Source organism: Pseudonaja textilis, chromosome 3, assembly GCF_049901715.1.
Source record: "Pseudonaja textilis isolate UNSWEBS1 chromosome 3, rPseTex1.2, whole genome shotgun sequence".
NCBI lineage: Eukaryota > Metazoa > Chordata > Lepidosauria > Squamata > Elapidae > Pseudonaja > Pseudonaja textilis.
In genome coordinates this window covers 113,373,315-113,445,403 of record NC_141992.1, presented here as the reverse complement: position 1 = coordinate 113,445,403, position 72,089 = coordinate 113,373,315, and the positions used below count along the sequence as shown (strand labels likewise).

The following is a 72,089-nucleotide window of genomic DNA, read 5'->3' as shown; positions in this document are numbered from 1 at the left end:
CCTGGATTGCCGGCATCAAGAGAATCAGGAACCACAGGTACGGAATCAGGAACCACAGAAATGCCATCCTGCTCCTTTGAAACCTCCTTCACTGGCACCTGCGAAGGCGCTTGCGAATGATCAGGCCGAATACATCGACCAGGAACCCAACGAATTTGACCAAGATGTTCTACTGCTGCATAACCACGTCCCCACGTAATCAGTTCAGCGGGAACCCATGCCGGATCCGGAAGGAATCGCACCAACACTCGAGGCCTCACTGCATCTGTAGAAGGAGAAGAAAATGCCTGCTGGCCGCACTCGCAGGGGGTTACCAGACAAATTTAAAAATTTAAAGTATACAAGGCTAGATTTAATTGATCTTGAATTGCCGGAAGCCCCAGGAGCTTCCCTCCTTTTTTATTTAATTTAGCTAACATGTTCTTGAGCGTGCCATTATAACGCTCCACAATAGCCTGTCCTGTGGAATTGTATGGAATTCCAAATTTATGTTCCACGGACCACTGTTTGCAAAACTGATCAAAGACTGTGCTCCGATAAGCTGCACCATTGTCTGTTTTTAAAGTTTGAGGCGTACCAGCAACTGAAAATGTCTTAATGCAATGATTGATGACATGTTTAACCACTTCACCTCTTTGAGGAGTAGCCATTAGGAATCCTGAATAAGTATCCACAGTCACATGTATATACTTCCAGGTGCAAATGATGGATACTGAGTAACATCCATTTGCCAAATCATTGAAGGTTTCAACCCCTGGGGTTGACTCCCATAGGGAATAGCCGTGCCCTGTTTTGAACAAGTTGGACATTGTTGAATTATGGCAGCAGCTTCTGCAGCAGTAAGCTTGAATTGATGTGCCAACGCTTTAGCATTTTGATGAAAATAACTATGGCTGTCCCATGGCTGGACAGTGAGAACTGAAGTTACAGCACTGTCAGCTTTGGCATTGCCTTGTGATAAAATTCCAGGTAAATTACTATGGCTACGAATATGGGCAACAAAACACACATTCACACGCTGCTCCAAACATCCTTGCAACAACAAAAGCAAACGTAGAATATTAGGTGATATTCCAGGAGACAAATAAGAACCTGCTACAAAGGGTAACAAATTATATACATACAAAGAATCCACTATTAGATTAAAATCCTGATTTTGAAAATTTTGAAAAGCCAAAACTACAGCAGCAAGTTCTGCCTGCTGGGCAGACTTCTGCTCTGATGTCACTTTTGTATGCCAAATTCCAGATTTATCTTTCCAAACACAAGCACCAAAATTTTTTTTCCATCAGTAAAGACTGTAGGAGCATCTGATATACTGATTTAGGTCACACTCTGTCCCATTGATCTCTTTTTTTGCTGACTTTGACCCCCTCCAGGAGCCCAACATTGCGCTTTAAAATGTCCAGGCTTCCCACAATTGAAACAAGTTCCTTTTTTTGCATTTCCTGCCTGCAGAGCCAGAGCTAAAGTCTCCATGTTAAAAGTCTGACTCCCCACCTTTCTACATGCGTTTATCAAATCTGCGATCTCTCGCTCTCCGCTCGCGATAAGCGGATTCAGGATCTTTTTACAATCTGCATTTGCCTGTTCTACCACTATCTTCAAAAGCAATTCATTCCGGGCAAATTGATTGTCAATTTGCCTTTCAATAGCCACTTTCAATCTGCTAATGAAATTTTCATAGGGTTCATTGTTTCCTTGTTTGATGTTAGTAAAGGTCTTCTCACCACCTTCGCCGTCAGGGAGGGCCCCTACGGCTTGTAAAATTAACTGTGGGAGAAGAACGAACCCCTCCTCTGGCATTCCATCTCGCTGTAGTTCCACTGTTGTAAAATTACCAGATCCATAGAGCTGATCTGGAGTAACATTTGCTGTTCCCCTTTGAATTGCCAGCTGTCTCCATTTCTGATCTAACACCAAATATTGAGCTGGGGTTAGAATCATTTTTAACAGAGCTTTCCAGTCAGCTGGAATCATTTTATTTCCATAACCAACTGCTTCTAACAATGCCTGAGTATATGGCGATCTAACACCATATTCTTTTGCTGCTTGCTTAATTTCTTTTAAAATCCTGAGAGCTAGAGGCTTCCATACTCTCTGTGGATTTAAAGCAGCATCCACACCAATTTCTACTGGATTAAGTTGAATCTCCACTCCAAATTCTACCAAATCATCTCCTGATAATTCCCCTCTATCTGTTGCTTCTTGAATAGCTGCAGTAACTGCATCTACTTGAACTCTTAAAGGCAAACTCTTCTCTTCTGACAAAGTATTTTCAGTGCCTGACAGTCCTCTGGATTTATCTGGAGGTGCTGTCGGTGGCAATAAACGTACCGCATGGTAAGGCGGCAAACCTTCTTCGGGGGTGCTAGGAGTGGTTGTTCATGAGTAGCTAATGCATCCATAACCACCCTCCAGGTTAACAAAATTGAAGAAGGGGCACGAGGCTCCTCGTGCAAAAATTTCCCTATCTTTTCCAGGACTCTACTTTAATACTACCTCCTCTGGATATGACTGAATATGTTTCCAAACATACTGTAATAAGTCCTCAATTTCTTTCTTTCCTACTGCATGTCCTCTACTATGAACTCCAAACTTAAAACTATTCCCAGTGATTTCTCTCAATTCCCTAATGTGCCCTGTCTGAGCCTTCGAGAAATCTCCTCCCATACTCACGAAAAGAATCTATCTCCGTCCAGCGAAGAAGATGAGGGCCCAGTCGACGTCCGCGACGATGAGTATAGGATGCAGGAAACGTATAGCTTTCAAGCTATCACGCCGAACGTATAGCCTTCCAAACTATCACGTCGGGGTCACCACTTGTGGTGGTCTGACATTTGAAATGAGACGCAGGGAAACGTCTGAGCAAATGCCAGCCCCGAGTAAACCCAGGTACCAGCTTTTATTGAGAACAAAATGCATATACAGAAAATAAGTGACCTCAACAGGATGTTATTTCCACAGGATATATAGGATGAGAATAAACAGGATGAGAATATACATCTGCGGAAATTCCCATGGGAATGGCTCAGCTATGTACTATGACCTTTCACCGATTTATCTGGTCCCCTAAGCTTTGCAGGTCATAACAGGACAAAAACACCCATAGCAGGCGGAAATGCCCCCCACCAGGGGCATTTTTTAGTCCCTAGATCTATGCAAAGCTATACAAGGACCCACAGAATAAAATATATTACCACAGTTACATATTGTAATTATTATCCAGCTCACATTTAATTACTTTGCTTACCAAATACCATTTGCTGAGAATTTTTCTACAGTGTTCCCACAAATCACAATGCTAATAAATCAACTAAAAAAGAAAAGAGAATTACTCTAAAGGGATTTAATACTGACAATCCTATCCTTATTGTAGATTAATCATGGGATTTATTATGTGTATTTATCTGCATCCAAATTTTGTTATAGTACAGAAACCAAGATAATATTTTTTTATTCAGTCAGCATTTTGGATATCCCTTTTGTTTTAAATCAAGGGATATTCAACTTTCCCCGCTTCTGTTAAGGACCATATTCCCATATGAGAGATTGCAGATGTATTGGATTACCCAAATATGAAGGGGATTAGATACATTTTCTTCTCCAACATCCTCTTTCCCTCTCAACATTAGAGGAAACTAGTAAAGACCGTAAAATACTTTTTTAAGAGATCTGAATTGCTTGCAAAAGCAATAAGGCTAAGGACAGCATGAAATTAACTCAAGACCTACATGCTAATAACACGGATGCATATTTTTTACTGGAATATTTATGGTACAGGTAGTCCTCGGCTTACAACTTTTTGTTTAGTGACCAACCATTGTTTAGTGACCAAGTTACAATGGCACTGAAAACAGTGACTTTTGACCAGTTTTCACACAACCATTGTATGTGACCCCATGGTCACATGATCAAAATTTGGATGTTTGGCAACTGGTTCATATTTATGATGATTGCAGTGTCCTGGGATCATGTGATCACTTTTTGCAACCTTCTGACAAGCAAAGTCAATGGGGAACCCAGATTTATTTTACAACAGTGTTACTAACTTAACAATTTCAGTGATTCACTTAACAACTGTGGCAAGAAAGGTCATAAAATGGGGCAAAGCTCACTTAACAACTGTTTTGCTTAGGAATAGAAATTTTGGCTCAATTGTGATTGAAAATGGAGGACTACTTGTAGTAATGGAATGTGTGGACAACATGGGGAAAGAAGGGAAGAGATGCTGCCTAGGAAACATCAGACAAGAGAATTTCTTTTAAAACCCCTCTGCCTTCTAGAAGATGCCTGTGAGTTACTCCATAGTATATCAAGCTAGAACCTATAAGACACAATGTTTCCTTCCTTCAAAAGAAAGATTATAAAGGTCAGTCCTTTAAAAATGGATGAATTTAGTAATTTTTATTGTTTTTTTCCTTTTTTTCCTGTATTTGACTGTCAGCTCTTTTGAACGCCATATAGGTAGAAAGGAAAGATGCAAACTGAAAATCATAATAATTTGTATTTAAAAAAACAACTATGTGCTAAGTGTTTGATGCTGATTTTAGTTTTTGGTAAGAAACGTTCTGTGATAATGTTATACGAACAAGATGGAAAAAATAGAGCTATTTGCTTTTTTTAAGAATTTGACATGTCTGAGTTAAACCATGTGTTCACTTACTTTTTTTCTTCTTCTTCAGAAGGCATCTCAACAAGTTTGAAGAATATCCACATTCCAAGAAGATTCTAATTCCATTTGTGTTCTGAACTCTACACCAAACCCTGTCCTTTGATTCTATATCAAAATCATACAATCGGATAGGAGGAAGGTTGTGGGTTTTTCCCCCCCTAGCTAATACTAAGGAAATTCATTTCAGCGCTACACATGGTATTGAATGATGTGACGATGGTAGTAAAATCCAAAACCAGCAGAAAGGTTTGCTGTTGATTATTAATACAGGTAGTCCTCAATATAGGACCACAATTGAGCCCAAAATTTATGTTGCTAACTGAGAATTTGTTAAATGAGTTTTACTCCATTTTACAACTTTTCTTGCCGCATTGATTAAGTGAGTCACTGCTGTTGTTAAATTGCTAACATGGCTGTAAAGTGAATCTGGTTTCCCCATTGACTTTGCTTGTCAGAAGGTTGCAAAAAGTGATCACATGACCCAGGAATACTGCCATCATCATAAATGAGAGTTAGTAGCCAAGCATCTGAATTTTGATCATGTGTCCATGGAGAAGCTGCAACGGTCCTAAGTGTGAAAAACGCTCATAAACCACTTTTTCCAGTGTCATTGTATCTTTGAATGGTCATTAAGTGAACTCTTGTAATTCAAGGACTACCTGTAGTTTGTTACTGAATTTTGATTAGAAGAGAGTTTCATGTTGTTATAAACATGAATTAGAAAGCCATATCTGATACCAAAACATAGATCTGAAGGTGGAATGTTCATTGGAATAAATATTTATATTAAATCCAGATGAAGTGGGTGGATCCAGGCAGTGATTAATATATCACTAGAGAAGGGGTTATTTCTCCATGCTTTTAAGCAAGTCCTGGTTTGCCCCCTCCTTAAAAAAACATCACTGGATCCCACCTGCCTAGACAATTTTCATTCAGTTTCCAATCTTCCATTCTTAGGGAAGGCCATGGAAATGTGGTGGTCTGGCAGCTGCAGAGGGTCTTGGATGAAATCGGGTGGGATTCTACCAGTTTGCACCTATTTGGTAGAACCGGTTGTTAACATTCTAAGAGAACTGGTTGTTAGAAGAAATTACTGGCCTAATCCTGTAAGGAAGGCAGGAAGGAAACATTCTGGTGTTGCTTACAGAAACTGCCTCTCTGTTAAGCCTTATTCCATTCTTGGTAGGACTAGACATCCTGTCTCAGGAACTTCTCTGGAGTTATTTCTCCCTCCTTTGCTGGTACTTTGCTTGTGTGGAGTGACCATTCAAAGTTACAATGGCACTGAAAAAAGTGACTTATGACCATTTTTCACACTTACGACTGTTGCAGCAACCCCACAGTCATGAGAGGCCAGGCGAGGAGATGCGTGCCTCGATGTGAGTGATATTGAGTTGGCCACATCCATAACCTAAGCCACGCCCACAGAACTGGTTTTAAAAAATTTGAATCCCACTCCTAGATGAAATGTATTATCTAGACCTCTTTCAGTCAGAATTTAGGCCTGGTTATGGGATGGAAATGGCATCGGTTGCACTTGCCGATGATCTCTGGTGAAAGCAAGATGGGAGTAGTGCAACCATCCTCTCAGCAGCTTTTAATACATCGATCATAGTATCCTTTTGAGCTGGCTGTGGGGTATGGGGCTGAGCAGCACAGTTCTGCGCTGGTTCAGCTCCTTTCTCCATGGCAGATCCCAGCTGGTATTGACAGGGAGTGAGAGATCAAGCCTTTGGCCTCTCCTTGGTAGTGTACTGCAGGGCTCGGTACTTTCTCCACTCCTTTTCAACATCTATATGAAACTGTTGGGTGAGACCATCTGTCACCATGGGTTGAGATATATACTGTATGCTGATGACACCCGACTCTATATTTCCACTCTTGGTGACCCAAGTGATGCTGTGGCCACCCTTTTGCAGTGCCTAGAGGCTGTGGGAGCCTGGACACACTTCAACTGAATCCTGGGAAGACCTTTGGATATACTCTAGGACAGGGGTAGGGAAACTTGGCTCTTTTATCACTTATGAACTTCAACTCCCAGAATTCCTGAGTGAACCATAAAAGGTTCCCCATCCCTGGCCTACTGGTTTTTCAGTTGTGGTGGAAATCAATTTTTGACTGGAATGGGACTGTTTAATATACAAATGTAGGACATATTCTTTATGAATATAAAGAATATACTGTACATATAATACATATAAAGAATATGTCCTACATTTGTATATTAAACAGTCCCATTCCAGTCAAAAATTGATTTCCACCACAACTGAAACTCAGGAGGTTACACCACAAAACCTCAGGATTTTACAACATAGCCAATGATCCAGGAGATTCCAGGACAAGACCTAGGATGTTGCAACAAAATAACTCAGAAGGCCATCATTACAACCCAGGAGATTACAGCACAAAACCCAGGATGTCAAAACAATGGTTGGCCTTGGGCAAGTCCCTTTCTCTTAAACTTAGGAAGGAGACAATGGCAAACCACTTCTAAAATCTTGCCAAGAAAATTGCAGGGGGTCATCCAGTCCATTTTAACTCCATCACTAGGAGTTAAAAATGACTCAAAGGTGCATGCAAGCATATGCATGCACACTTACACATAGGCTAGAAACCAGGCTAGAAACCAGTAGATGTGAATAGTACTCCTGTTTTAGGCACAAAAGCAGCTGGGTTACCCTGTGCCAGTCAGTCTATTTCAGCCCTCGGAAGAAGACAATGGCAAATAATTTCCAGCCCACCCTCACCCCCCACCCCAAAAGACCCTTGTCAGGAAAACAGCACTGGCTAGTCAAGGAGTCAAAAACTGATTCAAAGAAACAACTTAGGAAAGTGTCAAACTGTTACTGACTGTCAGTGTATATTTTTTTCCCATAGACACAGTATTTTCTAGATAGATTCCATGTTACTCTATTGCAGTAAAAACATCAACAAGAGTAAAACAAGATTCTTCTGGGAATTTAGAGGCAAATGTTTATTAAGGCATTAGCTTTTATGCAACAGTCTAGCCCTTAAATATTTTTGCCACAATAAATCTGTCAACCTTTTATTTAGGAACTTAGATTTTGCTTCTAAATATTTATTGGATACTATTACATCAATTGTAAGAGGAATTTCTTTCAAAATTTCCCCTAGAGATTATTTAAATCAGAGACCAGAATACAAGTCCATTGAAGCATAGATTCTTTGTTACAGCAATGGAAGCAGCCAGCAAATTCCAAAAGGGACAGAGATTAACTCTCTGTAATTATGCAAATTAGGATTATACCTGTAATCTGTATAGGAGAATAACTTATTTGGTATAGCAGTACGTGGATAATGCTGAGGTAAGGCTAGAGAGGTAATGAGGTTTATTGCAAAATAGTAATGAGGTTTTGTATTGCAAAAACCAATACTGAATTGGACAAAAGTCATATTCTTTGAATAAATGTTACCATTGGCTCTCTAGGTAGTTTCTCTAGGTATTTTATTTTAGTGGTCCAGTGATATTTCTATTCCTGATCAACATACCCATAGCTCCTGTCTTGAAATTCTATTGTGCGGTTTGTGTTTTCCATTTCCTTGCAGATGGTTTCCTATATATATCACTCACATGGAATACCTAAGGGCAGGGCTTCTTAACCAGGGATGCTCGCACCTCCTGGGGGTGCAAGATGATATTTCAGGGGGTGCAAAAACTTGGGTTTAAAAGTTTCAAAATTACAATGTATATGTATAATTATTTATTTTTAAGGGGTGCTCTTGAGGTAATTCCCCGTTAGGAGAATGAGCGCCTACAGGGAGACGTATTTGAGAGAAGTGTTTGAATAATACAAACACAGCACACAGATACACTGTACAGTAAATGTAGGTTTTTACTTCCAGAAAAGTTTAAGCAAAGTTCAAAACAAGCAGTCCAAAGTCATTCACAAGTTAAATCAGTCAGTTTTCAGTCCAGGGATAATCCAATAACAAAGTCCAGTGTCAGAAACAGTTCAGTAACAGATTTACATCAAATCCAGGAATAGCAGTCAATTAGGAGGATGGCAATCCTTCCAACAGAAGGAAAAAGAGAGACTCACTAAGACACACTCTGAGACTAAGACTAAAATAACCCAGGTTTCTGGCTCCATCTTATGGCCGTTTGAGAAACCACCTTCAATTACACATTTATGATTCTTTTAAAAAGACCGTATTAAAATGTCTATCCTGGTTTATATATTTCCAACCCAAATAGCTGTTAGGTGACTTATATTCCTAACAGGTGCAAGAATATATCAGAAGTGTTCTAGGGGGGTATAGAAAAGGTTGGGAACGCCTGCCTAAGAATATACAGAATAATTCAAAGATTATTGCTACAAGCTCCTGCAGAATTATTTTTTCCCCAAGTTAGAAAACAGGAATGTGAGACAGTCCTAGTCCCAAAATGCATTAGAAGTGGTGGTATATTCTTCCTGGAAAAAAAATAATAGTCGTGTTTAGAATCAATGCATTTTGTTCTTGGTTTCAAGTTTTATCTACATAAATCAACAGGTTTTATGAAAGGGAGATACTCTCCCTTGAATTGCCATCATTAAATCCAGAGCTCTGTGATTTTGCAACATCATTATTAAAAAGATACCTCTGACACACTCCTATCAAGACTGACAGGTATTTGAACTGCCCAGATTTGGTGGGGGGGATACTCTTCAATATTGAGTGAAATAGCAGCTCCCCGCTCAAGGTTGGTAGACATTCTGGAGGTCTTCCTGGACTTGTAGCTCCTGCTTGAAGAACAGGTGTCAGCTGTCACTAGGAAGGCCTTTGCAATTCCATGTGGTGTGCCAGTTGTGCCCTTTCTTAGATTGGGGGGGGGGGCATTCAGAAGGAGAATCATACTCTAGTGATTTTGTGACTTGGTTACCACAGTGCTATCTACATGGCACTATCCTTGAAGGCTTCAAGTGATCCAGAATGCAATAATTTGAGCAGCAACGGACATGCCTCAGTATGCCCATGTAAGATCTCTGTTTCACAAGCTGCTTCGGTTGCCAGTTTATTTCAGGGTACAATTTAAGGTGCTGATCATTACATATAAAGCTCTACATGTTATATAGGGCAGAGCTGCTTCAGGGATTGCCTATCTCCCATAACATCTGCTCATCCAATTTGGTTTGATGCACCTTGGGTTCCATCAGTTAAATCAGGACCATCAGGACCATCAGGACTGTCAGGACCCCAAAAGCATGCCTTCTTTGGAAGCGGTGCCTGCCCTCTGGAAAGCAGTTCCTCCTGTGATCCAGATGGGCCCCACTCTGTTGTTTAGAACAGTGGCCCCCAACCTTTTTTGTGCCACGGCCCGGTACCAGCATCACAAAATGATCCGCGGCCCGCTACCGGCATCAGCACGCATGACAAGGCGAGCCGAGCTGAGTGACCGGCCAGCCAGCCGTCCCCCGCTTCTCCCCGCTACCTTCAACTCCTCCTTTGTACCTTTTTTGTGCTTTCTTAATCTCCTCCGCCATTGGGATGGCTCTTCGTTCGAAGCCAACCCCCCTTTCGATGAAACTAAGGCGCGAGGATTCCTTCAGGACCCAAACGCCGCTTTCCAACCGGAAAAGCTCACCCGGAAGCACTTTCTCGTCGAAACAAGATGGTGGCACCCAGCAAACCGGCGGCCTGGTAGAAAATGATCCATGGACCGGTATCAGTCCGGGGCCCGGTGGTTGGGGACCCCTGGTTTAGAAGAGCCATAAAAACCTGGCTCTTCACCCAGGCTTTTTGAGAAAGGAAAGTAAGACAACTTGCTTCTTTCCATCTGGTCTAGTTGTTCTTGCCATCTTTTATTAGTTTTATTGCAATTGCTTGTTTGATTGCTGTGAACATCCAGAGTCATTGGGCATTGGGGGTGGGGAGCATACAATTTTAATAAATCATCCTTTTTTTGTACAGCTGGCTGACAATTTATTTTTCCTGGGAAAGCAGATTTAGGGAGGGGGTTATTAACTTGTCATATCAAACGCTATTTTCTTTTTTCTTAAATAGAAAAGGTGAGACAGAGAGATGAAAACAGAGGGGGTGGGGGGGGTATTTGTAATACATAATACCATGTTCTTATGAAAACCTTTCTGTTTTATTGGCTTGGGACATAGTCCCGAGCTATTAAGGCAGAGGAAGAAGCACATGGATCGCTCTTTTTTGCTACATCTTCAGTAAACATTTTCTTTCTCTAATTAATTCAAAAACTATTCCCAGCTCACCTTCTGACTTGGTTTGTACATTATATTAAGAGATTTCCTGCATGAATAATATATAGCAGCTCTTAAGGCCTTCATTAAACTGGCTTTTCCATTGGCACTTCCTGAAGTAAAAGAAACAGGATTTTCCTAGAAAACCACACATCTATAGCATCAAAGTGTTATGATCCAATCCTTGTTCAAATTAAACAAACACAAACTGTGTAAAAAGCAAAACTTTTTTAATGTGGTGCTGGGAATTCTGCATTCCCAGCCAAGAGTCAGTTAAAGCTAATTGTCCGATATCAAAAGCACGCCAAGGCTGCCAAGAACAGAAGACTAATTACTAATTAAATATCCAATGACAGAAGTTTCAAAAATAAACCAGAGTAACCAGGGCTTCAATGAGAACGCTGAGTCTAAAGAACTTATTTGCTTCCTGCAAAGAACACATCCCCGAGGGCTGGTTTTTATCCCTTATGGGAAGAGCCATCACCTTGCAGCCTTACTCCCAAATTCAGCTGCTCTTTCCTTCAAGCAGCCCTGTGTGCGTGCGCACTGGGCATGGGCTCCCCGGGGTCCTCTTCGTCACTGCTGCCAGACTTCACAAGCTCCAAAGGCAGCACCCCACTCTCTGATAGTCCTGGCCTCATCCTTGCATCACACGCAGGCCCCTTGTTCTTGCTATCAGAGACCTCTGCCGTCTGCACCTGATGTCGGTGAACCACAACACAAAGGCCCAGTAATTTAGAAGGCAGTATCTGGGGTCAGATATAATAAGATCAGGTTTAAAACACACTGTAATTCCTTTCCTTTCTTTCTTCCCTTCCCTTCCCCTCCAATGCTCTCCAAGAAATCTAAATTCTTCTCTCATTAAACATACACACAAACTCACCTTCCTTTCCCTTTCAACCCCTTTCAGAGTTTAGTTGAGCCAAATGTCAAAGACTGCTGTCCATTCTCCCATCAAATTGCTGTACATGTTATCCTCGACTTACAACAGTTCATTTAGTAGACCCTTCAAAGTTACAAAGGCACTGAAAAATGTAACTTATGACCGTTTTTTACACTTAACAACAGTTGCAGCATCTCCATGGTCACATGATCAAAATTCAGACTCTTGGCAACTGCACTCATATTTATGACTGTTGCAATGTCCTGGGGTCACATGATTCCCTTTTGCCTCCTTCCAACAAGCCAAGTCAATGGGGAAGCCAGATTCACTTAACAACCAGGTTACTAACTTATCCACTGCAGCAATTCATTTAACAACTGTGGCAAGAAAAGTCGTAACATGGGGCAAAACTCACTTAACAAATGTCTCAGTTAACAAATGTTGGGCTCAATTGTGGTTGAGGAGTACCTGTAATTATAACAGGATTGCAATTGTAGTAAACTGGGAATTTGGGGGAGGGAAAAACCAGTATTTTGTATTTCCTTTCTGTCGTGTAGCCACATACGCTTTCCTTGTTTTTCAAATCTTCATTTTTCTTTTTTGACAAACAACTAATTGTACAAATATACATTAACCACTTGGCTGGAATAGTAAGCCTGACTTGGGCTGGAGGACAGATGTTTTCATGAACCGATCAGTTTTGGAACAATTAAGGTCTAAGCTTTGCTGGAATCTGCCCAATGATACAGACAAAATAGAGCAAGCCACAGCTTAGGATGTTTATAGTTGTACAGAGTGATCATTCCTAAAGGATGCCCGTTTTATTCTACTTCATCAAGGGCTGGGTAGTGGTTGGACACTTGTGTGTAAGGACTAAGTCACTTTGGTAAAATTTAGCATACTGGCATAAACCAAACCAAAATGTAAGCTAGTTTTCAATGAGCATGGTTAACTCTTTTAACTTTTTATATTTTTGCATTAAAAATTATTTTTTTTAGAGTTAAAATCAAACTGGGAAGCATTTAACAATGCAAAGTTAAAAAAAATGAAATGATCATATTCCAGTCTTTAATGAATAGAAAAAAAATAAAACTAATCCTATTGCGGGACTATTTCTAAAATTTGGAAAATTAAAAACAAATAAGCATCTCATCTACAGACTGAACTGTGAATCCAGTCACAAAGTTACTAATAGCAGTATCTTATCATTTCACAAATTATTTGCAGGTATATAACTTACAAAACATACTAGAATTGACCTTGCTAACTTCAGAAAACTTTTTTTATTCTCTCATTCTCATGTAACTTTAAATCGCATTTAATTTGACATTATGGAAATCTCTTCTAGTATTATTGTCATTGATTTTCCTAAATTGTGAAACAAGACAATTTCTTAAAAATAATTTTACCAGAACTAGAACGTATCCTTTCAAAATTAAGAGTAGCAATAGGCCATGAAGATCTGGATGGAATACACAAGCTCAGATTGAATTTTATCAGGATGGTTTGCCATCCATCGATACAAGGGCAATCTGCTAACATTGGGTCTGAAAGTTTCTCATGATAGGATTATACAGAATTGGTTTGTAACCTAGGATTCTCCTGGACTCTTAGGTCCTGTTTAAACAGCAAGGTAGCCTTACACAGTGTAACTGATGCACCAGTTGTGGCCCTACCTGGGCCAAGTTGTTCCAGTTGCAATAACACATACTTTGATCAACACTTAATCAATTCTGCACTATAAGCTACATGGAGTTGCTATTTCTAAAGTTAAGTGTTGATCAAAGCATCTGTTATTGCAACTAGAAAAACTACAACTGGCACAAAAGGTTTGCTAAACTTCTGATAAGTCACACCCATTTGGTTAAAATAACACCTATTTTAGAATCACTGCATCCATTGCCAGAAGGCTTCTGGACCAAATTCAGAAAAGTAGTTATTACCTTTAAGTCCTTTAGTGGTCATTTGTAACTTCAGGACACATCACCTAATGCCTTACCAAAATTGAATATTCCTATTTAATCTGATCAACAGAGGGCCTGTTGCATGTTTCTCCTCCTTGCAAGATACATGAGGGTTGGGCTTGGCAACAGGTCCTCATTTTATGAATGCTCTCTGCCAAGAGATATAGATGGCCCCTACTCTAGTGGTGTTTTGAAAACAAGCCAAAGTATAATTGTTCCAGTGAGCACTTGGCTCTTGGATTAGATTAACTGAATTGTGCATTTAATGTGTTAAGAGTTTCATTGATGATTTTTTAAAAATTATCTAGACTTGAGTTTTGTAAATATTTTTGTCCCTGGCCATGTTTTACCCTAACCGTAGCCCATTTGGATTGGAACAAGCTATACATATTTTACAAATAAATGAACAAATAAAGATCTCCAAGGTGTCTTCCAGCTTTATTCTGAATGATTGATCTTTGTCTTCTCATCTTTTGTGGGAGATGAATGCTTTATATTCAGCATTAACAGCCTTTATCATGGCATCGCTAACGGGTTAACAGACGGCAAGAAGTTCCTTGCCTAATTCAAACTTTTCTCACCCCCCATCTTGTATTCTGAAAAATCTAACACAAGTGAAGAAAAAAGGACAACCTTGCAGGCAAAACAGGCCATTTCTCGGTCAAATAGCTCTGTGCGATTTAAAGGACCGCGGGAATCGGGCTCCCAGAATCTGTAGCTTTAAGCGACCTAGCCTTCCCCAATTACGGTCTTCCAGATGTATTAGAATCTGGCTAGAAATTTGGGATCTGCTATTTCGACGCATGTAAGGTCGTCAGATTGAAAAAGGAATGCAGTGAGCTGCCTTTTGCTCTTTTTGTGACAGCGTATTGGAACGCCCTGAGCACGTTTGAAAGTTTACCTAACTTTTCACCATCAAAGAAAGAACCGAGTTTGAAAGAACTTGTGACTGCGTTCTTCTCTAATAGTTTCCGATCATTCTGGCAAAAAAAAAACCAAAAAAAAATTCCAGCCGCTTTGACCACCGAACGCTTGAAATGCTGCTTTGCAGACGCTTTCGCCTCCAAAAGGAAGGAATAAAAATCGCACCCTCCGGGTTTCGTTTCCCAGCAATCGGGCGGCCGCTCCCCCCGCACGCCTAGAAGTACTTTTCTCTTTAATCAGGGAGGATTGAAGAGCGCAACCCCCGTGGAAGACTGCCTCTGCGCAGGCGCAGCGTTGATTTTAAGAAGGGGGGCCGTGAGGAGGGGCGCTGCACGGGGTCCTGTTGGTTGGCGTCGCCCGCCTCTTTCTCCAGCCGAAACGCCCCGCCTCGGATGCCGTTGCCGCCCCTCCCCCTCTCCTTCTTCTCCTTCTCCTTCTTCTTCTCCTATCAGGCGCGCGTCTGACGGGCCGTCGGAACCGGCTGCGAGGCAGGGCCGGATGGATGGATCCCCGGGTTGCCTGGATCCAGCCGGAGCAGAAAGGCCCCGCCAATGCGCTCTGGATGCAGATCTGGGAGACCTCGCAGGGCCGGACCGGCGGCGGCTCTTCGACGTCCTCTCCGTCTTCGCCTGCCTTCCCGCCGACGGCCGCCCCCCGTTATTCCTTTTGCCGGTTTAGCCCGGCGGCGGCGGCGGCGGCGGCGGCGCCTCCATCGCCCAACTCCGAGGCCTCCGTTGCTGCTGGCGGACCTCTGTCATCTCCTCAGCTGATCTCCAAGCCGGCTTCCCTGCGCCTTCTCCCTGCCCAGAGCGCGGAAAGACGAGCGCCGCGCCTGCTGCTCCTACAGAAGGCCCCGGCGGCGTCCCTCTCTTCCTCCTCCTCCTCCTCTTCTTCCTCGGCCGAGTCTGGGGCTGACAGCCCCGGTGGTGGTTCTTCCTCGTCGCCGTCCTGCGTCCGGCCCGGACTTGGGGGGCCGCCGCCGGCCTCTGGCAAAATCTTGGCAGGCGTCGCTGAAGCGAATTCAACGAAGCAAGAAGAGCTGGAGGAGGGAGGAGGAGGAGGGCAGGCCCCGCGGGCCTCCGGCGTGGCCGTTACCGCCCCCTCCTCTCCCCATCCCCATTACTACCACCACCACCACCACCACTTCCACCACCACCAGTACCACCCGGGGCGCAGGAAACGAGAGAATAAGGCCAGCACGTATGGGATGAACTATCTGCTCTCGGGTGGCGGCGGTGGCGGCACCGTCCGCAGAGGGACCGGCCCAGCTGGCGAAAGCGGCCCCTGCTCTCCAGCCCAGGCCGGCTGCGCCCTCGCTCTAGGCACGCCTTGGAAAAGTAGGCAGTACAGCTCAGGTATACAAGGGTGAGTATCGCGCACAGTTGTCTCTACGCCGTCGTTAAGCCCATTTCAGTTGCCCTATACCGTGATTTTCCCCATTGAGTCGGATGGGGATCAAGGAAATACGGGGTGGTCTTTTCTTCAGCGAAATCCTAGGCAAGAAGGCTCAGTTTGCATGGGGGTTGTGATGGGAAGAAAGCTAGTTTGTTTTCTCTGCGTTGTTCTATAGATAGGATTTAAACGCTGCTGTTTGTCCTGTGGGGAAATGTTAGTTCTAAATAAGCGTTGGGGAAATACTTTCGGAGAGATCGTTTGAGTAGTTGATGAGCCTGGAAGAAGTTGGCTGGGTCCTCTATACTTCTCAATTCAAGGTTCTGTTCAGAGTGCATATGAAATTTTTATAAGCATACAGGTAGTCTTTGACTTGCAACTGTAATGGAGTCTGCCAGTTGCTGTCATAACTTGTGATGATTGCAATTCAGGGCATCGTGACTGACATTTCTCTCTCTCTTTTTTTTTTTGCCAGCAGTTGTTAAGGGAACCCCCCCTTTTTTTCTACCTTACATTTTGGCCAAAAATTGGATGTGAACTTGGATTTTTGGCAAAAATGTGAATTGTAATTGCATGACACTAAGATGCTGAAAATGCAAACTGTGTGATGAGCACCTGAACTGTGGCCATTGTGACTGTGGGAAAGAGAATGGCCATTGGAACTTTGATCCTAAGCTAAGGACCACCTGTACTTAATACATGTCTAAAATAGTTAATGTTAGTGGTGGCTTTTTAAGTAAAAAATAAATGAGCCGTTATACCTTGCTTTCCCTGAAACGTCAGTAATAATGTTTTATGTGTATTTTAAGTGTAATTCCTGAGACACTTTTTCAATACCTAACTAGCCATATGGGCTTTTGAAAATTCTAATTTGTATTTGAAAGTTTGGTAAGTGTAAAAGAAAATATACAATGCCTTCATAGGAGTGTGATCCAAAGCAAACTTCTATTATACTTGGGTGACATAAAAGTTTTAAGTTATCATGATTGGTCACAATGTCAACTGGATAGTTAGACTAGATTTGATATTTGAGCCCTTCTCAAGAACCTGGGATATGCAGATGTTAACTGTTTGATGATGTAAAAGGTATTATCCAGGATGTACACTATTCCAGATAAGGCTGCCTTTGCAATTGACTGATGGTGTTTTTGTCAATGTCGATCATGTTCAAGTGGAGCTCCAGATGATTTCAGATTGCATCCAAGGACGTCTATTACTATTTTTTAAAAAAAGTTTTTTATTTTAACAACAAAACAACATAGACATACCACATAAAACATAAAAATATCATCCTTCTTCATAAATTTACAAACAGTGCATCGGTTGGTTTACCACTTTTTTTTGTGCATCCATTTCCTAGTCACTAATATATTACATAATAGCTCATATTATCAATCAAGGGCGTCTATTACTATTGCTATTAATAAAAACAAAATATAAACAACATGCAAGGTCTGTAAGTATAACCACAAAAATTCGTATTTATTGGTTATTGAATAAATTCATATGATATTACAACTTGGATTCTGTGTGACATACATCAATTTAAAATGTTTTAATTCAGGAAAGAAAGAAAAATTGAGGCCCAATTAAAATTCCAGCTGTGGGATCTTCTATTACCCTGCTCCCCATATACAGGGAAAACAGGTTTTTAATAGCTTTCCCAAAGCCAACTAGTTTGGGACTAAATATATGCTGGAGGAAGGAGAATGGGTGCTGTACTGAAAAAGGCACATCTCTATGTGCTATCAGGTGCCATTGTTTCAGTGAAGGAACCTGAAGTGAGCTCTTCCTGTGAGAACATGTGGTACAATAGAAGACAATCTGAGAAAGATGGTCCTGCAGGTAACCCTGTCACCCATTATATGGGGCATTATGTGTGATTACTGGTAATTTTCATTGGACTCAAGCTTAGTGGGAGCTAGAGCAGTTCATGAAGTAGTTAAGTGGATGTACTGAAGTGTGTCCATAAGTAACTGTGCTGCTTTTTTGTGGAATAATTATAGCTCCTGGATAATTTACAAAGGTAGCTCCATGTTCAGTGAATTGTACTGTCTAATTTGGCTGCAATAAAGCATGACTGACTATAAACAGAACTTGCCAAATCAGGAATGTACAATTGGTACACAAAACATAAAAGTTGTATGAAAGCCACCTGGGCCACAGCTGTCATCCGCTCAAGCAAGAACTACCGGTATAAATTCAGAAGAGCCCCCAAATTATATGGAGTTTTAAGTGGAAAAGTATAAATCCCCACTTACGATTCCCCAATATGGAAGTATCCCTACTAAAATTAGGGGCTCCAATCACTTGGTCCTTTACTAGGTTTGAGCTGAAGCCTATTCTTCATTCAGTCATCTGTAACATTCAGGCATTGGGCCAAAACCTTGACAAACACTTGGTCAGCTAAGAGCAGGGTTACACAATTGAGTATCAACATAATGATGAAACTGCATTCCCATGCTAATGGATTACTTCCCACATTGGTTTGTGTAAATTTTAAATAAAAATGGGAGAAAATGAAACCATGAGGCACTCATAAACAGGAGACTTGCTTTATGTCTTGACTGTTTTACTCCAATACCAACCTGCTAATGTTTCACAGACTTTTGGCAAGGATGACTGGATTCCCCTTCAACTATGTTGGTTTGATTCTTTTTCATTCTGTATGGGTTTTTTTATCCTCCTTGCCATCTTTTACTTTGTTCCTTGCTGTATTTTTTCTTGGTTTTGATACTTTTTCTTGTGAGCTGTCCAGAGTTGTTGGGAGATGGTAAGCATGCACATTTACTTTAGATCAGCCCTAGAGGAAACGGTACAGTTAGCCTTTAGTTAACAATGATAATTGGAACCAGAAACTCCATTGCTAAGTGATTTGGTTGTAAAGTGCAACATCACATGACTTTTCCACTTATGATAACAGTTCTGGCAGTTGCAATTGTTAGGCACATTCTGCATTATAATTAATGATTTTACAAGTATACATTTGTAACCTCCCAATGGCTTCCCCATTGATATTGCTTGTCAGAAGCTGGCAATGAAAGTCATAGATGGCAGTCATATGACTATGGGACGTTGCGACTATCACAATTGTTAGCCAATTGCCAAGCACCCAAATTGTGGTCATGTGACTGGGGAAGCTGCAATAGCCTCAACTTCAAGAACCAGATACAGGTCTCCTCATTCAGTGCCATCGTAACTTTGAATAATTGTTAATGAACAACTACATATAACATTTGATAACGATACTGAGTTAAATAATATTTTGAACAAATTCATAATAAATTATTTTCTTATCAATTTCAATGTAACGGCATATTCCTCTCTTGAATTAATTTTAATATGCTTAAAACAATTTTCCATGATTTCCAGTCATCCATTTTAACATAATATAGTTCTCTTATTATAAGTAATAAGAATACTACCAGTTCTACTGTCATTATTTGTAAACTCACTTATATTATTTAATTCTGTTTCAAATAATATCCATTCTTTCCCCCAAAAAAAGTTTTGTCACATTCTATACAGACCGAGTCCACCAGACTGAGAATGCTTGTGACTTTTCTACAACAAGCAAGTTTGAAATATAAAATAAGAATGGTGATATTTTCTTATGCTTATCTCTTCCCCTTTTTATTTCAGTTGAACTGAGTGCTCTTTGTTTTACTAGAATCTAGATCTTTGGTGTCTCTTCTACCATATATGTGCAAGGAAGAAAATACTTTTGTAGAAGTTTTTGTGGGCTTCTTGTATTTAATAGTAATAAATATTTTAATTTTTAAGAGAATAATATATTGTAATAAAGCAATAAAATAAACATGCAATAATATTGAAAAACTATATTGAAAAAACAAATAAGCCAGATAACAGACAACAAATATAATAAAATAGTACCTGAGAAAATATTAACCTTAACAAATTGCTCATTTAACTTTCTGGAATTAACTTTCTGTATATTGCTTTTATTATATAGTGTCAGAAATGTTTCTTTGTGTTATTCAGTATTTCTTGACTCTTACGGCATTGTTAGCATAATTGTGCTTGCAATTTTTATAAATAGACCTTTCCTTCTTGGCTTCACTGTAATGATGGGTCACATTAATTTTTAATGGTTAGGTATTATTTGACACTTTCAAAGTTATTTATTTCAAATGAAGGCAAATATACGTGTCCCAAGATAATGTTGCAGGATCCAGTCTGGGTTGGTCATCTGGACCAGAGGTTTAGTCTTCTGAGCATCTAATATAACTAGGATAGGAAAGGAATTCCATAATCAAAGCACCTGTATCAAGAACATCTCTGAAGTTTACGTCTATTTTATATTATTCTCTCTCCTGAAACAGCCAAGAGAACATTAACAATACACAGTAAACAGTGTTCCTTAAAAACAATTGAAGGGTCTTTGGTGTTCTCTGAGCTTGCTTGTTTTCTAGCAGATATTCATTGCCCAAACTAAGTAACATCATCAGTGCTAGTAAGGATTGGGGTTTGCTGTCAGTTTATATTCTAATGTCTTGCCCTGTCAGTATTAAAAACTATTTAATATAAAAAACAAGCAATAAAATGCTCTCATATTAAACAACACTGTAAACTATTCAGAATTCAACAGCCATCTATCAGACCAATTAAAACTAATTCAGGGCTGTAATTAGTTTTGAACCTAAACACTACTTTCCTAAGAATGTTCTGAATATGTACAGCCATTATCCCCTAAAACATCATCTTAAGAAGATAGTAAACCAGTTGCTATGGTAAATAAATATGATGAGTTTAAGTAGTAAAGTTTAAATTAAATATTTGCTTGAGTTGACAACCCTGAAGCCTCAAAAGATGGCCTCAGCGTTCTGTTTTCTATGGGTGCATTACTTGGAACACTGACATAAGTACATGTATGATCCCTTATGTACAAAGTAGGGGTGTCATAACATTTTTGCAAGTATATGTCACTGCATCCATAACAGTAGTAAATAAATGTGTTGGTAACATTCCTCATGCTCATGCAAATTGATGCACTTGAAAATAAATGCACAAAGCAAATTAAAACATTCTTTGATTCCTCTTTGAACATATATCCAAATCTGAATGTGATATCCCAAGTTTATATTTAATTTCCTGAAGTAGCTGTCTCGTATTTTATCTAAGGCCTAGATTCTTATTGATTTCCAATGTAAACCACTGCTGAGTATTAACAGTCATATTTACAAGTAAACTGTATTGTTAGTTTAATATAGTGCTACCTTTCCACACTATATTCTTGGTGTATCATACTGATATATTTAGTTGAAAAAAGTTCAGTAGTGCCTGTAAGATTGTGATAAGATGGGCAGCCAATAAATTTTACAAATAATAAATAAAACTTAATGCCAACTTCTATCAGGCTATTTATTTGCTTATCATAATTTAGCACTGTGTTTATATGCTATTCAGTTTGTATATTTTAGTCTACATTCCAGCCTTTTGGGGGGAGGTTAATATAAAAGTTATAACCATCACACTTTTTTCATAAATGCTTTACTTGATGGATATTACATTTTATCTTATGGCTTTTTATATGCATAAAAACTGGGTATGAGGAATAGGACAGTATTCTGGAAAAAGTTGATTAGAACATTGAGTGGGAATTTTCTTGGTTGCTGAAGATGGACTTTTCAAAATCATTAATCGCCATCTAGCTAGAAAAGTAGAGCTGCTATTTTGCTGTTTCATGGTGGAAGCCTTCTCCCCTCGTGCTTGATGTAGAGATACAGATCTAAGAGAAGCATAATGGTGACAGTACAGGTCCTAGACTTACAACAGTTCATCTAGTGACTCTTCGAAGTTACAATGGCACTGAAAAAAGTGACTTAGGACAGTTTTTCATAAAACTGTTGCAATATTCCTCTGATGATGTGGTCAAAATTCAGACATTTGGCAATTGACTCATATTTATTAAGATTACAGTGACCTTTTGTGACCTTTTGACAAGTAAAGTCAATGGAGAAACCAGATTTACTTAACAGCTGTATTGCTAACTTAATAACTGCAATAATTCATTTAACAATTGTGGCAAGAAAGGTTGTAAAACGGAGCAAAATTCGTTTAACCAACTGTCTTGCTTAGCAGCAGAAAATTTGGACTCAATTTTGGTCATAAGATCTACCTGTATGGTCTTTGGAATTTAGTGGGAATAAGCTTCTTTTGGGTCCTAGCTACTATGCAAGGCTTAAGAGACAAGGAAAGGCCCAAATTAGTTTTTGTATTCAGCATAAAATGCTTAGGGACTAGAAAGGGATATCTTGGTTAGGCGCTAGCTACTTGTGCAAGCTTAAGGTCTATTACTATTTTCCAAGAATGTGAAGTTGCTCTAAGCAATGATGGCAAACTCTTTCTTTTGTTCATAAAGAGCCATCTATTTCCATTTCCAGAAGCTTAGTAAGTCCCATTCATCCTCATCACCTTATTCATAGCGAGATAGGTGAGTGGAGGAAGGTGAAGGTTACAATTTCATGTTCAAATTTCAGCCTTAGAAGCCTGAGAAGTATATAAGATCACTTTATTCCTGAGACGCATTCCTAGGTTCAGGATACAGTTTTTTCCGGCATTCTACATCTCCACATTAGATACTGTTTGACATTATTTGTTCTTGTCCAGTGATATGTAATAAATTATGTACTTAGCTTCAAGCAAGGGCAAAACAATAGCTTGTGTCTCGGAAGGTTCCTAAAGGGCAACAGAGAGTAACGAAGGGGGAGTAAGTAGAATTAGCCTAGATAAAAGTTTCATTAATAGCAAAAACTTCAGATGACTATAGAATGGTCATCTGAAGTTTTAGCATCAAATCCTGAAGGCAGTACTGATTTTCACAATACGTGGTTCTGAAAGAGAAGTGCTTATAGTCCCCAGTAAGTAGAAATTCCACTAGGAATCCTCTTGGAGAAAAAGTGTAGCAATTTCAATTATTATCAGAATCTGAGGCTATGTGTATGTGATCTCCCAGAAGATCTGGTAGAAAGGACATAAATAAATGGACAAGGAAAGTAACACTCGTTAGAAGAGAACACATTGCTTGCATACAAATAGTAGTCATCATCAATGCAAATGAGTGTGAGTTTTGTCTTATGAACAGGAAGCAATATCTACACTCACACAGATGATGTGATTTACTTGTCTAGTTGGGGTAATGAAATTTTTGCAAGCAGATAGCTCAGAGAGCACCAAAGATTCCACAGCCAAATTCAGAACAGATCTCTTTTTGGATGGCCTACCATTAGCATTAGAAGTGATCACCCAATAAACTTATGGCTTAGAAATTGCTTGGTAGAAAACCAATTGAAAGCTAACATAAGGAAGAAGCTACTCAAAGAGGCAGTCACATAGGAAGAAATCTTATCTATAGCTCTGAGGAGGAAAGCAGATAGAAGTCCTGCATCATGTTTTCATATTAAAGATCAAATCTTCTACTTTCTTTGGATAGGAAGCGGACAAGGAAATACATACTTCAGCTTCCAGACTCAGTGAAGCACTATTTGCTAAAAATGGCAAAGACCAAGGAAAATACTCTTCAGGATGATATTATTACTCCTAAGAGATCGCTCAACTGTAGAAATTCTGGTCTACTGTCAGACTAGATGAGTGCTGGTACTCAGGCAGAATATGCAATAGAATTCATACAAATGAATATCATACTTATCAAAGCCAAAGGTGAGTGATCTGAGAAAGATCAGCAGTTAAGAAGTGTGAAAAATAAAATAAAATAAAAGTTTCCAAGAACATCTCATGACAAATTGCATACCTCAGATGTCTTCATTTCCTCCACACACTGCTAAGAACAATAGATATTGGAAAAGCTTATCCTTAACTTATTAAGATTATCTTAGAATAATCTTATTAGGCATTGAAACTTTAGAATTAACATGCTGAAATAAAAAGTGGAAGCCATTCTACTTCCTAGATTAGTACGTTTGTTAGAGGCTTATATAAAGTTCTCAGTCAGAATCTCCTACTAGTGCTTTCATAGGTTTCATACAAGAGCGCTCTGTTTCAGTTCAGACTACAGCTATTTTTCAATTTATGACCACAGTTGAGACCAGAATTTCCATTGCTAAGCAAAGCAGTTAAGTGAGTTACTCCTAATTTTACAGCCTTTTTTGCAATGGTTATTAAACCAATTTATGCAGTTGTTGAGTGAACCATGCGGTCTGGTTTCCATCATTGACTTTTGCTTGTCAGACTTACCCATCTGGGAAGATCTCAAATAACAATTGTGTCACTCAGACATTGCAGCTGTCATAAATATATGCTGGGCTTCAAATAATTAAAACAACCGGTTCGCCTAGTGCAGAACCGAAAATGTGAGCATGCATGCACCTTCTGTGCTTGCACGTGGCTTTAAACCCACAGAGATTTCATATGTACAGCTTGTCGGGCAGCCATGGTGAGTAGAGCAGGTGAGGCGCAGCAATCAGCTGGGCTGCATGGGCAGGGTGAGTGAGCCAGAGTGAGATATATAGGATGGGATAGCACTGGGGCAGGTGGGTGGGCACAGTTGGTGGTTGGCACTACCAGTACGGGCGAACCAGTCTGAACCGGCAACCGCTCACTTCTGGCTGGTTGCCAAGTGCCAAGGTTTGATCACATGATTTGGAATCCTATGACAATTGTAAGTATGAGGAATGATTATAAGTTACTTTTTTCAGTGCTGTTGTAAATTTGAGCGGTCATTAAATGAATGGTTTAAGTTGAAGATTACCTGTGCTCATTTTCAAGCTGGCACAATCCCCCCAATATAGTCATCAAAGCAGTGGAAGTTCTTACATTGCATTTAAGAACACAGATCCATCTTTATACGTTGAATGTATTTTGAAGCCAGGAAAGAAAGGCTAGTATGCAGAACGTTAGCACATCTGAAGCTGGCAAGGTTATAGAGCAAGATGACTGTAGTGATTCCCTCTCTCATTTCAGCATCAGATTACCAACTGAACCAAGTTGCATATAACATTGCCAAGCAAGGTAATCCAATCGTTGCATTAGTCGGCTAGAGTAGTAGACAGTTTGGCAGTGGGAATGCCACTCAGATGACCAAATATGCCAGTCTTAGGTGATGGAGAGTGGGACAAACTTCCAAGGTAGGCCAAAACTCATAGTGAATAATGATCCCATTAGGAGTCAACAATGATAATCAACAAACTAGAGTGGAGGAAAATGAAAATGTGTGTGAAAGAATTTTTCAAGAATATGGAGATATATTGACTTGTTCATGACAGTAGACTATAGGCATGTTAAATGCTTCTTTTCTTAATTACAATACAACAAAATGAGGGAATCAATGCCCTAATGGTTGACAGAACAAGTCATGCATACAGCATTTCCCAAAGTGTCATTCAAATGAAGCTATTTGGGTACTAGAAAATTCTAATCAATTCATTCTAGACCAGGAGGCCATGTTTTTTTTTCTTTTAAAGGAGACCCGACAGGAAACAGCAGTAATTCCTGAAAAGTTCAGGCATCCTATCTCAAGTTCTAGTGTTGCAGTGAGACTCAAAGTAGCAACAGACATGCTAAAAATTAACAAGCAAGCCTGAAACCTTCAAGTTCAAAAATGGAGACCAATGCAGGGTCATATTCTTTTAGATGGTCGGGTGCATATTTGAATAATGATGCAAAAGTTAGAAATCTTTGTTATTGATAATAGAGATCCCTGAATTATTGCACTCTCTAGAGAGAGAGTTGAAAGTGCTAGCAACAATCAGGCTGCAGATGCCGGAGTTACTGTAGATCAGGGGTGTCAAGCTCGATTTCATTGAGGGCCACATCAGGATTGTGTTTGGCCTCAGGCGGCTGGTGTGTGTGGCCAAGGTGGGCATGGCCAGCTCAATGTCACAGCCTCCAGTAGCCCTCTCCTCAAAAACAGAGCTCGGGGAACGTGCCGCCCACTGGGCTGTTTTTGTCCACAATGGCCTCCTGCAACCCCCTGCCAGCGAAAATGGAGCATGGGGTATCCTCTGGCTCAGTTTTCATTGCAGAGGGTTGCAAGAGGCCATCATGACTGAAAATGGACCCCGGGTGGGCTGCATGCAGCCTCCCCGAGCTCCATTTTCTCAAACAAAGGCACTGTGGGCTGCTCCTTTGCTATTTTCAGGGCAGCCCCACAGGTTAGATCTAAGCACTCTGCGCCTGATCCAGAACTGGCCTGTGGGCCTTGAGTGTGCTTTATATCTGGTTGTCTGGTACCAACAGATAGCACCTTCCTCAGACAATCTTCATGTGAATTGCTTAGGCATGAATGTGTCTCATCCTTAATCATCCTCAATGATCTACCATTTACTACATTGTACTTATCATTAGTACAGAACTCAAGTTTTTAATTTTCCCCTCAAACCCATTAGACAAAATCCCACTAACTTTCTTAAGTCTGTTCTTTAGTATCCCTAATCTCACCTTGGAGAGATAAGAGATGGAATGCTTTCAGTTGGTGGGAGGTTCCACAAGGACAAGTCTTCTAGTCTTTATCCCTGCTTCATACCTTAGATAAAATTCTTAATTTCATTGAACACAAGAGATTATGTTTTCCAGCTTCTTGGTTCCAGGGAGATGAGCTCAGGCTCTGAGGATCTAAGAAACAATGTACTGTGGGGATATGAAAGACTGATAATATCTTTCTTGCAAACAGGCTATCAGTAGTGATTAAACTTTCCTCTCCACAATTAACAGAATGAGTGAGAAAACGTCCTTTCCTGATGTTTACAGCTAACAAGATACCGCTCCCTTCCTGTGCCACAACTTCCCAAAGAGCAATTACTGTTAGCAGACTTAATGCAGAAGAACAATTAATAGAAATTAGGTTGGGACAGAGTAATCTATTTTTAAAAGCAATTTTAAAATAGATGATTCATTTCAGATCCAGATTTTATAAGTGATTGATCACAAAGAATGTTATAAACTATTCCACCTTGGAAATATTAGTGTATTAAGTGTATCCCTTTTTCTGTTTGTTCAATTTTTGATGAACAAGGACAATAGTTAACCTTACTGTGAAGTATCTTCCTATTCACAGAGAGATGCAGCTATTTAGGAGGGAAGTAGATTAAGAGATTATCCAAGCAGCAATATATGAATGCCTTTACTATGCTGATTGTTTTATATTGTTCCATGTATTTTATCATTTACAAGTAGAATACATAGAACATAGAAATACATAGTTCAAAGGGATATTGGAGGTCTTCTATCCAATCCCCTGCTCAAGGCAGGAGACCCTATACCCGTGATGGAGAACCTATGGCACACGAGCCGTCACCCCAGGGCAGGTCCACTGCGCATGCGCACGTGCCGCTCACCTCCTGATCATCTGGTAGCTGCCACCCATGTGCGGGGCATACACAGGAGATGTACGTGCATGCGCAGAGATGCGTGGTGCACATGGGGAGGGTCCCACGTACATGTGCAGAGATGTGCAGCACATGTGGGGGGGTCATGCACACATGTGCAGAGACACGGTGCGGGGGTCATGCATGTGCAGGGGGCGTGGGGGGCCCATGTCCATTGCCTTATGGGTGCTGGCACACACTTTTGACACACGCACAAACTTTTGGCACACGAGGATGGAAAGGTTAGCCATCACCACCCTGTACCATTTTAGACAAGAAGCTGTCCAGTCTCTTCTTAAAAGCCTTCAGTGATGGGGCACCCCCAACTTCTGAAGGCAAGGCATTGTACTGCTTAATTGTTCTCACCCGTAGGAAATTTCTCCTTAGTTCTAGGTTGCTTCTCTCCATCGATCGTTTCTTGTCTTGCTGTCTAGTGCTTTGTGGTAGCCCCGCAGATATTGGAACACTGCTATCATGTCTCCCCTAGTCCTTCTTTTCACCAGACTAGATGTACCCAGTTCCTGCAAGTGTTCTTCATAAGTTTTAGCCTCCCACCTCCCTCCCATCATCCTTGTTGTTTTACATGATAAAGGAAAAATTGAAACTAATCATTTGAAATCAGTACATTTAACTGAAGGATGGGATTTCCTCCGTGGAACAGGAAGAAGTCTTAAGCCCCATCTCCTAGCTGTATGAAATAGAATTAATTTAGGGTATGTTGGGTCCATTTTCTTGTGATCAGAAATGTACTTCCTAAGTCTAACTACTCTTGCATACTTTTTAACATTTTGCAGGTCACATTCTTTCTCTTTGTGTGTATTTATCAAGAAATACAAGGAAAATGAAAGTATTTTCTACACCAGAGGTATCAAACTCAATGCCCACGGGCCGTATCCGGAATGTTTAAATGAGGCCCATGAAGCCGGCCAGGAAATAGCAAAGGACGCCCCGCAGTGCTTCTGGCAGTCAAAGCGGGGCATGGGGACTCCCACAGGCGGTGCCCCCATGCCCCATTTTGGGCCTGGATGGCCTCCTGCAATACTCCAGCGCTCGCACCCCGTTTTGGCCAGCAAAGTGCTGCAGGAGTTGTTGAAGCTGAAAATGGGGTGTGAAGGTGCTCATGTGCCCCCCGTGCCCCATTTTGACCTACAAAGTGCTACAGGAGGCATCCGTCCCGTCTCCCCTCCCCCACCCTGGCCAGCCTGCGAAGGAGAACTACAATGCTAATCCGGCCTTCAAAGAAATCCAGTTTGACACCCCTGCTCTACACTATATAACATTAGGTAGACACATGCTGTTCTTTTTTTTTTTAAGCAAATTTTATTGATTTTAAAAACAAACAAACAAAACAAAACATCATTAGACATTAAAAACATAAAACCTCTTTCCATTATAAATCTTTACAAGGCAGGTAACACATTATTTTATATCACATACTTGTAATTTATCCCATTTCCATGTAGACACGTAAATTCCCTTTAACAAATTTCACATTATTTCTCTTTACTCTTATTCAATCACATTTCTTTTCTAGTTTATTTGCTATTCAATCATCACATTTATATTTTCCTCTGGCTTGTTTACAATTGTTCTCATCTGGTCTTCCTCCGAGATTTTATTAATTCTCAATTAAACACACACACATAAAACACAAAAACATAAAACTTTCTTTTAGAAAGTAACTTGGCCCCAGATTACCTCTTTTTGTATGGACTTCAATTAAATTCATGCTCTTCTTATATACCATTACCTATCTTGTTTACCATTCTATATCTGCTATATAACTCCTCCCCACATTTCCCTCTTCTTAATTCTATTTTATATATTTCATCTTGCTTTAAGACAATATTTTTATATCTTTTGTCCATTTTTCCATTTACATCTATCTCATTCCCAATATAAAAAAAGGATAATTTCCCCTGAAGTCACTAATCAGAGTATGATGCCTTTCTTTCATTCCCCTAAATTGAAGTTTAAAATAACACCTAAATCCCAATCTGATTCTGCTTAGTACATTCTATTATTTCAAAGACAAACACTACAATAATAAATCTATAATAATCAACACATTGGCCCATTAAACTCTATATTTAAACTAATATTTTAAACATTTCCTTTAATATTTTATTAAAACTTAAAACCATTCATTATTAAACATTTTAACATTGTACCTTAATATTTTAATCTTTTATTAAATCTTAAAGAGTTCTAATTGTCTATTTGTAATACAAATACAACTGCTACAATACTATCATGTGTACTTTGCAGAATCCCTTTTTTTTTTAAAAAAAAAACCATACATTACCCTTTGTCCCTAATTTTTTTTTCTTTTTCCCACCTTGTTTTATACCTTTGTAACTTTTTTTCCCCCTTTTCCCTTTCTTTCTTGGCCCACCTAGACTTTTTACCCACTCCTCTCCAAACCTCTGCCTTCTTGGCTTCCCCTTTCTGTTGCATTCCTCTTTCCTTTTGCTTTCTGGCATTATATTGTTTTTGCATCTTATTTTTCTCTTTCATAAATATTTTTTTATGTCTTAAGTCCTTCCTTTTCCCTCCTCTCTTTCTCCTTTCTTTCTTAATCACACCATTTAGTTCATTAAAAATGGCTTCTTCTTCCTCCACTTCTTCCAACTGTTATTTAATTTGCTGACACATAGCAAGCGCCATATCTAGAAAACAAAGGGCTTCTCCCATAGCGTCCTTGCCTTTCCTTATTTTTAGATATTGTTTTTTTAATTCATCGAGAGATAGAGCCATTATAAACTTTTTCTTCTTTTTCTGTATCCTCTTCTTGTTATTAAGCCAGTCAAATATTTCCAAACTTAAAACAATTCCCCAAAATCCCAAAATCCCAAAGTCATCAAACAGTCCAGGCAAAGCACAAACTTCTTCCTTTTACAGTTTCTCTTCCTGGGGTAAAATCAATTGGGGAAAAAAAAACCCCAATCTGTATTTTAATTCTTTTTTGCAATTAGCTTCTAATCTCTTTATCTTCAAAGCATCTCCTCCAACAAAGTCTTAAAATATTTTTTTTTCCAAGCCTCTCCCTTCCCACTTGTAACAAAGGGCTTTAACTTTTTACCTTCTATTAGAAAGCAGATTTTCCATGTCCATTTGTTAGTTCCATAAGGGAGGGAGAGTAACTTTCCCTTTTCAACACTTTCCTTCGCCGCTGAAAACCTCTATTGGGAACATTGTAGCATCCAAAAAATAGTAATTTTCCAGGTATTAGATATGTCCTTAAAGTCCCGGTTCAGCCAAGAAAAAACTTTCATTTTAAAACTTCCTTCTTCTTCCTCCTGCTCATTCTTAATCCAGTTGCCAGCTTCTTCGTGGCGGCCATTAAGACCGCCGCTCCACCGCCTTGAGAAAAGGGGGTTATTGCCGGCTGGGGAGGGGGTCTGCGATACCCCTCAACCCCTGTCCAGATCCCCCCTATCTTCAGCTACCCCAACAGGGTAGCCTTATCCTCCAGATCCGTCAGGATCGGAGGCACCAAGACGGCTAGCACAGCAGGGATCGCGGAGAGACGCGAATCCCTGCTGTCACCGAAGCCTGGCAAACCAGAAGTCAGGTAGACACATGCTGTTCTGTCCTTGACTATTGGAGCTGACTTGGTGATTTTTTACCAGTCATTCTCTTTCAGACCAAACTATCTCATATATGGTTATTATAATGAAAAGAATGGAAGGAGACCAGTATGTTAACTATTATGCTCCTGAAGAAAAAGATGGGATATAAATTTAAATAATTATTTAGTATCTGTAATAATAATAATGATTATGATGATAGAGATTGATAGTTGATTAACATGGACAGATACTTTTCTGTCTTATGTGCATATATATGTGAAGTGATTTCAAATATGCTCGAGGTGAGTGAAAAGAAATATGACTTCAGTGAGGCAAAGTATGGAAATCTTAGGCTTGATTTTGATTTAATATGTTTACTACAAAAACAGATTTGATTCTTTTTCTTTATAAACCTACTGTTCAATTTCTAGAAAAATATGTGTTTGGAGATGGAATCCTAGAATAATTATGCAACTGAAATTGAAATATTCTACTTGTAAATCCAGATTAGCATCCACTGTCACCAGTAGATTAGTTCATTTGGTTCTCTTTCTACTGCTATTGATTTTTCTTATTCTTCCCATAGGCTCCATGAAGAAATAATTGACTTTTATGACTTTATGTCCCCATGTCCTGAAGAAGCAGTTATGAGACGAGAAGTTGTGAAAAGAATAGAAACTGTCATCAAAGATCTTTGGCCTACAGCTGATGTAAGCTTACCTAAGTTGGTGCTCTACACACCATTTTAACTTTGACCACACACATATTTTAATTTTAGAATTTTACAACAATTAAATTCAGTATAGATATTTTTCTTTTCCAGGTTCAGATATTTGGAAGTTTTAGTACAGGACTTTATCTGCCAACAAGGTGAGTCTGGAAATTTTTCACTTGTATTATTGACTCTAATGCTATGTAATAGTAACAAAAAGATTACATGGCACTTTATAAAGACTTATATTACCACTCTAGCCACACTGGTTATCAAGAAGTCAATACAGGAAAAAGAGGGACATTGACCACAGTTAAAAAAAAAAAAACAGAGAGAGAAGGAATAACACAATGATTGCATTTCATTAACTTAGGTTTATGTGCAGTAAGGACATAAATACAATTTATGTACCCTACCGCAAATAAACCTCTTTAAAAGTAACTCTTTTAAATTGATATAATTGAAAAGACATCTGGTTTAATTTTAAGTGGGTATTGATTCTTCAGGTTTAGCTGCAAAACTCTAAAATTATTATATCAACAGTTAGAGTACTGTATCTCTAGGGATGCTAGCATTTCTAATTTTTCACCTTTTGTACAATAGTGTGAACATATAGAACATTAATATTCTCCTTCTACAACTTTCAGGTACAAAAGCCTCTCTATGAACTATCAACTTGGATATGAAATAACTTCTAAACCAAACTTTTAAAAATCCAGAAATATCAGTATTAGCTGTCATGGCAGTTTGTTTTAGACTGAGGCTCTGTAGCATTTTAACTTCTTTATGACCCTTCCCCAGCTTTGTGCCTTCCAAATGTATTGGAGTAGGATTTCTAACAACCCAATTGATGGGAAATGATGAAATTGTAGTCCAATATGACTTGGGACTAGAGAAAGGCTGCTTTATATGTTACACTATTAAAATTTTGATTTGGAATGAATGACTAACATATCATTAGATTAAATATTATTAAATTGACAAGGTAGTGTATATGGACTGTATAAACAATTAGAGATAGTTTGCAACGTGCATGAGAGTGAACAAAGGCCTGTCTTCCAATTGTTAAAGCATCTGAATTGTTTAACTGCAGATACAGTTAAAACAACTTAGAAGCTTTACAAAAAACATGGATGCTTTGACAATTCAGAGGTATATTTATTTTGTCTGTATGTTTCAAACACTCTTTCAAATTATGTCATTTGCCTATTCAAAGAATTGCTGTATAATATCTACAGTAAGTTTCTAATAAACTTTAGCTATGTTTTATGTCTACAGTGATATTGATTTAGTGGTTTTTGGAAAATGGGACAGCCCACCTCTCCAGCAGCTAGAACAAGCCCTAAGGAAACACAACGTGGCCGAGCCACATTCGATTAAAGTACTTGACAAAGCTACAGTAAGTAATTTAAAACAAGTTATCCTGGACATTTCCTTATTGAGGGAAAGTTATAGACATGTTTATATTTTACAGGTAGCCCTCAATTTACGACCATTCATTCAGTGCTGTGGTCTGCGCCTCTGCCAGGAGTCCCAAAGCCTCCTCCATTCCCCAAGGCATCCCAGACTCTGCTTAATAACCTGCATGTACGATTAACAATTGCAACAGGGAGAGCAGGAATTGTAGTCATTAAATCAGACAATTATGAGGGCGCCTTGATTAATGACTTCCACAACTTATGATAGTAATAGACAAGCTCCATTATGATTGAATACTACCTGTACTTTGGGTTCATTGTTTGCTTATTTATATTATGTTTTTCTGAGTTTCCCCAACTGCAATTTAGTAACAGGTATTGTTTGTGAAAATATTCTTCCCAATTGCTGTCAGTTTTCCTGCCTTCCTTATTAGTTGGCATTAGCTCTAAATTAACTCATATTGTTTGTTTCAAATTATTTCAACATCTGGCATGACAAAGAATGCCTAGAAAATTCTATTTTTGTTAATATATTGATTACTTAAATCAATTTAATAACTTTATTTAAATCAATAAAGATTGCATTATGAGTTATTCTTAATACTTACTCAACAATCATGTATGTGTATGTATATAAATCTTCTGTTTGAAATACATTTCATACACTATTGTTTTTCTGTATTTGTCCTTTTAAACCTGAATTAAAGTCCTAGTAACATCAGTGACAGATGATGTGACCAGCTTTGCTGGTGCTGACATTTGAAAATTTCTCTTGGCATATGTTAAGCTAAGCTGTCTTTAGCTTGTGAGTCATAACTTGTTTTGTATAGGTAGAAACTATTAAAATCTCTAGTTTGTGTCTGCTTCTCTTTTAAAATATCTATATGGCTTCAATTCTTCCTTTATTGCTGTGTCATTTACTTTCCAAGTAAAGGAGCAAAAGGGATATTTCCCTTTTGGTTTAAATATCCAATATTATCAGTAATGTTCAGAGTCTTAGTATGCCATTTGAATTCTACGTAAACAGATACACATGCTGTTTTTAGACTAGCACATTGCTGTAAATGAGATAGAGTTTAACAACGTAAACTTAAGTGCACTTGGAAATGTTTGCCATTGATGTGAATAGATCCATGAACATTCCATGCCTAGGATACCAAATCTCTGGTTTTATTTTAAGAAACCTTTTTAGATCTGCTGTTGTAAGCAGGTGGTTCTCTGCTCCTATTAGTATACTGGAGACAAAGAACAAAAAGATATTAAAGAAAAACAGGAATTTCAATATGGGAATGTGATAAACCCTCAGTGTCTTTGTCTCCTCTTTCTCTCCCAGTGTTAGAATCAAAATACATTTTGCAATCCACCCAACTATATCCCAGGTTTCTAATTCAGAACATAGTATTCAAGATGGGTTAGTAATCAATTCAGCAGAGAGTTAATAATCTAATGTTTGCATCAAGGCTAAAGAATAAACTTAAGATTTAACAACACTTTGCATTTACTGGAAGAAAACAATCCAGGAGGGCTTGAATCATGGCTGCCACAAAAGACAAGTTCTTCTTACCTATTACATCTCGGTGATAGTAGGATGCTGAATTAGACTATTTTATCAGGAAATGAATAACAATAGGATTGTGTAGAAAGAAATTCTTCTTTTAATTATTAAGTTCTAAATGTTTTGGCTTTTAAAGAAACAATCATTTTTATGGTTCAGAAATGGTCTAGAAATCTGTGCAAATGAAACTGCAATTGACTCACATGCTCTTCAAAATTAGATCTGATTAGAACATTAGAATTAAATAGAAATAAAATACTTTCTAACACACTGTGCCCAAGCATATTATATTAGAAAATAGTTCAAGTAAATGATTGTGGAAGGGTTTTTCTAGAAAGGAGTGCAAATGCGCAGAAATAAGTTTTATAGCATTTATTATAAAACATAAAAAGAGCAATCATTCCCTGCATGCCTATCTTATACTTAAGTAGTGATTTAAAAGGTTGAAATAGATTTATACTTATATTAGTGGTGTGCTAACAAATGTTAAATGTGCTGTCTAGATGAACTGGATATTTTAAATGATTTAAAACATTGATTACTCTCTGTAATGTCATCTGAATGGTTGATTTTACTACTTTTGCAGGTACCAATAATTAAACTTACAGACCAGGCTACAGAGGTGAAAGTTGATATTAGTTTTAATGTAGAAACTGGTGTGAAGGCAGCTCGACTTATCAAAGACTACATGAAGGTAAAGTAAGCAGAAAAAAAAATTATATACCTTGATACATCTGCTGCTTTTAGAACTGAAATTTGAAAAAAAAGTTAACTGATTGTGGGCTTATGTTAAATGCTGTCTGGAATAGAAAATATATTCAAAAACTCTGATATACTTCCCCACATCTGCTCATAATCTTTCAAGAATTTTTAGCTATATATTTGAAAGAAAAATGTTCAGATCGGATACAAAATGTAATTTTAATCAAATATTTTAGACTTCCTTTAGACAATATGGGGATTTTAATATTTTCTTTGGCTGAAGTCTTAGGATCCACATTTTAAACCCTAAATCTGTAGCACCAAAAATATATAGAATCTTGAAAAATTATATAAGCATTGTACAGTTTTTCTAGTTTCCTTTGCTTTCTGTCAGGCCTGTTGCATCCAATTTCAAGCTTCCAAAATAATACACATGATCGGACCTCTAAAAAGGATACTTTTTTTTCCAAAGTCTGTACATCTTCGGTAAAGTATCAACATAATGACAAACGTAACAGAATTTATGGTAAATTTCTCTTTAGATTGTTCATATAAAATCTCTGGTATTTTGCCTACAAGAGCTTGCATCTCTTGTTCTTTGGATGCTCATGCTCTGGTCCTTGATTCATGGGAAACAAACCAGATTGGAAAGCAAAGTAAATTCAGATATTTTCTAGGATTGTAGATTGGTAATTGATGAAAAGACTTCACCAGAATTAGTCAAACTGAGTTGTATGCAAAAGTATTTCTACTTGTTTATAATCTTCTGGAATCCAGACAAGTTCTTGTGACTTTAATCTTGCTCAGATTTGGTCTTCTAGTGAGCAAGCCTAGTGTTAGACTAGAGACTAGTGATATAAATGGAAAAATGTGTTTTACATTTAACAGGATATTGTGCTGTAACAAAGAATCTAGGTCTACATGCAAGATTCTGGGTTGTCAATATATTTACTAGATGTTGTAACTCACAATTTTTGCCCTTGCCATTGAAGCCTAATACAAGCAATCCTTGCTATGATCCTTGCTAGATCATAACTGGAACTGGCAACTCTCTTGCTGACCACTAGAGTTGCTAAGCAGCAAATCATGTGACTATGAAGGATTTACAGACTGACTTCCCCCTTTGGTCATTAAATAAAGCACCATAGTTGTTAAGCAAGTTCTGCCTTCTTTATTAGCTCTGCTTGTCGCAAACCAGTTGTGAAGCAGGTGAATGGTGATCATGTGACTGGGATACTGCAACGCTTGTGCAAATGTGCATCTGTTGCAAAGCACACAAATGACAATTACATGACCGTGGGATACTGTGGCAGTGGTAAATGCAAAGATTTGTTTCAGAGGTTTCTTTTTATGCTATCAAAACTTTGAACAGTCACTAAATGAAGCAGTTGGTAAGCAAGGACTACTTGTAAACCTAAGAACTGTGTATTCAAAGAAATGTGCATTAGTTTATATTTGTGTATTAATGGACAATAAATTATTTGCTTAATTTTTCTTACAAAAATAGTTATTCAGTCAAAAATTACTTTGCAAGCCACATCTGCTTAACTGTAGTGTATTACCTTTTTTCTTCTGCTTGGGTTTTAAGAAGTTACCTTAGTTCATAAGTTTGAAAGCAAGTTCCTCCTGATAGAATAAACAGAATTAAATTTTCTGTGTCTACACAGAGTGTACATGCATGAGTGTATGTTTGCTGTTAAATAATGAGTATTTAGTAATCTGGTAAAGATTAAGAACATACATTATATTCACAGAGTTCCCTTGATTTTTATCTGGTGCTTATTCATTTTTTAATGTACCATATAATGACGTGTCATGTTTGTAGCAATTGCCTTGTCTTTTTCCTATTATTTATTAAATATTAATGAGTGAAACCATTACCTATTTTAAGGAATAAACATGTAGATAATAAGCATTTGTTGTATTTCACTTTTCTACTTGTTATTGTTGTATATGGAATATTATTTTGGTGTGAGAGCTTTTGTATTCATTCATAAGCAAAAATGTTTTCTTTTAGAACTGACTGTTTTTTTCATTTGCAGAAATACTCATTGCTGCCTTACTTGATTTTAGTATTAAAACAGTTCCTTCTTCAGAGGGATTTGAATGAAGTTTTTACTGGTGGAATTAGTTCCTACAGCTTAATTTTAATGGCAATTAGCTTCTTACAGGTATGTTCAGATCTTTCATAATATCAGACATAGCATACATCTTTATCCAGGTTTAGAAGATCCTTATCCTTTAAAATATGGGAATGAGATGTGACAGAATTGTATTTATGTGGTAAAACAAAAATTTGTAAGAAAGTCATATAAAGACATTTTGTACTTTCTGAATACGGGCAAATACTATCATCTTGAAATGTAAAAATAAAAAAATAAGTTTTTTTTTAAAAGGAAGAATTACTTTAGCTGATAATATATAAATGCCACTTGCTGTGCAAGAAAATAAAATCCTGTGATTTCCATTTTTAATAGTTGCACCCAAGAATTGATGCTCGAAGATTTGATGAAAATCTAGGAATGCTTCTAATAGAATTTTTTGAACTCTATGGAAGGAATTTTAATTACTTAAAAACTGGTATTAGAATAAAAAATGGAGGTGCCTATATTGCCAAAGAAGAAATCATGAAAACCATGACTAATGGATATCGACCATCCATGTTATGCATTGAAGATCCCCTACTGCCTGGTAAGATGACATATGTCACTCTCAATTTTTAACCCAGAAACTTTGAGAGAAATGTTTAAAAGAATAGTCTTAGATCTTGGTATGCAATATTTGTTTATTACATATATAGCGTAAGTTTTTTGGGGTGGGGGGGGCAGGCTGAAGGCATTATCATTCACAAGAACAAAGCTGTGGAATATTTACTGGACTCAATTTTTCCAGTGTGCATATACAACTAAATATTGTATGTCTAATAACAAGGCATATTGCAGCAGTCAGTGATCTTCACAGTAACTTTTAGTCATGTAATCATTTAGCAGCCATTTAATTTAACAACTTGGTCATTGAAACCTAACTTGATTGTTAAACAGCAGTGGTGTATTTGCATGTGTTGTGTTGTACTAGTTAGTATCCATAATACGAAAATATCACAAACACTTTCCTGGGATTACAAATCTCATGTTTTCCATGTATTTAGTCTGAAGTGGGAAACAGTATGACAAAGATAATAACTTCGTTTCCCTTTGGTTTGTCAATTAGTGATATAATGGTAGTCCTCAACTTACCACCAGTTGCTTAGTGACCGTTCGAAGTTACAACTGACCTCCAAATGGTACTTGTGACCTGGTTCCAAAGTTCTGATGGCTGGCCTCTCCCCCTACAGTCACACACCGTTAAGCTCTTGGCAACTGACTTGCCTTTATAGCTGTTTGGCACATCCCATGATCCCATGAGTGGCATTTATGACATTTTTGCCAAAAAAACAGTGTTTACTTTTAGTATGGGGCAAAAAAAATCCCATAATGAATGATGGGTTCATTTAATGACTGCCATATCCACTTAACAGCTACAAAAAAGGTCACAAAATCAGATTGGTCACATGGTGATCCACTTTACAATTTATGACCATAATGGGTAGACTCCAGTATGTTTGTAAGTCAAAGACTTCTTGTATTCAACCCACAGTATTGGATGTCCCTAATGCTGGAAGCCAGAAAACATAACCCAAGAATAAGGGGGTTAATGTAAGAATAGAGTTAAAATTTGGTATTTCTACTCTGGGCTAATTTATTCACTCCAATAAGAAAAGGAGCTTAATATGCAAACTTGTACCTGACATTACATTGATACAAAGGAGTACTGAAATATTTCTTTAGAATTATACACAGAAAACAAAAACATTCATCCTGTTAAAGTTTGGATAGATCTTTGTAGAAAAAATAACAAATATCTCAGATTTGCCTGGGATAATCTAATAATTTTAGAGAATTGGTATGTTTAGGATTCGGTGTGTATTCTCAATACTGAGGTGAATTAGGAATACTAATCTAGTTAACAAGATTATGCAACCTGGTTTTCCCTCCACATAATTTAGATGTATCACCCAATTAGCCTTGCTATAGCAGAGTATTGTGGAAGTTGAAAACAGTAAGACTTGGAGATACCAGATTATCCAGCCCTAAACTGGCCTCTGAGAGCCATCTTTTTTTTAATGTATCAAATAAGGCAGGCTAGTAGGACTTGAACATGACTGAGTGCTATTTTTTGCCTGCGTGGTCTTGTTTAAGTAGTTTAGATTTGGTTGTTTATTGTGTAATTCCACAAAATAACACCAGATAAGCTATATAATCACATTTTAGTTTTGATAACAACTCTTTACTATGCATAGGCCAAAGAATGAGTAAAATATAAATGATCTAATAACAAAGAAGTAGCTGTTATAGAAGTAGTTGTAATAGGAAACTGTGGATTGGAGTCTTGAAGATAGCTTTCTTGGTATGGGAAGACTTCCTAGTTGGTAAACACTGAATAAACAAGTAGCCAGATTTATATCAGAATGACATTAATACATATCAATAAAAATAGCTGGTACTGTACAAATATAAACTGCTTAATATTGACCTCCAAATCCAGTGCACAATAAAAGTGATATGGTTGGAGTTCTTTAAATTTTAAGAATGGTAGATAGAAAACTGGGATGGAGCATACTGTTATTTTAAAGGAGTATCAGTTCTGTATGTCAAATAATAGATTAACTGGGAAGATTGGGCACCAATTTGTACATATGCAAGTCTATAGAGTATATATCTCTCCTTGAGACATCTTACCTATTCCAAGAATTTTAAACATTATAAGCATTACAAGGTAAAAGCAACTTGGCATCAACTGTATAATAAGTGTGATTTTTTAAAATTTTACTATTACAGGCAATGATGTTGGAAGAAGTTGTTATGGTGCCATGCAAGTAAAGCAGGTTTTTGACTATGCCTACATTGTTCTAAGCCATGCAGTATCACCACTTGCAAAATCATATCCGAATAGAGATTCAGAAAGGTAACTATTTGAGAATGTGTTCATTGAATAGGTTGAGGTATATAGCCTTCTAAAAGCCAGGGCTGCATGTGGGCTTTGAGAGGCATACCAGGTGCTGCAGTTTAAAAAGTGGCAATCCAGCAGGAGTCCAGAGGTTTTTGAAGAATATACATTTAAGTTTCAAAGTATAAAGTTAAACTGGAAATGCATGGGAACTTAAACTTTACATTGCACTTCCAGAATTTATAAGTATGGTCAGGGGAGGAACTTTGAATGTTGCAAAGAAGAATATATTCCATTTTTTCAGATAATTTTATTAAGAATTATATGGGTAAAGAATAAAAGTTAATATAAGCTGCAGAAAAAATAAAATAAAGGGGTTGAAAAAGAAAAAAGCAAAAGAGGGAAGAAAAACAATTTTAATGGCTGTCCTGTCTCTAAATAAAACATAATCTGTCTTCTCTCCATAGTTCATCTCTTATGTAAAGAAAACAAAATCATAATCTATATTAATAAATCTTATCAGCAATATTCCAATAAGAACAAATAGATATTAACTATTTTCTTTTTAAAAAACTGGTCAAACAAGCCAATCTTATAAATCTTTCCTTATTTTTTAAAAATATTTTTGATCCCCTACAAAAAAAAAAAGTTGTGGAGATAGTTTGCTGCTCATTTGTGTTTCAAAGCAAAAATATTTTAAAATTTGAACAAGATTTCTCTTGTCACTTCTTAAAAAAGTCCTTTCAAGTCACACTTAAGCTCTTCTGTATATGCACAGGAAAAAATTATCCAAATCATTTTCCTGATTCAATATATATTTATCTCCAGTAAGCATTCATCAGATCCCAATTGAATTTACATTTGTCCCCCTTCAAATTAGTTTCATAAACATCCACTGCAGTTTGTTTGTTCTTTTATAAATTCACCGTATCAATTTTATTAAGCTTCTGATCCATTCTGTCCCAAATTTTACCTGAATTGCACTAAGGATTTTCTGCTCCATTTTCTTTATCCCGTCTAAGAAACCCCACTCCAAAACAATCTCCATTTTTCCATGAGCAAGTATCTTCTAAATAGTTCAAAACTGTATTTCCATATTCCTCTGGTCCATTAATAATTATTAACTTCACAAAATACATTAACTAAGCACCCTTTTGCTGCATAGTACCACAAATCTTATATTTTTTGGACCTTGAAAATCAATTTTACACTTTTTAAGGAAAGGGGAACTCACCTGATGAATGCAATAGTATCTTCCCAATCCAAGAGGTCTTGATCTCTCCGATATGCAAATAATAAAATAATCCCAAAATTATATGTGATTGAGATATAAGGGTCGACCAAGAAATGTGTCCGTAAAGACTGTTTTACAAGTTTGAACTTGATGTAAATTCCAACTCACAGCCATTCTACTCATAAGCCAACTATAACAATGATGGTCTCCATGGTCTACTCATGAGGAGCTGCTGTGTGGGGTCATGTGGATAATATCATTGATCACTCTCTTGTTCTGGAAAGATTACCTGACTGGAATCCATCATTAAGTAGCAATTCCTCTTGCTAAGCTGTCTTGCTAACAAAAGTCAGCAAGGAATTCACTCATCATGGCATGTACAGGAAGTATAATATATATTTAATTTTGGGGCTGCATAATACTTATCCTCTTGTAATACAGCACCCTGGAAAGAAGAGCTAATATCAGTTTAAAAACCTGAAATTGACATTGACTGTGTGCAAATCTTTTTAAAAGTTTTTTTGCTCTTATGTTATCTATAATGAATTTTAGATTTAAAAACAAACAAACAATGTTTCACTGTTGTGGCTTGATTTCTTATCTTAATCAACATCTCTTCTAGTACTTTAGGTAGAATTATTAAAGTGACAGAAGAAGTGATCGACTACAGAGCATGGATTAAAAAAAATTGGGGAAACAAAGCTAACTTTTCATCTGATCTTGGCAAGTAAATATATTGATACTAAAAACTAAATGAGATATTATTTTTATCATATTTTTCTGTTTTTTTTTATTTTCTTATCCCATGTTTCAGTATTCAGCGTACTTCAACACTTCCCCCAATACTTTGTTATCATTTGTTGATATGAACATGTGAATCCATGCCTGGCAGAATATTTGACCCCTGATTTTAATTTGTTGAAATAATAAAATGCATACTGTAGTTCATTTGCACGTTACTTAAGGCTTAAACATCTTTGATATACTATCTGACTTAATCAGCAACATTTTATTCAGTAAAACTAACAATACTCAAAACACGGCTATACTTATTTTAAATGAAAAGGAAATGTATTGACATATAAACATATGTACCACCAGATGGTCAGCTGAAAGACAGAGAATCAATATCTTCAGAGAGTGCAACCCAGAATAGAGATGCTGAATTGCTTTACAACCAACCTTTGACTTTGTCATTTACTGATATGCAACAATTATCATCAGGTTCATCTGCCTCTTCAGTATCATCTCTTTCTGGAAGTGATGTTGTAAGTTTTATCATTTTGCTATTTAAGCTGCTGTCTACGTACATGTGAAAGTTAATATCTGAATACGATTACAAGCTATTTTATAAGATCGCAAATACAATTATTACATGTTTACAATTTTACTCTAAAATATTTTTTAGTTTTTAAAAACATTTACATGTGTGGAAACAATTCCATAGTGGGTCCTTAAAGACAGATAGATACCACAGAAAACAAAGAAGCCTGGATAAATTGTGCCTTCTCCACAAATGATATTATGACTGCTGATTGAAATGTAGCAAGTAGCACATGCGATAAAAAAAATTTCTCGCTAGCCCAGTCTTGATATGAAAAATCAGTTGTAGTTTTGCCTAATGAGGAGAATAGCTACTGGCTAATGTTAGGAACTGCACTTATTTAACTTGTTTTTCCAGTCTAGTAATGGAAGGTCAGAAACAGTTATTTTTGCAAAATATTCTTTTTCCTCCAGAGAGATTATTTCTGTAACATGTTCAGTGCAAAATCATCCTGCTTTAAATGTGTCAACACAGGTTCTTTATATATAAAATAAAATCCCATATTTTCTCCTTTTATGTAACATGAAGGATTCTGATACTCCACCTTGCACAACTCCTAATATATACCACTTCAGCCTGCAAGCACCATCTCCACTCACGGCTGGAATACATCCGGCATTAACTATGCCAAGTGGTAAAAATCAGTCTGTGCCTGCAAGAGCATTGATTATGGCCACGAATAATCAGGTATGTGAAACCACCTCTGTTTAATTTTCTCACGCATTTTGAAAATAGTAAACAAGTACATTACCGAAGAGAAAAAAAACTACTGAATTAGATACAAAGAGAGCAATTTGTAGAATGATTGAAATAGATGAAAATGAACAATTCCAAGAAAAGTAATTTTAAATCAGTATAGCAAACCTCAAAAATCTTGTTAGCTAGGATAACTAACCGTACTGGAAATTTCAAGATTCCTATCTGATTTTATTTCATTTTATTCTATTTTATTCAAAAGAAAGTTAAAATACAAAACTCCAAGAATTTTTTTTAAAGACAAAAAACAAAAGAACAAAACAATTAAGACACTAAAAAAGTGCATCAAAAAGAAAAAAAATCAACGCGTTATTCCCATAATTGAATACCGATATACATTACTACAATATTGGTTCCCAATATGAAACAGGCTGTCCCCCAAATTTTAAGCTAATAAATCTATCTGCAAATTATTGACCTGTCCTATATACTATATTAATGACAAAATAGTTAACCTTCAATAACAATAATAATAAAGACAAGGATAAGGTTTCAAAACTGTTAAACTGTTATTGTAATCCACACATCGAAAGTTTGTCACAGCATCCTATCTATCCCAAATTGTCCCAAAAGTTAAACTAATTCATCCTAAAAACAAATATCCATATTTGTTACTTAATGCCATCTTGATCCATTGCTACTCTGTGTAACTTGATCAGGGAACCAAAAACACTGAAGCAGAAGGAAACAAGAATGATATTATCTGAATATTTCAATGCAAGGTTAAAAGAAAAATTTAAAAGAGAGATAAACTGCAAATATTTTATAAATTCAAAAAGTACCAAAATCCTGTGGTGAGAGTCCAATATTAATGTAAATCAAATGAAAGTGCTTTACGATACAGAAATACAGAGAGAAGAAAGGTTACAAATGAAGGCAAATATACAAAGAACAAAAAGAGTATTCAGAGCAACATAAATTAATAAGAAAGAAAAGGGAAAAAAGAGTACAGCAAAGGCTTGAAATAAATCAGCATCTGCTGGTCCACTGTCAATTTTTAAGAGCAAAAAACAATGTAAAACAATAAATTCAAAATCTTAATGTTAAAAACTCAGGCAAATGAAACTGCTGACAGGAAGATGGATCCCCCCCCAATGATTTTCCGATTGCTTCCAGAGGGAACTGGAATCTTCAAGACTCCCCAAATAGGTCTCTGACCATCCAAAACTCATGGGTCATTCCGTAGTGCTCCCATTCAAATCCAAGGAGCAGCACTGCCAGAAAACCAGCTTTGGCAGCAAAAACAGCAGATTGCTAACACTTTGCTTTCTCCAAAAGTGTTAGATTTGTCAAGCCATAGTATTAAGATATCAGAAAAATATGATCAAGCTAAGAAAACAGAAATTGATGGAAAAAATATTCAGCTAGCAATATTGAAAGAAACAATGGTCTGGATTTTGCCAAACTACGACCGTATTACTTATTCATTTAATACATGATACTCTTTTTCTGAAGAAATGTTTATGTACTTTCTTGTGCAAGGATGGCCATGTATATATATAGAATACCAAAAGCATCTTTCTGACATGATTTCTTAGTAATTGAATAAAAAATAAATATTCAGAATACTTGGAATATTCTAAACCATATTATCACATAATAATCTGAGAAAAAAAATTTCCTAATAAGAAAAAGCAAAGGAAAAACACAAGCGTTAACATGTAACAATAACAGTAGTGGAACAAAAAAAAATTATGTATTTATGTTTTTAGTATCTGTTCTGTTTTTATGATTAATTAAAACAAAAGATACTAAAAAATTATTAAAAATATTTTAAATAATGTTTAATATTTTTTTTAGTATAGGTTTTGTTTTTAGTAATCAAAAACAGAACAGATACTTAAAAACAAATACATAAATTAAAATTTGTTACACTACTGTCATGTGACCACCATGCCACGCCCAGTTGGTCACGTGACTGCCAAGCCACGCCCAGTCAGCAAGTCTCGCCTACCCGATCACATGACTACCAAGCCATACCTGCAAATTAGGCCACACCTACAGACTCGGCTGCTAAGAAATTTGAATCCCACCCCTGTGCAAGCTCTGGTTTCCAATGCTGGCCTGGCTTAAGGGAAGTGGAAGTTCCTGCCAGCTCACACTCTTACTCCAAAGACGACTTCTCGCTTTTTAGCACACCCCACCTCCCATGAAAGGCGGGCTAAGTGGAAGCCATAGTTCTGCATGCGCGTACAGACACACAGACCAGTCTGAGCTTGGGGACTTTTATCCGCATCCAGGCTGGCAAGCTGCCAATTATGCCCAGGCTTGGGGGAAAATCCTCTCCAGGCTCATGGTTAGTTGTCCCCTTGGCAAATTGGCTGGAGCGAGGTGTCCTGCAACCAGGTGGATGTGAGTTGTCTCATTTCGCTGTACAGTAGGTTAGATGAAAAGGTGGAATGAAGGCTTAACAGATTTGCAAATGACTTTATCTCTGAATAGGATACCTAGTATAACACACAAAAAAGAGAGAAGACTTACTCATTAGTATGCCATGAAATGTCTGAGACAGTAGAAAGGCTGTGTTAGGAAAAAGACTAGGAAATGTTAGGGGATGTTTAGATGTTAGGGAAAAAATTCTACAATAAAGCCTGGATATTATTAACCAAGGAGGGGGTAAACTCTTCTTCAGTGGATATATGTAAATAAGTCAAGAACTGACATTCATTTGCCATAGTGTTTTAATTTGGATTCATTCACAAAGAAAAAGAAATTGCTTAAGTAGCTTCTTCCAATTCTGTGATTCTATTATTTAAATTCCTAGCTACCTTTTTAACAAATTAGTTGTGACTAACCTTAAATATATATTTATCTGTCATTTACTGTAATAATCCAAACTTGAGTTTACCAAGGTGTAAATTCAGTGGTCAAGTTATGCTTCTCTGGGAGTAGGTAGAGTAGGCAAGGGCACTTCTTGCCATTGAGGTCAGTTCTTCCATTATTAGTTATTATAGTGATCAATCTTCGAAAAAGACATCATTTCTTTAAAGAACTTGTGTTTGAATCCAAACTGCTGCAGACCCCCTATTTCAATGAATATTGATAAAAACTTTATTCTAGTTTTGAATAATTATTCCCAGTGGTGGCTTATAAAAGTTGAAAAGAATTGAGGACAGAAGGGATGCTGCGGAATGTCACAACTTAGTTTCCAGGGCCAAGGTGCAGTCATTCAGTGTAGTTTTCTGAAAACTGATTCTGACTCCTACTTAGCAAAAGAAATTCAACATGAACAATCACCATTATTAAAATGCTAAGATACCAAAAAGTACAAGCTTTCATTATCTCTCTTTCCAAAAAAGCAATCTATCAGGATGATTAAAGCTGATTCTGTTCCAGATCTAGGCATAAAACCAAAGTGAAATGGCTCCAATTAAAAATGTCTTTCAAGGGTTTGATACACTGTAGGTAACATCCTCACAAAAAAGGCACATTTGCAATAAGTCGATAGTTGTTAAGCTTCAAGTTCCAGAGAGTTTCTTGATCACAAACATTTAGCCTTATTTAAACCTTTAATTAAAAGCTCTTATCATAAATGGAATCCAGTTAAATATATTTATATAAAGCAGCATAAAATCTTCTGCTATTTTATTAACACTTGTAATTAAGTACCTCTTTCATTAATTATTATTTCACAAGAAAATGTAGACAACTCAGAGGTAAGTATTCATTCTTAATTCCTCATTTTGATTGAAGGACTAGCTATTTTTGTACAAAATTACTTTCTATAATGTTATTCAGTTATGAAATAGGATCTTGCCCCATCAACCTGTAATAAAGGTAATGTCGCTGTCGCTGATAATCCATTATTACACTAAGTTAATGGTAATAATTAGATTAAGTTACATGATAAAACTTACGCATTTCAGTTTTTGGCATGCAAATCTCTTCAGTTTTCATCTTTGAATAATATAAATCTATTCTAACTCTTTAAAGCAAAAGTATATATAAATATATAATATATGAATATATAAAAGTATATACAGCATTAATAATTTCATAATGTCATTGGACCCAGAAAACAATGTCTAAAATATTCAGATTAATGGGGTGTTGTGCTGTAAGTTGTCCAGTAATTTAGATCACAGAGGATTAGAGTTAGGGTGCCACTCTGTCTCAATTATTTGTATCTTGTCTTTGCTGGTAAGTTTCTTGTAAGTCAGCCTATGAATAAAAAAATATAAATTAATGAAATCACAGCAATGAATGTTAACATAAAAAGTAATATGTCCCCTCATAAAAAATGGATGATGAAATGTCTCATACTTAAAATGTAAAACAATTGTTTCAAACAAACTCAGCATGGTTGAAAAATGAAATATTTTATAAATTGGTCTCATATATCCAGGGTTGGGATTCTATAGATTCGCACCTATTCGCTAGAACCGGATGTTAGAAGAAATTACTGGCCTAATCCTGTAAGGAAGGCAGGAAGGAAACATTCTGGTGTTTCTTACAGAAACTGCCTCTCCGCTAACCCTTATTACATTCTTGGCAGGACTAGACTTCCTGTCTCAGGAACTTCTCTGGAGTTTTTTTCCCCTTCTTTGCTGGTACTTTGCTTGTGTGGAATGACCATTCAAAGTTACAGTGGCACTTATGACTATTTTTCACACTTACGACTGTTGCAGCATCCCCACAGTCATGAGAGGCCAGGCGAGGAGATGCGTGCCTCGATATGAGTGATATTGAGTAGGCCACGCCCAGCCAATTACATGACCACCAAGCATACCCATCCAGTCACATGACCACCAAGCCACACCCACCAACTAAGCCATGCCCACAGAACCAGTTGTTAAACAAATTGAATCCCACCCCTGCATTTGTCTCCTCCCCTAAAAATTGCAGTGCAGTAGATGAGAAATGATCCTTTAAAATTCAGAAAGAGCATACCTAATATCTTCTTTGGTTGGCTCTTCTCATGGAATTCTTTGAAGTAATTTAGTACTGTTTTAATTTTTCTGAATGTAACTTTCCTTAAATTGTAGTTGTACTGTAGACGTCTGAATGCTATATTATTTTTTCATAAGTATAAATTCATTATTTAGAGACTGCACGAGACAACATTATTGAAGCATTGGCAATAATATTAAATAGTTGGCAGTAATATTAACTATTTTCTTTGTTTTCAGCAGCACAATGGAGTGAAATTTACTGTGAAAGGAGCTCATAATCAAGGCAGTGGATACAATTCTGCCAGTAATGGAGCTGTAAGGCAGCCAGTTAGCAACAGAGGTCATCACCAACACAACCGTAATATTTGGAGGAGAAAGAAGTACAGGGACAGTTTGCCTATTAGCCTTAGCAGATAATGGCCAACTTCAGAATCCTCTTTAGACTAATGCAGTGTGTGTGATACTGCTCTGGGAGGATTTGAGACCAGCACTGAGTACATCTGTCTGTGGATGTTGCCAAATATCTGCATCCAATGTTTGCATGTTTCGTGTGTGGTGGTGGAGTCCATCTTAAAAAGAAATAATTGTGCTTATCGTGAAGCCTTATTAACTGTGGAAGTTTGTCTTCTGCCTATCCATGATTATTACAGTGCTGAAACAGCTCTGGTAAGATTATTGGGAGGACCATAAACGCTGTGGCACTTTGCTGTAGCTGCATTTGTTCATAATTGGTTGTTTTGTTTTCTTGGAAGGATAATGGGTTGCTTGAATGTTACTTTCCATTACAAAACTTTATTTGTGGCATTGTTCACCACCTTCCCATTCCTTCTAAAAATGGTTTTGTTGCCTTACTCACATCAAACATAACGTGCAATAACTTGGAATGTTTTAATCATGAAAATCTTTATGAAACTGAGGGTGTGCACATATGCACACAGATCTGTTTATGTCTGTATGTGTGTGTGTGAGACAGATAATTTTTTTTTACAGATCCTTTCCCAAGTTGCATTTTCTAAGTTGGGTTCATGTTTCTAGTGGATTAGCTAAGCAATCAATTTTAACACATCAAGCTAATACTATTGGAAGCTTCCTAATTTGTAGAAGAACTGTTGGTCTGGCTTAAGTATTTATAATAATGATTGAGTTAAAAGGCATTTTAACTAGTTACCTTACTAGTCTGGCATGTAATGCTAAATTCAATCGTATGAGATAAAATGCCATCTAATGCTCTTACAAATCTCATGTTTAGTGAGGATCATGTACAAAAATTTGAATCTTCAGCTTATTTGCTACAGCTGGACATAAATTACTGTTAAAATCAAGATTGGTGTATATGTATATATGTATATGTACATGTACATGTATAATGTATATGTATATGCATATTCAGAAAAGTGTCAGGGATATATGTGTGTGTATGTAATGTGTGTGTGGTGGTGCGTGTTTATATATCTCCCTGATCCTTAACTGAAAATTACAGATACTGTACCAGTTCATCAATTATATTTACCTTCTGATTGCTTGGGCCATTGTTAAATAAAGCATCCAACTTGAAGAATGTGGAGAAAGGAATGTGTAGTGATTCCATTCAGGAATCTGATTAGCAGCCTGCATTAGTTCTGTTGAGAGCATCTACCTAAAATGTATCTTCTGGCTTCTCTATGCATTCTGAAGTGTTAGCCTCTTGTTTTGTAAAGACACAGCCCATCCAGTGGTATTGAGATAATCTGTACGGCAAGCAACTGATTTAAAGATGCATACAGATATACTATGCAAGTGTGTATCATCATGGCAACATATTTGTTTTATTTTAAAGCCCCAAATTGTGTATACAACCTACCCTGCATTTAAAAAGTACCATGTTTCTTAATATCACTTACTCCATCTTTTTATGCTTCCTTCCCCGCCCCTTCCCTTTGTTAAAATACAGGTTCTTAAAATTTGGAAAGCATTGTGTTAAGTAATTCTGCTTGAAGAAATTCTGACATCTTAAATTGTACATAGAAATGATTTTTTAAAGCAGTGAATGTTTGACACAGAATGGTTGAAAATTGATGTAGCACATGCTAGAGAATTTTTTTCAAAACAAATGCAAGGCCTTTGAATATCATGAGAGAAAAGATTGCAACATTCCAAAGCAGAGTAGCACATATTTTGACTACAATTCATCTTGATCTAATTTTATCTTTTAAATTGATTGTAAGGTAATCAGAAAGACAGGCATAAAATACAAGGTTTACTATACTAATCAGTATCTGTATGGAAAGATATATAAAGTTTGCAAATTTAAGGGAAATATGAACCTGAAAGTTACTGAAAACGTACAGTACGGTTGTATCTCTACCTGCAAGTTGCCCTGTCATACTCCTTATCACAGATTATATATTATTTCCTCTGGAAATGACTCTTGAATCTTAAAACTATGTTCTAGATATACACTGGTTTTTAGGTCCCCAATCCCATACTGAAGCCCCTTAAGTATGCTACCCACCTTTTAAAAAAAGCATCTCCTCAAAATTCCTTCTCCAAAGCAACATTTGATAATATCAACCTCTGATTGTTAATTCTTCAGGTGAACAGTAATTGGATAACAAATAAAGAGCAAACAAACTGCGAATTGCCAAAACTTCAGCTCTGCTTGAAAATGGAATCGATGTTTTTGATTATTTTTCAAACCTTATGAAAGGCTCATAGTAGAATTTGGTATAGGAAGGGATCGAAACTTGAATAAACCATTCAAGGGCTGATTATAAACCTATAATCGTTCTACATGTTAGCAATATTGATTCTGAATCTACATTATTGAAATATTGATGTTCTAAATAGTTCCATTCAAAAGCAGGATAGACATAAAAGAAGCAGATACCATGTTCCATTCAGTCATGATTAACCATAAATTGCACTGGCTATCATGCTAGTTGTGTTCTATGCCTCTGGATGACTGCTAAATATCATGTTCATTTTTGTGTGTAATAACAATGTGGGAAGCTAAAAATACATATTTTTATGTGAAGTTTTGTATTCTTTGATTTTTAATAAATTTTCAAGGCAGGTATGTCCGTGGTGTAATGTAGCATTCTTCATCTGTCATTGTGATCTTTTTATTTTCATTCTGTTATCACAATTCTGTTTTATAATCCAAGCAAAATTCCATTTGATCCAGTATTTCATGTATTAGAGTGTCTATCCAAATCATGCTAAGACATTTATAAAAAGATAATGAGAGATAGCTAGCCCTTTTAGTGGTCTGAGAGAGATTGTCTTTGAATCTGGATTGAGGTGGGCCAATCATGATGTTACTTCAGGATGTTACAATCCTGATGTTACTTTCCTTGAGGGTAAACCTCCACAAGGTTTTCTTTAAGATTTTGGTAGCATTTTTATACAGTGTAACTTTGGGACTACAACTATCACATCAAAAATTAATGAGCTATATCAGCAGTGTATTGAAATTATTTTGGAAATATTAAAGCAAAGTTGCAAAATATATGTTGCAAAATATGTATGCGTGAATAAATTTTTCAGATCTCTAGACTTGGTAGATTTTCAAGGGACATGAACTATATTTTTCTGAGGCTTCATTATTGATGTATAATTTGTTAAAGTATGCTAGCAGTAATCTTAATACTATCTTAACTGCTCTTAGAAATGCTCCATTTTCATACCAGGAGTATTTAAACAATAGTCATATGTACATGACCAGCTGCATGCTTTCCGTGGGAAAATCATATTTTCATTATTTGACAACATTAAAATAATGCAGGTAGTTCTCACTTATTGATCACTCATTCAGTAACTGTGCAAAGTTATGGCACATGATGAAAAAAGAGACCACCTGTCCATGAAATTGTGCCTATTATAGGATGCCAGCAGTCACGCGAACACAATTTGGACACTTGGCAACCAGCATGCATTAACAATAGTTGCAGCATCCAGAAGTTACCGTAAGTGATCACCATGTGATCACCGCCATGATCACAGCCACTTTCCAACAACAACACTCAATGGGGAAGGTGGCAGAAAGTTACAAGTCATGGTCATGTGATAATCCACTGAACAATTGCATTTTTGCAATGAAGTTGTTATGGTTTTTTTGATGTTTTTTTTTTTGCAGTCAGTAATTAAGAACTACCTAAATGGCCAATTGTCCTAATAAAGTTTATTCTTATTAAAAACATACTTGCCTATAGAAATGTACGATTATCTACCTTTAGCATATGTTATGTGTGACATAACATTTTCTTTTTAGATAAAAATTTAAGTTGCCTTATTTCTGATAAATACATTTGAATACAAATGTAGCATATTAATGTTAATGCATAAGGGAAAAAAATAGCTCATCATTTTTTTAAGAACAAAAAAAAATAATAGGTGAGACTTTGATGGTCTAGAACTCTCCAGCACACACAATGTAACAAAAAGAATGTGGGAAAGAAAGAAGGAAGTCTAAGTTTAGCCATAAGATTAAGAGTAAGGATAATTGGTACCAACTTTCACTTAGTATAGCAACCACATTCTTTATCATTCATGCTGATTTCTGAGCATCACCAGTATAAAAAGTGCTTTAAGAATTTAAGTGCGAGTATCCTCAACTTGCAATCATTGGTTTAGTGACTGTTCAAAGTTACAAAGCCACTGAAAAATGTGACAACTGTTTCTCACACAGCTATCACAGCATCCCCATGGTCATGTAATCAAAATTCAGATGCTTGGCAATCGGCATGTATTGCAGCATCCCTGGATCATGTAATAACCATTTGCAATCTTCCCAGCCAATTTCCAACAAAGTCATTTGATAGAGCTGGATTTGCTTAATGACTGATTCATTTCACTGTAGTAATTTACTTAACTGGCAAAACAGTTATAAAATTGGATATGATTCACTTAACAACTGCCTTGCCTAGCATCAGAAATTCTGGTCCCAGCAACCAGTTAGGTCAAGGACTACCTCTACACGATATTTTGTGTGAGCAATTCAAATTAAAAAATTATGGAAACAAAGGGGAATAAGTATTAACTCTTAATCACTGTAATTGCTGGGACAATTCCCCAAATTTTCACCTTTGATGCTAATAGATTGGTTCACTTTTATATATGTTAATATATCACACAGAATATATCTCTAGCTGTTCCTTCATTATATTGAAACTACACATATTACAGGAATATCCCTTTTACGAGACCTGGAATAGACGGACATAATTTAGAAAATTAGACATTAAAAAAAGAGGACAAATGTTTTCTAAAGAAATAGCTGCTACAAAAAAGCATCAAAACTACAAGCTAAGGCAAGTATCAATCTAAAAATTCAGGCCTATTTCATGAGGTTGGTGCCATGCCTGCGTGATCTCACAATGCTCTGCTACTTTCAGAGATTTTTGTAGACGGAGCCAAAGAACTTTCAGTTCAGCTACTCCTCCAGAGGAGTTGTGAGAAGAATTTTGCAGTGTTTGCTCCAGAGCTGTGGGTGACTGGAATCCCATGGCTAGGAACTTCTGCCATCTCCAGGTTCAATGGTGGTGGTTTCCTCAATGGTGCTTTGGCAAGCTCCTTATTCTTTCAGAGCAAAGGTAAACTTGCACAGAAACACTCAATGTTTTGCTCAACGTGAGGAAAGAAGAGGGTTAAAGGACTCCTTCATTTGCCCTCTGGAAAGATATTTTAGCAATCCACACTGGACTTTCCTTGTTCCTGTTCCTTATCTTCTGCCTTAGCCAGCCATGAATGCATTCCTTTAGGTTTATTTAGCCAAAACAACAACACACTTTGTGGAAATACACTCAACCTGATAATACGATGTACTTACTTTAAACTTTAAACTCTGCAGTCAGCCAATGTTCCTGAATTCTTTGTATATCAATCCTGTACAATGAAAAGGGCACCAGGTTGAGGTAGTGGTTAGGGTACCAGCCAAGAAACCAGGAGACTTGAGTTCTAGTTCTGCTTTCGCCACCCAAGCCAGCTGGATGATTTTGGGTCAGTCAGCCTCAGCTTTATGGAGCCGGCAAGTATAAAATACTTTTGAAAATATTGCTAACTGCAAGGAATTGTCCATGTAGTTGCTAAGATTCAAGGCTGACTTGAAGGCAAGAGTGTGTGTGCGCGTGCCCACACACAAACACACCAGGATTGGCTGGGAGAGACTTATTACATAACATTTCAGCCCATACCAGGTTTACAGACTGTTGTGGCAAGAGAATTATACTATTAGTATTGTTTTACTTAAGTCCCATCTCTTATCATACTACTGTCTCTTCTATTCTGGATTACTGCTTAGGCAAATATGCAAGTTTCTGGAATTTTTTTTAGGATTTTTCTTGGGGGGGGGGGAGAAGATTTAGGAATGGATTTCATATAATTATGTAGTACATGAGAATTACAGTTGACTTAGATTCATATTGTGTATATTCACTAACTAATGAGAAGGAAATTATAGAACATGGCATTTAATTAAAAAATTGTTTAAAAGGATTTTAAAGATATTTATCTTGCTCTTATTGCTCTTGCTACAGGCAGAGGGCAGTCTTGCATTAGCTTTCCTTTCGTACTAAAATATAAAATGCACTACTCTCCCAATCTGTTCATTTTTGCATCTTTGTTCTTTGTGTTGCTTTTTTAAAAAGTTTCTCTGACTGAATCCAATTCAAATAAGCTGTAAAATCCTTTTTAAGTCACATAATAAATTTCAAGTAATAAAAATGCTGAATACAGACAGCATATAAATAAAATGCAGGCATGCTGAGAGACAATAATCTTGTTATTATTTATTAGATTTTTATCCCTCCTTTATTACTTCATAAATAACTCGTGATGAACATACCTAATACTCTCTCCTCCTATTTTTCCCATAGAAATTGAAATGAATCCAGCTTTGCCCCCAAAACCTCTCCAGCTTTGAGCGATAAACCAAGGCTGAGGGCAGTTATATGAATGGAGGAAGGCAATGGTGGGGTTCAAATTTTTTTTACTACCAGTTCTGTGGGTGTGGCTTGGTGGCATGGCAGGGGAAGGACACTAAAATCTCCAGTCAGAGGTGGTATTTGCTGGTTCTCCAAACTACTCAAAATTTCCGCTACCGATTCTCCAGAACTGGTCAGAACCTGCTGAATACCATCTCTGGAGGAAGGGGATCAAAAAGTCAAGATGGCATCCATCAATCAAAATCAATGGTCTTACCATCTTGATTTTATGAACTCTTCCTGAGGGGATCCCTTGATTTTTTTAAAAAAATTGACACCCTCCCCCCGCCCACACAATAGATATGAATGATTAAATGATGGTACTTCAGTCCTTGGTGATTTGGTTCATTCATTCCAAAATAAAGGAGAAAGCATTATAGGGCAAAATGATGAAAATCTGCTATATCTCCATTCCCATGTAACCAGGGAATGAACGAAAGAAAGCTAAAGCTCATTTTCTCTTTCCCTTCAAAGCAACTATTAAGGCAGTTCTTTATTCTTGGTTACTCTCTTTCTGTCGATACTTTTCAGCAGCTCTCCACATTTATTTTGCTTGGAGCGACCATCTTCCCAGTTATCGTTCAGATGAATGCCATTGCAAGTTGCATGTGATGCTTGTTTGAAAAAGCCTTAAAACAATAATACTTGTTCAAACAGGAAACACTGGTTTGTCCTTGCAGGCTCTAAGTCGCTTAAGTGTAGAAACCAGTTGAGAAACTTTTAGAATCATAATTATGTCAGCAGGGCAGATTTCTTTCCCCACCGAAAAGTACTCTTGTGAATAATAATGGTTGTGCTGACAGAGTGTTTCTATATTCAGAATCGCTTTCCTTTTCAGAGAATGGAGGATATGTTTGTTGTTCTTGTGACCCTAATATAATCCCCATGTTCTTAGTCATGTTTGTTTGGATTCATGGTTCAAGATTCTCCAATGGCTCTCTAAGCATCTCTTCTGAAATTTAAGTTTTGAAGCCCCCCAGAAAAGCAAGGAACACCCCTGGACTGATGCATAGTGAGAAGCACACAGGTTCAATCTTATCCAAGGCTCTTATCATATGCCTGTTATAAACAGTCGCTATGTCCTCTATTGAACTGGCCACTAGATCCTCAGGGGAAAATCCCAAGCTCCCTCTGGACCCCATCAGAATCCATTAATCACTTGGGTTGAACTGATCTAATACGTCTGCATCCTTCCACCAAACCTTGATGAGTCCTTCTCCCCCCCCGCCACAGCCTCCCTCCTGTTAGCAGAATGAATCCAAAAGTAATCAATACATTAAATTTAAGAGATGGTGATCTTGTCCAGTATTTTGTTTCCAATAGGCATGAAATTAGCCAGATGCAGGTGCTCAACAGCTGACATTGAGAAGTATTCTGTCTGTGAATTGGAAGGTTGTATATAATTGATAATAGCCATTCAGTAGTATAGAACAACTACTTGCTACCCAGGCTCACACTCTGCCTTGACTTCCTGTGACCTCAGATAATGTAGTGGTATAGAATCATTGAAATGGAGGGTCTATTTAGGCCATTTAGCCCAACTCTCCTGTTCAGTACAAGCATCCAGATTAAAGCACCTCAGACAGATGTGGTAAACGTAACTAGTGACAAAAACCCTGGTTAATTGGTTCCATAGTTGAACTGCTCTTAGAGTTCGGGTTTTTGTCCTCAACATTCAGTCATAGAACACAGAATCCAAAGGTTGGAAGGTCTCAGAGGCCTTCTAATCACCCCCTGATCACAGCAGGAGCCTTGCACCACCCCAGTCAAATTGTTGTCCAATCTATTTTTGAACAGCTCTAGTGATGGAGCACCCATAACTCTGGGAGGCAAGCTATTCCACTTGGTCCTTTTCTTCTTCTTGTGCCATATCCGTCATTGGATGTTGGTGATGCAAAAATTTCTCCTTAATTCCAGGCTGGATCTCTCTCTAAGAAGCTTGCACCCATGACTTCTTGCCTTGCCTGGCCCTCAGATGCTTTGGAGAATAAGTAAACCCCCTCTTGGCTCTGGCAGCCCCTCAAGTATTGGAAGACATCTATCATGTCCCCTTTAAACCTTCTCTGATAGATTAGACATATTCAGCTCCCTCAACTCTTCATCATGCGATTTAGCCTCCAGACACCTTATCCCTTTTGCTGCATACTTCTCTTCTCTGCATACATCCCAGGGCCTAAACCTCTTTTTCATATCATGGTGACCAAAACTAGATGCTGTATTCCAAGTGTGGTCTCACGAGTGCATTAAGTCCTTACTTTTCTTGCTATTGAATCTGCTTTCCTATAACATCATTCTATATTCAGAATGAGAAATAAGGGAACGAAGTGTAGATTTCTTAATCTCTTCTGTATGGCACCTTTTCATATTCTTTCCTCAGACATTTTCTTAAGATTAAGCATACTTCCTTCTCTTCACAACAGTTTCTAAACCCTTATCATTCTTGTTGCTTCTTTTGAACCACTTCAAATATCTCTGATTTCCTGTATCCATAAGATTGGATTTGACTAAAGTGGAATTATTCCTTCCCATAGTCTGCAGCCTAAAGCTCTATTTGTCAAACTTGGCTAATATTCAGCTTGTAATCAGCAATGTGCTTTTTACAAGTATCATTACAAAGGCCAGGATACCCATTCCTATATATGCATTTCTTTTCTAAATAGATAAAATGAAATTATAGTCCCCCTCAATTTCATTTTCCCCTAATTTATTTAATAAGTTAAAATTGATCTGAATTTTATTTCTGTGTTCTATGATACTTACTAGCTGTCCAACCCAATCTTTTAGCATTTACAGTTTTGATAAACATTCCCTTTACTTCTTCCTCTAAATCAGAGGTCCCCAAACTTGGCAACTTTAAGACTTGCTTAGCATAGCTGGCTGGGAGTTGAAGTCCACAAGTCTTCAAGTTGCCAAGTTTGGAGACCTCTGCTCTAAACAAAAGTCTTGAACAGTGAAGACCCAGCCAGAACCAATTCTTTTGGCACCCCATAGCTCTCCAATTTGATCTGGATTATAGATGGGCATTCTAGTATGATTTGCAAGAAAGCTTAATTTAATTGCCATGCCATCTAACAGACATGAGACTACAGGAATGAGAGGCTTTAATTGCCACCTTAAATAATGGGCTGCAAAATTAGAAGTCAAAATGGATTTGTCATCTATTTTCCTGAAATCAAGATATATTATTCTCATAACTGTTATTGAAGCTACCTGCTCAAAATAATTGGTTATGTACAGTGTGGCAAGATCTGTTTTTGACAAATCGAGTAATTATCACATTGTTTTCAAGACACTTATAGATAAATGTTTTTATGATCTATACAGAATTTTCCAAGGTATCAATGTCAGACTGACTGATCTTTAGTTTGCCAGAGTTCCTTTTCTCCCTTTTCAACAATATTTTCTTTTTTCCAGTATTCTGGCACCTCATCAGTTCTTCTGTGTTTCTCAGAGATAACATACTGAGGTTTGTGCTAGAATCATTCAATAGCTTAAAGTGGTCCTGGAGATTTCAAATCATTCAAAACATAAAGATATTTGCAGTTAATATTCCAGTCAATTTCAAGCTTCATTCCTGCTTTTCACAATTTCCTGATGGAACACATACTTTTGGTTGTCTGCCTTTTTTTTGGTTACCTACTACTTTGTCAACTTCATGGAGCATTTGATGCATTGGTTCTTTTCTTTTGAACACATCTAAACAAATGCAAATTTTACTATTCTTATCAGCTTTCACTAACTTCTGTACTTTCTGATAAGAATAGCACTTCAATTCTAAGCTGCAAAAATATAAACAGTCACTAGATAGGAGTGAAGGACTGAAGGAGGGAGGGGGGAGGGACTTTGCTACTACCTAGTTGTAGTCCAATTTTTCGCACTTTAGATTTGAAAGCCCTAATTCCCACTTCCTCAGTTAAGAGTTCTTTTCTGCTTTCCTTATTCTCTAAAGGAGAAAGTTGTCAAAAAGACAATGAAACTCTTGCCAGAATATACTCTTTGTATATCAGGCCCAGATTTGCAGATCTGGTAGTTGATAAGAAATAAGATTATGCAGAAATTCTGTCCAAAGTGGATTCTACAGTGTATCCAGGTACTTTGGAACAGATTTCTAACAGATTTCCCTTTCAGAATCAAATTCTTTTACAAAGGACCAATGTTCACCTATTTTGCTAGAATTCTGGCATATTGCCAAAGACGGTGCTAGGGCAGTTGTAAGAAAAGAGAAAAAAAGCTTTCATCATCCTGGATTCAGAGGAGGAGTGTTAAATCCAATGAATAATAGTGGAACTCTTATTATTGTTCTACTATTGGTCAGTGGCTTTGGGCGTGGGAAGATGTCTTGGGAGATGAATGATTAGTTTTTATTTTAACTGCATTTATAACTTTAATGCATAAATTATGAGTTCTATAAATAAACCTAATCTATGTCTGCCCTGATTGAGCACCCTAGGGCATGTTGTGAAATATGTAAACCATGGTTTGGGAGCTGAAACATCTGTTAGCTCCAGATACAGCCTGACAAGAAAAATAGAATCGGTGTAAAAAGAAGGTTCTCAAAACCTATTCTACCCCCAGCCAGTCCAAAAGGATTGATGGTCAATAATATTGAAAACAGTCAAAGGAGCTTCATTCCACCTATTTGGTTAGGTCATCCATCACAATACCTAGCACCATCCAGTCTGATATCCGGGGTGGGATTCTCCCAATTCGGACTGGTTCGGGCAAACCCCTAGCTCCAATGATCAGCTGGCTCCGAACTGGTTTGCTCCAACGATCATGTGGGCCCGCCCTCCACCCCTACGCTGTACTCACCTATATCTGCTCAGCTGATTCGCATGGCAGAGCAGATTGCCATGCCTCAGGTAAGTAATTTCGGAAGCTGTGCACGCATGCGCAGCTGCCGGTGTAACAACCGGTCCGCTAATTGCGAACCGCGCTATTAGCAAACCACTTGTTACATTGGCAGCATCCCACACTGCTGATATCCCATTTGAAAGAGTAACTCAAATAGATTCAAATAATCTGTATTCTTCAACTATGTCTGGAGTTGTGAAACAGTTGCTTTATTGATCATCTCTGACAAAAATGGGACATTTGAGAATGGACATGAGGCAACATTCACCCTATTTGATAAAACATAAAGAATTATACACTTGTATAATATCTTTCCTTTTCTTATAGGAAGAAAGACTGAATTCTGTTTTTCTCACTCCTCCTCTGGGGGATCAAATCAAATTGGATTACGGTGCTGTGGTGTCTGCAGGGAGGTATAAAACAAATCAAAATGGCAGCAAAAAGGTACAAGCTCTGCCGTTTCTTAAATAATAACCCTTACCATCAATAGGAGAAAATAGTGAAAATTGAATGAATAAAGATGCCTATGGAAATAAAATCAAAAGTCTGGATAAAGATGATCAATACAAGTAACCATTCATGAGTTACTACTCAAGCTTGATTTAGACTTCTGCATCCTACACATCAGGGCATATAGAGATGGTTGCAGAGCTCTTGCATATGTCCTTCTGCAAATGTTAATTTTTTGGCTAGGGGGCACTCAAGCAACAATGTGTCTTCCACCCCACTCCTAACAGGAAGTCAGATCAACCAATTAGCATGCAGGACACACATCTCCACACAACGCATAGTTGAGATTTGGCAGGTGTGTGCATCAGTCCATATGCAATAATATGCAACCTACACTTACCTATCAACCCCTTCACAGCATAAGTATGCATCAATGACTATACATAGTTGTAGGCAAGTCTAAATCAAATTTCAGGCTACAATCTATAGACACTTGACTGTAAGCCCCACTGAAAACCATTCTTACGTTTGTGTATGGGTTGTATATCATAGATTTAAGAAGTCCCATCCTAAACTTTGTACCCTGTGTGAGTATATGTTATAAATTAGATGCAGATGCATGCCTGTAAGCAATTTTAATCAACATTTTAATAAAACACAAATTGCAGAAAGAAGCATCATGGAGAGACTTCAAGTAACTTGCCAGAGATGCAAGAATCACAATGCTAGTTCACAGTTCAATAAACAGAGAGCAATTTTACCGCTTTAAAGTACATTAGGGGAGCAGGAGGGGAAAGAGGTGGAATAATGAACTTCAAATTTGGTACTGTTGTCAGCATTTCAGAATAATATTTCTTACACTAACAGTTGTCCCTCAGGAGGCCCTTGATGCTGACACACTGGAAGCTGAGATGCTATTTTTTTCCCCTTCCATCTGGAATGAGATGCTATTTTTGAGATACAATGAAGTAGCAAATAGTTGGGCAATCCAGCTGAATCCTTACAGTTTGATTCCACAATTCTAAATGTAGCCTTTTCTAAAAAATTATCTGGTGGGACAGGAATAGGGTGAGGTGGGGAAGGAAATGACTTCAAGGGTCAGGTCATCTAAAACATCTCCCACTTTCAGAAATAGCTTGGTGGTTTGTCTTGCCTAATCTTTGCTTCCCTATATTTGTTTTCCCCTGCTTTGCTCTAAGGCTCTTTCTACTGGGAAATAAGCATGACATAGATAGAAGGTCAGAGAGACCATGTGATGAGCAGCTCATTGAATCCTGCATCAGTAATACAAAGTCTATATATATATATACCATTTACCTCTCTCCAAGGTAATTCCAGCACAAAAGCAATAATCTTTGCATGAATATGCTTACAAATCTTAACTCTTTTTTTTTACTCCCCCTCTAGATTTCCCTGTGTCCGTTTCAAAATCAAAATTGAACAAATCAAAGATAGTGCTAGAATTCAGTGGACTTTTTAAATAAGAGAAAATGTTTATAAAAGATTACAGACTTGCATAGATAAGGAAATTAGGAATGTACATCTGGGTTTTTATGTTGTGGGTTTTTAATGTTGTAAGCCGCCCAGAGTCACATGTGTGTGAGTTGGACAGCCACATCAATTTGCTTAATAGATGAGAGTTTCCAGTCTTAAACTACGAGGCAAATGGAAGTAGTAGTCACAAGCCATTTCTTGTATATAATTTTCCTTTGTTTTTCTTTATTTCTTTCTGCTCTTCTATCCCTATTCTCTCTTTACTCTATCTTTTTTATTGTTAGTTTATATTGTTTATTGGTTTATGTTATGTACACATATTTTTAAAAATTACTAAAATTATTGAAACCAAAAAGACGAGGGTTCCCTATTGGTAGCCACATAGCAGTATTTTAGACTATTTTCCATTTCCTCCTCACACTCTTGCTGTATTTGATCGGCAGTGTAGGAAGGGAAATCCTACTCACCATCACTCACAAGGACTTCAGCTGTGTTTTAGGAAAGTAATAGTTGCTGAGTCCAGGAGAAAAAAGTAGCTTTAAGTTCCTATCTTCCTCTAGCCCAGTGTTTCTCCACCTCAACAAATTTAGGTTGTGGGGATTTCAACCGCTAGAATTCCCCAAACAGCCATTTCCAATACTGGGAGCTGAAGTCTTAAAGTTGCTGAGATTGAAAAACAGTGCTCTAGCCTGTAACATCCATACCAATCAAGACAAATTCTGCATAATTACCCAGTTTTCTTTCTTTTTTTCTTTCTCAGTTTGAAATAGAGAATGAAATAGGCTTTAGAAACAGGGTCTATTTCATGGGGTGCAGCAGCTCTAGACCAAATAAATAATGAATCAGACATCAGGTTCGCATTTCTGTTTCATTTATAGTATTGAGGGTGGCAGAAGTGGCAAAGTGTTCCATACTTTGCTCTCAAATATTGGCATAATGTTAAATACACATCTGCAACCAAAGTCTTCAGTTTATGTGTGATTGGTGTGAATAACCAAGAATAAACAGCCTCCAGATTGGTCCTCAGTTATTAAACTGATTATTAGGAAAATGAGTTTATTGTGTTCTGCAAGTATAATTTTCTCTGTGCCTTCTATTGGATAACAGCTAGGCCTTGTTCTCTCATTCTTTTGCTGTTTCCTTGCAGCACTGAGTTCAGCTGTTAATAGTATTATACTCAGTTGGAACTAAAATGAAACCTTACTTAAAAACCTAAATTGTCCTTTTCAGCAGTCTTGGACTGAAATATCTGATGCAGGAAACTTTGTGTCTCAAATGGGATTGATCTTCGGAACTTATATGGATAAATTAACTGGTCTGTGTATCTATTTTTGAACTTTCTGCCTTAGGAATAACAGGCCATAGTCTCTGAAATAGCAGCCTGGATTGTATATGGTAGGCAGGATTTGGCAATTTTTATTAAAAAAAATGGACTGTTACAACAATGACCAGTTCTCTTCCACATTTACAGCCTATTACTTTGTTACCTTGGGGCCATGGCTGTCATCATTTTTTTAAAGATATTTTAAATTCAAGGGCACCTTTTTAAAGATAACCTGAAAAAGAAATAGTAACATGCCAAGAGAAGACATAAATTTGTTGAAAAGTATTGTACTCTGAGGAAATAGATTGAATTGCTAGATGATAGTCCTTAGCTCCAACTAGAGAATCTAGTTGGAGTGAACTGGCTAAGGGGGCCAAGATTGATAGTTTAAGCTCAGACAACTGAATGGGAAGTTCTTATAGGTTGCACCCCATCTGTTGGTAAGAAGATCCTCAGACGGGGCTCTAGGTATTCAGATTTTTGGATGTATTTTATATGTTGATTCAAAGATTTACATTTGAGGCAAGCTAAGTTGCTGTTCCCATCACCACCTGACATAATTGGCCATAGTAGGAAGCTAACATAATAATTGCTAGGGTGTCTTGGAGATCAGTGGAAGGCTATATAGCAAGCTTATTTTGTTCTAACAAGTGGTGTCATTGACCACTACTAGGAACTGAATACAAAATCCTCTTGGAGGCAGCAGGAACTGAAAGAACCTCCTTTTATCTGCTACTGTTTCGCAAATCGAAGAGTGTACATGATGTGATGCATTAAGGCATCATCAGGAGCCTGAAGTAAAAACCTTGTAATGATTCTTTGGTCAATAAGAAGCCATTTTGCTCTTCAGTGGAAGCCTCTTATCTGCGGCCAGCATTTCTACACAGGCTCTTTGCATTGCTCACAAATCAGCTCTGCATCTCTGTTTCCTCGCAGGAGCATCTATTTTCAGCAGCTGAGCTGATTCCTAGCTCAGCTGATTTATCTCTGGGGTATCTGAAATCACATTTAAGAAATGACATTTCTGTTTGCAATAGTGATATTAAACAGAAGTGTTGGGCAATCTGTTTTCCCATTGAAAGATTTCTGACCTCACCCAACCACTGGGATGATAAAGTGGGTGATTGGGTCCTTTATCAGCTGGGATGATAAAGGACAAGACTTCTGTCTGATAAAAAATAATATGTTAAATGTGCAAGTGTGTTTCTTTGTGCATTTTTCTTTTGCTGGCTTTGCTAATTTAACTTAATGATTAATTACATTATTAGATGTACCTATGCTCAATGGAGCAATAAAACTGGCTGGGGGGGAGTATCTGATTGCAAATTACCAGAATGTCTTTCTTACCCCACTGCAAATAGCAATGGAATTTTAAATGAAACAAAGGAATGGTGGCATTGCTGCTTCAGATTAAAGATTTAATAACTAGACTTAAGAGGGTTCCCTTTCAGAAGTATGTAACAAAAGAAAGAAATAACATTTTGTTATGTTTCCATTTTTTTAACCTAATGGAAAGTAGAGGATTTTTGTTGCTGCAGGAATTGCAATAGTATGCAACCGGAGAGTAATTGAATGGTATTTTTTTTACCTTGTTACTCACAGTTAGAGGGGAAAGTAGTGATGGGATTGTGGTGGGTTGGTTTGTTTTTTGCCTGATTTCTGTATTTTGAAGTCTGCAGGGGCAAACATAATTGCACAGTCAGATTCAAAGTGCTTTGAAGGCACTAGGAAATAGAAGTGGAGCCATGCATGTGAATGTCTAGTGATTAGGAGTTGAATGTGTGGCATTGTGCACCATAATTGCATCTCATCCTTCCATAGGACCAACACGATGTGGAGAGTGCTTGCATCACAGCTGGATAACTCTCATTTGAAGAACTCCTGCAGATACCCATTTCAACTCCAGGTCTGAAATAATAATTTTATGGCCTAAGGTTCATATTTAGGCTGAATAATTGTCTGTACTCAAGCCTTTGAACAAAATGGGCAACTTTTTCCAGGAAAGGGTAGTATTTTGCTTTTAATGGCATCCTTAGGGCCACATTAAAAAGTGGGGTTGAGAAAAAGAAAACAAACATGGCCATCCCTTTTCCTTTAATTACAAAGAAAAAAGAAAAAGAAAAATTAGAACCCTTGCAATGGTAGTATATACAGACATTCACCTTGAGATATAATTGCTACTGTATATTGTTTTTTTTAAATTGGGTACTACTGTGAGCTTCCAATTTCCAAATTACATTTCAAATGACAAGGTCCTGGAAGCTAGCCATTGAGGGCAGAATCCTTATTTAGCAGAAACAACACATTTTCTTTAAAGATGCCAACCTGTGTCCCCATTTCTTGCCCTTCTTGTCTATGAAGACTGCGAGTCTTCCCATCATTTCAAGTCTAAGCACTATTTAATTTTGTTGTGAAAAGGTCACTGACAACACACTGGTCTGATGGGGTTATACTACATGAAAACATACAGATGTAGACACACACAAAAAAGGTTTTTGCATTTTTCCTATGAGTCACAGCTTGACTAATCAGATGAAGAATCCAGCTAGCTCTTCCATTTCTTGCCAAAACAGAACTATGTTCCCAAATGAACCCTGTGAGGAACTGCAGCTTGTAAGCCAAATGGGCAGACTTGCTTCTCTTCAACTGATTCATGGGTTCCGTAAATTGCTGAGGTTTTTTTTTTTTTAATGGTGAGTGTACTTTAAGTAGGATGCAAATGTGTTAAATCTTTTAATAATAATGTCAACATTGTTGCATAAGTATTACACTTTGCAGCCTTTATTAAAGGCTGCTTTTTAAATTTTTCCCTGTGTAATCACTGCATGTGAGGCTTGGATATGGAGGGGAAGAGTGTTTATATTGAAAAAAAAAATCTTCTCCCAACCTTTTTTGCTTTCGAACATCACGTGCCAGAAGGTTTTGCAAAATGCAGGTGTCTTTCAGTAGGACTTTTTCTCTGTCTTTTGAATGTATAGACCAGACAAAGGTTATTTCACAACTCCAAAAATCAATTTCACATTTTCTTCTTCACTTCTGTTAAATCCTCTGCTTGATTTCCTTGTTTAGATGAAAAGCAGAGCTGTAGAAGGACTACTTGATCTATTTAATTATTAGACCCACAGTTTCAAAGGTCGATAGAACCATCTTGTGCAGTTTTCAGGATAATCATTTTACAGGAGTAGATTGCAAGTAATTCATTCAAGGAGTCACTTCAACCTATGAAGGCACGCCACTCTTCCTTGCTATAATAAAGCATCTCTCAAAGGAATATTGCTCTGCCTTAAACTTTGGGGGGGGCCAAGGCACTCTGTCTCAGTCAGCCAAGCCACAATGGGGTTACAAGCGAAGCATCATGGCCACTCAATTCTTCTAGTTAGAAGTGGGGCATCATTCAGCTTTGCAACATTGCTTTCATGAGAATGTTGCTTGAACATTCTTCAACAAAATGTCACTTCCCAGTCAACACTGTCTTAATTCCGCAGCCTCCTGTACCTCCACAACAGCCTTGTGAGGTAGATTGAGCTGTGAGAATGTGGCTGACCCAAAGCCAGTTGGGGTGATAATAGAGATTGTTGTAGGGAAAATAGGAGGTGGGAGCAATGGGGGTGTATGCTGCCTTGAGCTGACAAAAATAAAAGCAGAAAAAAGAAAACAGAAAAAAACAGTCTGCCCTCACATTTTCTAGCATGGGGAAAGTATATCTAATGCTGCAGATATATAATAACTTATCAGCACTGATTTGCAGGAAAATTAGATTGTGATGAGGGAGGAAATGTGCTCAATTTCATAGGTGTTATGTTCCTCTGATTTGATTTATGAAAGTCTTTTGCTTTTTCATAAGGATGGTATGGAACTTTAATCATTATTAGAAGATGAAATCTGTCATAGTAGAGTCCTAATGAGCCAAAATGACCAGTCCTAAAAGAAATTGATGGATGAGAAATATGAATTTTTGAAGGAAGGATGGACTTCTGTGAGTTATCACAGGGACAGGAAGTATCACTGACCTAGTTCTGCCTCAGGTATCCTCCAGGTTTCTTCACCACAACTTCTAGGCAGCATGGCCAATAATAACAATATTTTCTGGAAGTATATGGATTGCTTACCATAATTTTAGTTCTTCAGGTGGTTTATCTGGGCATCAGAGAAATAGATAGTGGGCCTGTGGAGAATCTATTAAGAGCTGCAAAGGAATAAAGAGGAAGCTGTGCAAATAATCACTTCCCAAAGATGCTTTTCTCAAGAGGCAACTGGACTTTCTTGTTTTTCTTTTGAAAATATTTTACTTATCACCCAAGAAACTTCTTCAGCTCTAACTGGATGGTGGGAATGGAAGGATTTATATTCCTTGCAGATAGCTGGTCATTTGCATTCTTTTAGAGAGTCATTGAGGCCACTTGGAGGTTTGTCTCCATAGACATTCTAAAACAATAGTTATAGGTAAATAAGTAATTATATTTCTTCTTCAATGCATCATATCTATGGTATTTACAATTAATCAGGAGGGTGGGCTAGAGAGTGAGTAGCCAAAATTACTGATAAATATTGATAAGACAAGCCTTTAAGACTTAAGAGAAGAAATCTATTTGTAAAGGAGAAGTGGGCAGATCAGATGTTTATAAAATGGAAAAGAAGGTTCAGTCCTAAGCCTACAAACACATTGTAGATAATTTGTACATGACTATCAATGTACCTGAGTCTGGCTATATCTAAGAGGAACTAGGCAACACAATAGTAATGATTCTAAGAATGAGTTGCACATGATTTTGACGTAGTATCTTAGTAATCATTGAGATGGGAAGAAAACCATTGATTTCAGTTCTCATGTGTAAAGGAGGATCACTTCTGACTTCAGATCATATTCCCACTTCAGTATTGGGAACAATACTGTGCTTTTATCTAAGAAGTAAACAAAGTTATCATTGCCATTCCATGTAATCTGAAAGAAATTGTCCAGTCACCCACTCACATTTAAGATTTGTGATAAGTCCAACATCTATCTCTTAGGAGTGAGATCACGGCAGGAACTGTAAGTTGTATATATCTAATGGAAGAGTTGGGTTTAATCATCAACTCCAAATTAGCAGAAGCAAGCTGAGAAGCAAAGGAGTACATCTGTAATCTTGATTTTTGGTATAATAGTTCACTAAGTATTAGTTTTGATTTGAACAATATGGTTGCGAGAACAGGAAGAGATTCCAGACTGGAGATTGCTTTGATGGTGGACAAACTCCCAGAAATTGGTTCAAATGGATATGTCATATCCAACTTGCATGATTAAAAGCACCCAGCTGCCTCCCATGCTGGCAGAATGAATGGAATGACACTCCAGCCACCCACTCCTGAACTTGTGGTATACCAGTATCAAGGTACCCCATGGAGGAATTTAAAATCCATTTAGTAGGTTATCCAATCACTTGTTTTCCAAAGCAAGCATGTCTGTGGGAGGGAGGGAGGGAGGGAGGGGGTGACTCTTTGATAGACATGTGAAGCTTTTTCCCCTCTCCCCACCTCTCTGTCTTCCTCAGTGTCTTGACAGTCCTGCTTATGAAAGTGAATTTGTATAAAAATAGGAAGATTTCTTGAAAGGTGAGAGAACTGTTACTTTTTTTCCCTCCCATGTTTATGTATACAGACACAGATACACGCCCACACATGTCTTGTCTTAATTCACAGAGATATTTTTGAGAAAAGATTGAAGATATAAGGAGTTCCTAGCAACCAACTAGCTGCAGTTTTGCTTCTGTTACAAAACAAACAGCAGTCTCCCCTTAGACAAGAAATAATCTTAGTTGTAAGCCATCCAGGGTCATTGATTGAAATGGACAGCTATAGAAATTAAATAAATAAATACATAATCAGTATAAGGAAAAACCTCAGTGAAATCTACAGCTCTATTCTGTGATTACAGCTCTGCATACAGCCTGCCTAGCTGGGCAAGAGTCAGCCTCAGATCATAATTGCCCAGAACAGTTTTCAGCAGCAAAAAATTAAATTTGTGTAGTTGCTTAATAGCAACTTTTATTTACATTTATTTCCTAGGAAAGATAAATTGATATTTTTAATCTGACTGCATTCAAAAGGCTTTGGCAGTTAACGTCATTTTAACTCTTCAAAGCTCCGTCAAGTTACCTTCAGGGTAAGAAATTCATAAAGAATCAAACCGTTTCATCTGTAAAACAATTTGTATTTTACTATGTTTCTGTTCTGGATTTCTGCTTCTTATATCATCTTTTATTAGCCTAATAGGCATGGTTTGTTTCTTGGCCCAGGGAAGAGTGAAGTGTCTATAGCAGTTTCTCACACTGTGGCAACTTTAGGATGTGTAGATGTCAATTCTCAGCAGGCTTCAATTTCCCAGCATATTGGCTGAGGAATTCTGGGGGGTAAAGTTCACACCTTTTTAACTTGCCAGGGTGAGAAATATTGGTTTAGAAGGTGGTATGGATAGGGAGTGTCAGGTGAATGGTGAGTAGAGCTTGCATTGGATTGATAGCATTTGGCTAGATGGTAGGAAAAAATGTCCTGGCTGTCTAGACTTGCCAATTAATTATGGCATTTGGTGGTATGGTGGCGCCTTTGACCAGGAGGTGGGGGAAGATGGGAGTCAGGTAGGTTGTTGAGTTGGTGGTGATGGGCAATAAATAAATAAATGGTGAAGGCATGGGTTAGTTAGGCCATTGATAAGGAAGGAAATGTTGCTTAGTGTCAATTCTATGTTTTACCCCCTTCCACTCCACCTCAGTGCCCAGTCATTGAAGCTTCAGTGTCCCTTGTTTCCAACTATTGCTGCTGAATAAGTTGACCATAACAAAGCTACTCTCCATGATTCAGTTGTGAATAAGAAGGCTCACTTTGTATGCATTGCCAAAATCTGATTGGGTCTCAGTGGGGTAGGGGTGGGATGGTGGTTCACAAGGGTTTCATGCATGGCATCAGCTGCAGTTCTAGGGTAGGGACAGTAGAGTGGCTGTTGTCCTCTAATGACTTCCATGGGCACAGATATGAGACTGTTTGTGAAGCTAGGCTGTATGTATGTATGACCCAGGGTTAATGCACAAGCAATACATGCCAGGCGGAAGCTTGACAACCTTTGTTCAATTACCATCCCCCACAATCCAGCAAGTCCCGGTCCATTCTCCAAAGTCTCTGCCCACAGGTTACCCCTACAGTCCAGGAGCAAGGCTCAAATACACGCACCCCCACACACTTCGTACAACTTCCTGGCAGTGAAAGTCCACAGGAGCAGCACCCCTCCAGGGGCAAGACCAGACTTGGCAAAGTTCACCACAAATGTCAAAGGATCAAACCTCATTCCACACCAGCAAGGATTCTAAAGCAAAGTTCTTCTCGGAGCCATGAAGTATGTTGTCATGAAGCACAACACTTGTTCTGACAAAAGTACCTCCCCAGAGTGTTTCCTTAAATGCTATTTTCCAGGTGATCCTCAGGAGGAGGGGCGGGGTGCCCTCCTCCCAAGTAGATGGGATGCCCCGTGCTGACTCTGCCTCCTTTCCATTCTCCGCATTTGGGGATTGGGTGGGGGAAGCATTTGCTCATCTCCAGAGCTCTGCTCTTTCCATCTCCTCCCCACTTCCTTGGTCAGCCTGCACCGTCTCTTCCTCCCTGCCTACTCTTCTGAAGCTTGAGGGGCCAGGACTGCCTCGTCCTCATGCCCATGTAATTCTTCATGAGCCATAGGGAGTGTGCCCTCCCTCTCTGTCGGCCCCAGTTCCATCTCCTTCTCCTCCTCAGCCCCAGGCTCTGACGGGGCCATGACACTGCAGAAATCACTTGGAACTACTGGTAATACACCAGCAGGATAAAGAGGCTTCCTCACAGAGGAGTTCCCTAAATACGTGATATTAGGGAAACTTCAATCTGTCTTATCTATATACGGACTCAACTTCAGTTTGGCAGTTTATGGCCACCATGGCCCTGACCCAGATTACTAATTCAGTGGGGATCGCATGCTAGACTGCAGTGTTGTCTCAGGGTGATAGTAATATGGTGTGAATTTAGGCAATGAGCCCTTTGTCATGATATCTCAATCTTTTGGTGATTTGGCATTCTCCCCAATGGCACCCTGCCCAGTAGGCAAGGCTCTATTAGACTAGTCCCTACCCCAGGCATCTAATAGACTCTATGGGGAATCAGTGGGAACCTGGGATGGCAAATGAAATTGCACTTGTGTGCACTGCACACTGTACACATGGATCCCAGAGCAACTCTTGGATTCCAGAGAATCTCTGGGTGATGAAGTGGTGTAAGAGATGCCTAGAGGAGTGTTCTTTAAATGGGATTCTGAGTCCTATAAGGCAGGGATCTCCAACCTTGGCAACTTTATGCCTGGCGGACTTCAACTCCCAGAATTCCCTAACCAGCAAAGCTGGGAGTTGAAGTCCACCTGGATTAAAGTTGCCAAAGTTGGAGACCCCTGTTGTAAGGGATTAAGAGGAAACAATGCC

The 72,089-nt window shown here is 37.8% G+C and overlaps 1 protein-coding gene across 2 annotated transcripts; it reads left to right on the top strand.

Moving 5' to 3' along the window:
- Positions 1-13,035: 13,035 nt before the first annotated feature.
- TENT4A (terminal nucleotidyltransferase 4A) lies at positions 13,036-51,592 on the top strand. Of its 2 annotated transcripts, none has more exons than XM_026701001.2 (12): positions 13,036-16,017; positions 31,545-31,668; positions 31,782-31,828; positions 32,949-33,069; positions 35,230-35,337; positions 37,388-37,516; positions 37,823-38,036; positions 40,223-40,349; positions 42,188-42,288; positions 42,667-42,833; positions 43,418-43,576; positions 48,778-51,592. In XM_026701001.2, the coding sequence occupies exons 1-12, from the start codon at positions 15,155-15,157 to the stop codon at positions 48,952-48,954; spliced, it is 2,337 nt and encodes a 778-aa protein (XP_026556786.2). In that variant the 5' UTR covers positions 13,036-15,154; the 3' UTR covers positions 48,955-51,592. The 2 variants fall into 2 exon arrangements, with proteins under 2 accessions (XP_026556786.2, XP_087786775.1); XM_087930649.1 differs by having other exon boundaries at positions 48,775-51,592.
- The last annotated feature ends 20,497 nt before the right edge of the window (positions 51,593-72,089 follow it).

Coding starts and splice junctions, on each gene's coding strand:
- TENT4A (XM_087930649.1), top strand. CDS start 15,155: ATGGATCCCCGGGTTGCCTGGATCCAGCCGGAGCAGAAAGGCCCCGCC. Junction 31,669..31,781: donor ATCTTTGGCCTACAGCTGAT/GTAAGCTTACCT, acceptor TTTCTTTTCCAG/GTTCAGATATTTGGAAGTTT. Junction 31,829..32,948: donor GGACTTTATCTGCCAACAAG/GTGAGTCTGGAA, acceptor TTATGTCTACAG/TGATATTGATTTAGTGGTTT.